General features: G+C 44.8%; 1 protein-coding gene across 1 annotated transcript; it reads right to left on the reverse strand.

Moving 5' to 3' along the window:
* Positions 1 to 1,668: 1,668 nt before the first annotated feature.
* RAB30 (RAB30, member RAS oncogene family) lies at positions 1,669 to 52,790 on the reverse strand. Its single transcript, XM_049823494.1, has 5 exons — positions 52,163 to 52,790; positions 18,796 to 18,896; positions 17,229 to 17,312; positions 12,378 to 12,561; positions 1,669 to 10,245 (listed from the first exon to the last, which is right to left on the reverse strand). Exons 2-5 carry the CDS (start codon positions 18,886 to 18,888, stop codon positions 9,995 to 9,997), a joined length of 612 nt encoding a protein of 203 aa, XP_049679451.1. The 5' UTR covers positions 18,889 to 18,896; positions 52,163 to 52,790; the 3' UTR covers positions 1,669 to 9,994.
* Positions 52,791 to 72,089: the final 19,299 nt, after the last annotated feature.

Consider the following 72,089-nt stretch of genomic DNA (forward strand, 5'->3'; position numbering starts at 1 on the left):
TTTTAAGTTTGTAAAAAAAGAATAAAACTCAGCATGTTTAATTCTGAAGGTAATAAAACTCCTGAAACTGCACACCAGGTTCGTGGTTGATTCCCTATGCATAGAAATCCATAAATCAAGACTAGATTTTTAATTAGGTCGGACTGTCTGTACGATACCATTGAAATTAATGCAGAGCAGCCAGCTCTCCTGAGCTTTGTGCAAGAGGACTGCACACATAGTGAGACCAAAAAGTACTGTTGTGTGACAGACCCCTGTCAGCAAGATGACATCTTCTGGGCAGAGCTCCCCAGGCGCTTGGTAGGAAGACTTTGTACATGAGAAGATGGAGGAGAGGCAGTAAGCTGTCTCGGTTTTGCTCCTGGAGCCTGTCAGCCTTGGATTTCGTCCTCTGGGGACTTTGATCCCTTTTTTTGCAGGGAGCCTTCATGCTCCTACAGTCCTTTTACCCACAGCGAAGAAGAAGAAGGTTGCACATCCCACCGGTTACATGCTCCTTGCAAGGAAGAGCTGCCGCTCTTCACCTCCCCCTTACCTTTCCCCTGGAAGAGCTTGGTCTGGCTTCTCCAGCCATCACCCACACAGGCAACACACTCCAACCCTCCTCTCTTTCAGTAAATACTCAGTTCCCAAGGTGTCCGTGCTTTAAGGAAGTTTTTCTTCGCCTCCCTTTGCCCAGTTCCTACCTAGAAGCATGCAGGGACTTCTCCCTCTCCGAGTACCTCTCTGTTTTATCATTGACTCAAATTGCCAGCTTCCCGGGGAACACAGAGCAGATGGTCCAGCCCTCATGTCAGACATTTACCAAGGAAGGAGCTTCAAGGTCAGGGGAAGAGGCAATAAAAGACACATGGCGTCTTCAAGCTTCACAGCTCATTTCTCAGTGTGTTAGCAGAAGTCATCTTTGATGTGGAGCAGAGCACAGGGGAGGAAACCTGATCCCAGAATGAGTCAGAGCACAAACTTTCTGTATTGACCAAAAGAATAAAGGCTTAAAACAGGAGATCTTGTCCACAAGGATCCTAGGCCCCCAGAAAAGCAGGTCATTGGGGAACACCAGTGGAGTTCTAGGAGCATGAAAAGAGTTGAACGCTGAGGAGAAGAACTAGCATTTAAAAAAAACAAACAAACAAAAACAAAAAAAAAAAAAAAAAACAAAAAAACAAACGCACTGGGACAAAGAATAAAAGACAACTGAAGCATACAAACATCATCTTCATCCACCACAAACCTAGCATCTTGCTGGGACCAGAGTTTAACCAGCTCCAGCTCTGCAGTGAGGGTGAGTGAAGATGGTACCTCTGTCAAAGACCACCCTCTAGTGACTGCTGCCGGCATTTCTTTGGCATTTCAAACTTTGCTATGATCGCTCTCGTTTTGAATAAAATTTTTCTTCTGTTCTAGTGCAAAGGGACACTGCTCCCACGGACAGCAGCTCTACTTTTGCTCTTCTTGTGAGGCCCCAATGCTGCAAGAGCCTTAGCAGAAAGTCCTTAGCAGCCGTTCATTTGTTGGTCTGATATTAAATCACATCAAGTGAATCTGTCTCGTACATATTTTTAAGGCAACTTTGCTTTGCAGTTCGAATCAAAAAACCAAACAAATCAAACACTTTAAACACCAAGTGGAAAGGATTAAACATTTATTTACATACAGATACATATGTAAGCAATTTCTAAGTATAAAAAGGACATTACAAATAAACATGAAGCATCATACATTCATCATCCTGGTCATCCAAAATACATTCCTTTCTCAACCCCGCTGTACCACACTTGACCACAAGAACTTCAAAACAGACAAGCCAAATGCTTCTGACAGTCAATGATTCACAGTTCGGCGATTTGCTAACACCTATGCCCTTCCCAAAGACAGCACTACCCCAGCAACCCGAGATCAATGGTCTGACCAGCTGTAGTGCATTTTCTCCACTGAAATGGTTGTGCTTGATCAACAAGAAACACATCCTCTCCTCATCCTTCTGGCCACGTGTTTAGGAATCAGGGTTCTTGCTAAAATTCTGTACATTGTGCTAAATTCACAATTGTTGGGGAAAAGATAGCAGACTTTATAGGAGAAACTCCAAACCAGGAACTTCCTTTAATACTGTGACTTCCCTGGCACGGCAGTTGGAGGAAAAGAAGAAAAACAAAAAAAAAAAAAAAAGAAAAAAAAAGCTGCTTTTACTGCTTAAGCAGGTTTTAAAACTACAATTCGTACTACAGTTGATGGTATAAAACATACTTTGTTCATGCTGTAAGAAAAAAAATTACGTGCTTCAATATTGATTTGCTAGTAATCAAAGCTGAGAGTAATTCAGGTTTTCTCCTGAGAAAATGAAGATGCCGTTATAACATCTCTAAAAATGATCATAGCTTTCAGGAAAGAGGAAACATTTTAGACTCAAAAACCTAAAGGCAATGCAGAGCACGACGAACTTGTCAGTTAGATAACGTTACAAAGGGAAACAAACCAGTAAACATAAAATTAAAATGCCTACTCAAACTATTAATGAATTCAAATGAGAGCTGGGTGAGTCTTTCTGTATAGATCAAAGGCAGTTTGAAAAAAAAATCTCATGATCTGCAAATTCAAAGAACAGCCAAATATGTGCAGCAGAACAGAGTGAAGTGGAAATAAAAGAGGAGCAGAAAGAGCCTTGTCCCATATTGACAGCTGAGTGACTGCAGCTGCTCCAATCTCAGGGTTTTTTAATTTTTTTTCCTTTTGTAAACAGCTGTGGGGAATAAAATGGATGTGACATATCTGCAGTGCATCTTATTATGCTAAAAACCATGGCACATTTTAAACTACTTCTCTAATATCCAGATATATACTTGTCACTCCAAACCAGCATAGCAACAAGCGCTGGGCTTCCTCCGTAATCTTATTAGATGGCCTTTTCTCCCCCAAAACGTTGGGCTAAGAAGTTCATTTTTCCCCTTCAGTGCTGACTGCACGTGGGGGCCAGCGGTAAGGCTTTCTTCCAAACAGTCTGCAAGAGTTGAGGCAATGGCAGTGCCTGAAATCACGGCAGCCCTCCCTGCCATAGCCCAAGCATTTTATTCTCGCTCCATTAAAATGTCAAAACAGCATTCCCCTCTCCTCTGCTTCCCCCTCCGTAAAGCCTTGACTGCTGGGGACACTGCAGCCGTTAGATTTACTAAAGCTCATGCCAATGATGCAACGCAGACCCTCAGAGATATTCACACCAGCACCCAAGCGACAGCTCAGAATGTCCGACCCTCCTCCTCCACATGGCCATAAGTCTCCCTGGATGGAGAACAGCATCCACCTCCTCACTGGAGATTTACTCAACTTGCACCAAACCCCCACCGATTCTTAACAGCTGAGGCTCTTGTACTGGTCCCATAAGAAGGGAAGCGTTCCTTATAGGATGCTTACATGGCTGAGAATGGGCTTATCAAATTGGTAAGGTGTATGTCCATAGTAAGAAACTCGAGGTGGCACAGAAGATGAGCCATGGATGCTCCTCCTTCTAGCTGAAGCAGCAGTAGGATCCAGTGGTTCACGCAACCAGGACTGTTTCCAGTCTGAGACCTCCACAGTGCTTGAGGCATGAGCAGTATTGGGAAGGAGCAGATTCGTGGATGAAAGGTACTAACCAGGCTTTGAAAAGCTCCAAGGTTTGCATTCACGTGAGCCCCGCTCCACCAAAGCCCTGACTCACTGCCCACGAAAGCGTAAGAGTACTTCTAACATCCCCTCTCCCCCAGGACGCCATGCACAGCTAAAACCATGACTGACACAGGTTTTGGCTGTGTCAGGGGCCTATGGACCAGGGCTGGACTCCCGAAGATGCTCGGCAGGGACACCACCACGGTGCACTCACAAGCCTGCATGTCCTTGGGAACGTTACCCCAAGATAAGCAGTAGTAGGAAAAGCAAAGGTGCAATCGTAAAGGTGGCATCTGCTTCTTGAGTTTAATTGTAACACTATAACCGGAGCTAAAATTATTTTCTGCGCTTGCTGGAAAAGAATAACTGGTTCAACAAATGTGATCGCATCCAGGGAGTGCTAATAGCTAGTTATTAATGTGAAAACAGAGACAATCTCCGAATACAGTACAGCCAGCTCCTGTTTATCCAGACACATAAGCTGAGCTGTTAACCCTGCCTATACTCTTAAAACCAGTCTAATTTTTCACTGACAACATTTACAGCCTAAATTACACCCATTGCCACCTCAGCTTCTGCTATACCTGGGTTATCTTTCTCCAATTACCCAGATGACTGTATTTGGAGGGGCAAGCATAGAGATGAGGGTTTTTTTCTGGATCTGTGCCTCCCACTTGGAAAAAAACCACCCTTAACTCACATGGCATAGTTTTTACTTCTGGTTTAAGTTACAGCTGATTCACATGAGGGGAAAGGGTGCGATGGCATCCACGGGTGATGACAGCTGGCAATCTATCTCAGCTGGATATAGTACAGTACAGCAAAGGAGACTTTGGGTCAGTTTAGCAAGGTGGTGATTAGCGAGGTAACTCAGAGCAATGCAGCGGGCTACTTTGGGAGCCTTGCATCACCGTCAGCACGATTACCCTGTTGTTATTTTCCTAGCCAACGTAAATCCTAAACCGAGGCAGATGTGAGATCTGTAACCTTTATGGTACATTTAACTACAGCTCCAGTGGATGATCACATTTCAAAGATAAAACCAGTTCCAGTTGAGGGTGCTTTGCTTAGGATGCACTACTTGCTTGTAGGAAATCAAGCTAGTGTTTCCCCACCGCTCACCACCACCACAAGAAGACAAGACTGTCCTTCAAAATTATGATCTTTTGCTGTTTGTGAACAGTAACTAGAACAATTATTACCCACAGCAAGAGGAGACAGACTTGATGCAAGGAAAAAGGGTCGTGTCAAGAGCCAAATTTGTTCAGGTAAACAAAGTTTGTAAACGGAGAAAGAAAACATCTTTCACAGGGTTTTCACTACTAGAATTGATTAGAGTATTTCCTTGGGCTCCAGTGGGTTTTCTGGTGAGCCCTTATGTATATCAACATTTCAAAGAGTTTCCATATTTGCTCCCTAGGAATTCACAAAGTGTCCTCTAGAAACACCTTTTTCTAACCGAGTTAATTCAAAAAAGGTCTTTGTTGGTAGGAGCAATCCATATAAGGATATTGGGTGCTTTGATATTGAAAGCAAAAGAATGCAGAGGAATTTCAGATGAGACTCAAATTCAAAGCATCCCTTATTAAAGTCCAGAGAAATCAAAATCCAAGTCCTAGATGCATTTATTTTTTTAAAAGAGGATGGGATTGAAAAAACCCTGAGAGAATAGAATCATCTCTTTACTTTGCATTTTCTGCTCCACAGAGTCATCCTTCCCCCTCCACAACGGGCTATAGCGCTCGGTCTGCCCCACAGCCAGGAGAAGGTTTCGGCGACAGTGTCTCCAGCCATATCTGACCACGATGACACCACCGGTCCCCAAAGGGCAGCGCATCCTGCGTGTTTGCTCAGCCTGTTTTAATAGCTGGAGAATTTCACCTGTTTTCCAACTGAATTCAGTCTCTGACTACACAAATCATGCCAGCTCAACATCTCAGCCTGATTTATAGACAGTTCTTCATACTGAAAAGAGAAGACAAGTGGAAAAGCAGCTGAACAAACAGCAGTCCTTAGGGATAATGAACGAGGCAGTGGGTTTGACTATAACTAATTGCATCTCTTGTCAACAAAAGCTCAGGAAAGCCTGTTGTCCCATGTGTGTGCACCCACCATGCTTCTGCATCACTAATTTTGACTTTCCCTCTTTTCAAATCACTGTCTTCTGTGTCAACCTCAGTCTGCTGCTGAAGGAATTCAATAGCCATTAACCACTAAACCTAGACTAGCGGGAGCCAACTGTTACCAATATAGCTATTTCCAAAAAGACAAACAGCACCAGCAGGCTGACAGATTTTAAGGGCTGTTTCATGTGTTCTACAGCAAAGAACAAAGTATCTTGCCTGACAATTTGTCGTATGTGGTTTTCATTAAATAATGATCACAAAGTCACTTAGCGTTCAGCACAAACATGTATCTGACTGCACACTCAAACTTACCTGTAGATCAAATCAGGTCTTCAGTGTTAGAGATAGGAAGAGGCACCCAGTGTCCCCTTCTTTACAAAGTTCATAATTTCACTTTTTCCATTGTAACTCTTTGACCTGAAGGGCTTCCCCCCCACCACCCCCCCAGCACTTGGTCTCTCATAGGCAACACAAATAGGAACAGAAGTGAGTCATGGCTTGTCCCAGCAAACTTGCTGTGTAGATACCCAATGCAAAATACCAGCAAGTACTTCACATACAGTGATTTGAAGCACAGAATGTTTGGTGGTTTACCCAAGATCAGCCTGAATCAGTGGCTGAACTGCAAAAGAGTGTAGACCATCCAGTTTTCCGGAGATGCTTTTACTAATCTCTGCAAACAGGTTTGCTAGATAAAGCAAACATCTGTTGACCATCCTATATTGGCTTCTGCTTGGACCTAGTCATTGTGCTAAAACAATTTCAAGAAAAGGTCTCATTATGGGACTACTATAAAAACTAATATTCACCCAGAAATAAGAAGATTACTCCATGGCTGTGGATATATCACCCTGAAAACACATCAAAATCTAGCAACCATGCTAAAAGCAATGCTTTGCTCTCTTGATAGAACATTTCCAGTCAAATTTGGCTCCATTACATCAATTCTGCATAGCTTTTGGACACACAACCCAGCAAGCATCACAAAGCTTTTACTGGCAGTTCTCTCAAAAATCCACTCATCTAGCAAGGTGTTGGCCACAGTTGGAATGCTGATTGTCAGATAATTGGAATTTGCATTTTTATCTCCTTTTATTTTTCAAGACTTTGATCACTATGCCACAGCACTAAGTTGTCATTAGCAGTTGATAAAGCTCCTCTTCTAGCTGGGAAGCCTTCAGCAGTGGACCAGACTGTAGAAGAGAAGATAAACCCTCAGTGCTACAGGGAGAAGTGGGTTGCATGCACTAGAGAGATACTCAAAGGTGTACAAAAATAACTCCTGCAAAGAAGCGAGTTTCAAACTACAGCTTTGGCTTATTGACCTTGTAAAACGTTGCACATACCACCATTGTTTCCTTTCAACTTTTTAAGTCTACACAGAATAAACCTTGAAAGGAATCAGTTCAGATTTGTCCCTGGAGAAGTCAGATACTTCACTGTAACATCAGCCCAACTGCAGCACGCCACCCCGCCGCAAAAGCATGTCACTGTCTGGAGATGGTGTCCTTAAATGGAGGAGATTTGCTAGCAATAAAAAGAACCAATGCTTTGAGGTTGCTAGTAGGCAGCTAGTCTTCAAAATAGTCACCTACAGGTTAGGAAACCACTGGAAAAAAAGACTTAGCCTTCTAGAAACGTCAAAGTCAATATCCAAGAAAATGAAGTTAGCAGTTTCTGCTATTTGACCAGTCCAGCCTGTTGCATCATGATAAATGTGTTAGACTTCAACCTCCAGAAGTGATGCAAGGAGCACTTTAAAGTGCATTTATAGTGGTATTCAGCAGGAATTAAAAGTACCTGCCCAGCTGTGATGCATTGGGAAATCAGGCTGAGAAGCCCACAGGTATTTTAGTGGGCAGACTCCTTCCTCCTTGATTAACTCGATCAAACAGCCCTGCCCTATTTGTTATCAGTTACATGCTGACATGTCCAGCATCTGGAGAGTAAGAGCTTTTACAAATTAAACATATAATAGTATTGATTTTTAACTTAAGTGTTACCTTACATGTAACACCCTGAGCCTTGCTCTAAACAACTACCAAAAAGAATCAGCTGTCTCACAGTTGGGTGGCCTTCATGAGCTCATATGAGGCTGCATTTGGCAATTTGGGGAATGCTCAAGAAAAACATTGCTCTTCGGCACAGGCTGTACCACACGGGCTAGCACAGCAGAAGCCACCAAGTCCCACACATTCTAAATCCTCCGGATTACACCACAAGCAGAGCCTGAAAAGTCCCAGGCCAGCGCAGCAGATGACACGTCCCCCAATATCTCACACTTACAGAAGCTCTTTGCTAAGCGTTAGCTAAGTGACAAACAAGCCTCGTACCACAGCTTCTCCATCTTCCTTTTGTACCACTAGTCATAAAAGAAGTGACCTAAAAAAATGGCAAGAAAATATTAAAAATGGCCATATGACACACCGATCCTCCCTCTCTGACACATAGAGTCCGCTCCCCATTACAGATCAAAGGCACAACATGATACAGCTCAAAGAAGTCTTTCCAGGAAAATGTGAGAAAGCATTTTAAAATGCCTTTTTTTTTTTTTAATTTTTATTCTTTTCAAGAAGTACTTAGTGGCAGCTTTTTATGTCAAGACAAAAGCTCTGTTATAATCTTCAGTAAAAGCCAAATAATATTAAATTTATTAGCTCTAAAGTACAGCATATCACAGCCATGTGATTGCCCAGAGACATTTACTCAGATTAGCTCAACTGAACTCAAACTTCTAAATAGCATTTTTCATGTGCACATTCACTATCTTCCAATTTCACTTTAACATCAACATGTAAATTTGCAATGCATTATTCGCATATGGCACTAGAGGTCTAATAACATCACAAACTCCATAGTGCTTCCACTTCAGGGGTTTTGTAGAAAGAAATTGCCTAAAGTTACACATACACTGGAGTCCAGGATTAAGAGTACAAAGCATCAAGTAAATTAAATTACTCTACAGCCCTGAATCTGAAAGCTACTCTAGCAGAGAGACTGGATGCCAAGAAGATGCCTTCAAGAGCATCTTGGAGAGCAGTTCCACAAGGTGAGCGCTGGATGGGTCAGGCATAGAATGATACCGCTTGCAACCCGTCACTATTTCCACTTGGCGTTAAAAAAAATCTCTACAAAACTGTACACCTGCCTTCCAACAAGAACTGTATCTACAAGCTTTATTTTTAAGCTGGACATATTGCAGACTGCCACTTCAAACTGTGCTCTTTTTGAACCCTTATACGCAATCCATGCACACACAAGATTTTGGTCACGTCTGGTATGCTTTTTCCAACTCCACCAATAACCTTTCTTGAGGGTAATTTTTCATGTTAGGACATTACTAATTAGAGGAGGAACAGGGTTTTTTTTTTAAATTTATTTCTGGAAAGTTTTTTCATCCTATGTTGATATCAAAGCACAGTCCTTTCCCACTACGTTCAGGCCTAGAAAAAGAGGTAACGAGATTTTTTTATTTTTATGAACAGTGCTTATTAGTGTTTTTTCCTAACCAGTCTAAGTTACACATTCAGAGAACAGTAATGTAGTAAGACTACGTTTGGTCTATGGAATATTTGCTGAACTGCTAGCACCAAAGGGAGCAAATGAGCTGTATCCATCTTCTTAAATCTTGAAAATGTTGATATATGTAACTTTTTTTTTTAATTCCATGTTCATGAAAGTGCCTGTAGATGAGAGACATAACACTATTTCAAACACCAGAGTCCTCCATGAAGATGCACGGGCAGACGCTATGTACATGTACTAACAGCTCGCTTGCTGGCAGCCTGGAAGATTGCCAGCGTAGTCCAGGGTCAGGGTTCATTGTTGGTTATTTCTTAATTTTTTATTTTAAAAAGGACCAAACACATTGTTCTATAAGAGAGATTTTGATCTCTTCAATATGTTCTGAGAGAGAGGCTGCTCTAGTCTCCCACAGAAGGAAATGCAATAGCTCATGTTCTGCATTACATGAAGCACTTGTGCAACTCTTCTTTTCCTAACCCTCTCCAGAGACTGCAAGAAAAATTAAATTTAAACCATGTTATATTCTGCTATGTCGCCATGTAGCTGGGGCCATCAGCCTGCCACGCTTCCAGGTCTGCAACCTGACTCGGGCTAAGTCAGATGGGTCAAAGTGGCAGGAATTCCCTTCAAGTAGATAAATCCCAGCAGGAAAAAAAAAAAATCCTCTTGGCCCATGGCAGAAAGGGAAGTCACACGCCAGCTCCTTAATTAAAATTACAGCAAGTCAAGTAGCTGATACTTTTCCCCTCTCCTGGTAAGGGGGATGAGACATTGTTCACAAGGGTGTTCTGTCGTGCCTCGCTGATCAACCGACAGGCCAAGTCCAGGAAGAGTTTTTCCACATTATCCGATTCTTTTGCTGAGGTTTCCAGATAGTACATGTCCTGCGCTTCGGAAAACTCTGCAGCTCTTTGCTGGGAGACTTCCCTCTTATCGGCTAAATCAATCTTATTACCTGCATTGATAAAATATTTTAGAAAAGGAATTAATTTGACTTCCAAACCAAGAGAAACAGAGGTTGATAAGGAATAAAGAGGAGTTTGGTGTTGTATATATGTATGGACAGAGGTTTTGATGTGAAACTCTTAGTGCTTGCTCTCCCCTCCAAATAACAGATTCCCTGATACTTGTGACCAGGTTCATTTAATACCAGCTTATTTAACGGAATATGCCCTGTGAACATCCAAGTCAGTTAGCTTTAATTTAGCATCAGTGCATCTGTTTGCTGCTATCAACCAACATTAAAGGATTTCCATTTTAATATCTATTGAAAATTCTCCTGTTCTTGCTCTGAGGAGCACTTAAAATGTCAATTATAGCATATGAGACACTAAATGTGATATTTCTTATGACATTACAAGCTTTAAAAAGAAGCCTGGCACAGAAGGCAGCTTTCCGATTTCAATATTCACAGGAAGGATTTAGCTGTTGAGGTTGGAAGAGGGACAGGCTCAGGAGCACTTGCAGAGCGAGGTGGGGCAAGAAACCAGCCCCTTCCTTGGGAGAGCTCAGTTTAGCAGAGAGTTGATTAAAGCCTCAAGCAAGCGTCTGATAAGATTATACCCTATTACCAGCCACTTCACTTCAAACATGATGGTTTTGCCATAAATTAATCTCACAAAGAAGATTAACAGACCAGGACCTGCGATAACAAGGGGCTGTGTCTGGGGACTTGGCAGGTTCAGGAGGAAACATCTCCTGGCCTCGATTCTACCAGCAATTTTGTGAGAACTAGCGGAAGGAAAAGACTGCGCTTCCGCTGGCAAGCTGCATCTCATTGCCCTCCTCTCATCTGAGATCCCCTTTCTTTCCTGATAAAGCAGTTTCTTGGACCTGCTGTATACACTGAAGTTACCTTTCTAAACACATTATCACTCAACACAATCAGTTTATGGGTGTCACCATCTTCAAAGTGTGTGTTATGGCTGTTAACAGTTATATTTTGTGCTGTAGATGCTGATAGTTAATGTTCCCTACAAAAAATCATGTATACATTTGTTAGTCATTAATTATTTCTGAACCATTTGTATACACGCCATATCCTTCTCGTGGCATATAATGAGTTTGTTGTATGGGGGCTCTGTAAATCCCACGGCTCACTTGCAATACCGCTGGGGCATGTAAAGCTTAAAAGATTTTTAAAGCCACCTTAAACACATTTTACAACCCTCTATGTTTCTTCTCTTCAACAGCAAACTATTAAAGGTGATATCAACGCTGCAGCATGAAACTATCTGGCTTTCCCTAAGTTATTTTCCCATTGTTCTTTATATATTCTTGGGCCTCTAAAAGCCAAGTCCTGACTATCAGATGCTGAAAGCAGAGCGTGGAAAAGCACGGGTAGGCAAAATAACCTTCACCTTGCTTGTAGCAGACAGGTGGCCTGAGGTCTGCTTTAGCTTGGGTTGAAGCTCTACAGATTAACATAACATTCAATTATTTTATTTTAGTTTCCCTAAAAGCCATGCAAAAAAAACCCATCCCGTTTTCCAGCTCTGTCCCACCTATGAATGCTGTGATCCACACAACCATCACATCCTGATCTGGTTCCCAGATCCTGACCCACTTGAGACAACCACTTGTGGGTTGTCCCACAGCTATGGGGTACAGAAACCCAGAGGCAACCCCAACTTGACCAGATCCATGTATACTTGTAGAGATCCGAGCTGGGAATCACAAGGGCAACTGCTCTGTTCTTGGCTCAGTTGGTAGCTGCACCATCAAACGCTTTAGTCCCATATGGGACCAACTGGTGGGAAGTATCCAGCTCTGCATGCCATAGCCTTAGACCTGAGACAGGACCACACTTTGAGAAGTGCCTGTGGCGTCCCAAACATCACTATCAGCATCTCAGGGTTATTTGCAGAAGGAATGGTCCAAGCACTGGGTTTAAGGCATCAGCTGCACCCTGCGGTTATAATTCTGGTTGGCAACAAGATCTGCCGCACCAGTTTGAGCATCCTGCACCACCAGTTCACAGAGATGCCTCGTTCTCCTCCCGCTAACACCTCCATCTGCCACCAACCCCTCGACACGCACAGCTCACCCCCTCGTCACACCACCCCACTAGGGACGATCGTCGCTTACCCACTAGCACGGTTATGACCTTATTGCTGGCATACTGCTCGATTTCTCGCAGCCACTCGGGGAGACACCGGAAGGATTCTTCGCAGGTGATGTCGTAGGTCAAGATTAACGCATTAGCGCTGCGATAGTAACTTTGCGTGATGGATCGGAATCGCTCTTGTCCTGCCGTGTCCCAGATCTGCAGCTTTTGGCATAACAAGGAAGGGTGGTAAAAGGGGGAAAAAAAAAAACCCACAACTTTTTTTTATTTGATAGCAGCACTGTTTTGACCTAAAAAACTCACTTCAGGGTAAAACCAATGCTGGGAAAGCACTTAGCTCTTCTCTCCAATGCTGGGGAGGCTTTCCCTCCACCAGCATTTTTTGTTTCCGTTCCTACACTTGCGGACTGAAACGCAAGGCACAAAGTCAGCTGGCACTGCGGCCGACGGCCCCGGGAAGCCACAGGTCTGCAGGCTTTTGCGCTGGCCACACAGGGGCTGGAGGGACAAAGTCACTTCTCCTGGTCCTGTAGTCCAACGAACACCAGCATCCATCCCACGAAGAAATAAGAAAGCCCCTCCTCTAGCTCCCAAAGCTCGTTATAGTATCCTGAGATGATGCACTGATGGGTGGAAACCACAGCAGTGAACAAGGAGCTCAGCTGAAGGCTGATCCAAGGACTCTATAAGAAAATTTCCTCTCTACAGCTTCAGCCATCTCACCCTGCCTGCCTTCCCAACACGTAGAACTGGTTGACATGTCCTTAACTATATCAAAGAAGTCATGAGCGTTTGCCAAACTTTCTGGGTCCAGGAAGACAACATACATTTTCCAATACAAACTGAACTCATACTGTTCTTATAATTTGACCATCTGATAGTTTTTGGTGGGTCATCAAAACCTCAGTTCTTCAGAAAGGCAGTCAAAGAAACAAACATCCAAAATCAAACCACTTCAGCATAAAAGAGTACTCCTCTACTTCAGCTTTTATTTTTTTATAGCACCACTCCCTGGAATTAAATATGCAAAAGGGTGATTTCCAGCCAGAATCCTGTGTACTTTGGGAAGAAAAAGGTAAGGTATTTCAGATTTTTTCCATATATTCAGCAGCCTGTAACAGAGAAAACCTTATTCTTGCCAGTTCCAAAGTCAAACTACACCAGCTACTCATCATAAATGTGTTAGTCTGAAATGAGAGCTCCCAGTAGCAGCTTTCAGACATGGGGTATGATTTTGAAAAAGTACATTTTTTGCAGAGAAAGTAATTTGTGGCTGGCTTACAGCTACTGGGCACTTTTGTTCTTAATCTCTTGGCATAGTTGTATTTAAATGGCTATACCTGGCACCTGCAGTTAAGTGACACAAAACCATAAGTGAAATTACTTGCACGTGAAGTTCAGATAACAAATGAGTCCCCATTAAAACAAACCAGCCTCCTAACTCTGGCAGATGGAAAAATACAGATAATTTTGTTGTTGCTCAGCTATTTCCCAGGAAAAGCATTTACCAGTTGGTCTCCTTGTTAACTCCAGCATGTATGTTTTGCATTTATTGAGAAGATGTCCAAGCTGATAAAAAACTTGATGTGAATATGTTCTTCCACCACTTTAATGTAGCAGCCATTGAAAGCAAAAGGGATTGCTCTGGGGGAGAGGGTTTCTTACTGGCTGCAGCTGTGAGTCTACCTGTGCAGAAGGCAGGGGAGAGCCCCCGACCTTACAGCCACTGACAAATCTCCTGCACACAAAATGCATGTCTCATTTCACTCCACTGATTATTTCTGCCAAATAAAGTATTTTACAGCAACCATTTTACTTGTATCATTTTATCAGAGGAAACAAAGGACAGTGCTTGACTCAGCCTGCAGAAAACCTAGATGTTTATTTTCTCAGAGCCAGCTGATACCTTCTGCTCCCCCAACATTTGCATATACATTTACCTTTATGCATATGAACATTTCCACCATGTACAATAAGACCACAGGTCCATATAGCACAGCCCTCTGCTTGCAGCACTGAGGATGCCCAGCTTTGACCAGCATGATAACGGCTACCTACTTGGATCAAATTTGTGTAGCCTCTTAGTGCAGGTGTTGTACATATTTTTGGTTTTATTAGAAAAGGCCAGGCAGATCAAAAGTCCCCTCAACTGCACAGTGCTGTCTCAGGTCATCTGCAACGAGCTTTAGTAGCTGCTCATACCCGATATGGCTTGCGCACAGCTTTCACACTAGCAAGTCCCTCTCCATTGACTTTCAAATGCAACTTTGAAAGCTGGAAAGTATTTTTCCCCAGAAATCTATCATTTATTTTCAAGTCTGAAAACCTTTTCGGTAAACAGCTCTGCTTTCTCATCTTGGATCCCAGCAGACGTGCAGGAGATGCTGCCCAGCACAGAAGCAGAGTCACAGCTTGGGCACCGTTAAATGAGCTCACAGTCAGAGAAGCGCCTCATTTGACTGAGATGTCATTTTTATTGCTCTGTGCTCTGACTCATTCGTGCTTTTCCTGCTCATTAAATGTTTATTCTTACTAGCACTGCTTACTCAAAAAGTTTCGGCTACAAGATCGCTCCCTGAAGGAAATCCATTTGCCTTTCAGATGCTGGAAGGCTCATTCAAATGCCCAAACACAACGTACTAAGCTTCCTCCTAAGCTTGGTCATTGCAGCTGAGCTCCAGTGACTCCAAGTTACTCCACTGGTGGGGTCGGGAGAAGGACTTTGATTTAACAACTCATTATCTGCTATGTGAAATACAGCTGGTACCCCAGCCACCACTTGCTAAGGCTCTGTGAAACACAAGCCAGCCCCAAGGTGATTAAGAGAGTTGCTTGGGTGGAAACTTGTGCATTCATCAGACATTTGAGGGCAGCAGGGGCTTACTACACTGACAAGTTTTCATTTAGCTTGTAGAGCTTCCCTGACCCGTCCTTGCCCCTGAGATAGCCCATGTCGGCGTGGCTGCTCCCAACTGTCTCTTAAGGAGTTTTCACCCTCAGTCTAAACTAAAAACAGGATTATGTCATGGGAGCAAGAAGTCAAACACAGACAAATCCTTAGGGTGAGTTCACCTGTCCAAAAACCAGACCTCAGATATAAGCGATGTTCTTAAGGCTCCATCTGTACTTTATAGGGAACCAGATGCTTGGAAAGGAGAGGTGTCTGAACTGGATGGGATTCATCTTCCTTAGGATTGCGTTTCTCCCTCCACTGACCAGGATCATCTTGAGACAGGTGGTTTTAGTCAGGTATATAAGGGGAAAAAATGAATTCCACCTTCAGCGCAATACTTAAGCCATTTACCACCTTAGAACCTCTGAGCTGCTCCACCAGAGCTGACTGGAGCTGGTTTTGGCTGAAAGAAGCATCTCTGCTGTCCGAGGAGCCTGGACAAGCACATCCACGTCCTGGCCAACCCTGCTACACCAGACGCCTGCTAATGAGCATCACAACCACCGAGCCAAGCACCGACACCACAGGGGCTACACGTGATCCTCACTGCTTTCCTGCCTGCTGCTCTGTCCCACTTGCACAGCAATGTGCTGAATATTAACTTGGTCTTTATCAGGGGAAGGTATTTACACCTCTTGTCCTTCACCTGCTCAGGCTGGAAGGTCTCCTGGTCAAGGACCATCACTTCCCATAAGTTTGTATAGCTCCTCACACAGCAGGGTGGCAGCCTGCTGACACGATCACGGCTTTTAAAATCTGTCCTAAACTTAGGAATACACCACCTGATTTTTTTCTTAACAACCCTCTGTGCTGAAATACAGGTTAAAAAACCCCAGGGCTGAAAATCTGCACAAGTCCACTGTTTCCATCCCGTTACTTACACAAGCTTAAAAATGGGTCTCAATGTCACATCCAGCTGCTGTGACGCTGCTGCCGCTCTCCCATTTGCTCACTCCTAGATTTGATGAAGGCAGCAAGGGGAAAACTGCTGTTTTTCACTTCAATGCCTCTGGATTTAATGCAGGCAGAATAACTCCAGAAGCAGCTCAGGGACCCTAGACATCTTGACATTAGAGGCTCAGATAACCACACGCTTCTCCCACCTCTTGAGCACCACAGTAGCTCTAGCAAAATCTCTACTAATGAACAAAGCGGTGCCAGGCAACATCTCTGGGTGCTGGAACCCAACCATGGATCCCATTAAAGCATGGGACTGGTCCCTGGTGTGTTTTGGCCCAGGCAAAGGAGCTCTCTGCCAAGTGATGTTCAGACTCGGTTTGGGAGTTAGCACAGGACAAGGACAGTTTCCCAGCAGCAGTTTGGTTGCAACCACCCTGTTTTGGAGGGTGAAAGAATTAATAGTATGGAGGACATTGCCCTTCTCAATTCAACCTGGTGACTGAAGCACCAGTATTGTGACCGTCTCTGCTTCTCCCGAACCCATAACTTGGCAGGAGTGGAAGATGAGCTTTCGTTGTGCAGAACCACCTCAGTCCAGAAGCCTGCTCTGCCCAGAGGCTGTCTTGGGAGCTCACAGGAGAAGACCTTCATCAAGCACATCCCAGTGGGAATGCAACGGACTTCTGCTTACCAGAAATGCTGTGAGCAGACCTTGCACTGAAGCGCTGCTTCACGCTTCCGCAACCCCAGCCAGGCACGATCTTAGTGTCTCCTAAGCAAGGACAGAGTTCTGCAAGATCTCCCCTTTTCGTTTTCTCCCTTAGAGGAGGTTCACCATTACGATCCTGGTGGTAATTGTGGAGAGGGGCACAAAGATTGTTAGACCCCGCATTGCCTGAGCCATGCCAGAGCGCCCTGCTCTTCCCTGCGTGCCTCCCAGCAGCAGGAGGGCTGCAGCAAGAAACCTCAGCTATGGCACTGCCACACGAGTTTACACTTAAAACCATCAAGTGCCTACCTTTACTTTTTCACCGTTTATTTCCACAGTTTTAATCATAAAGTCAACCCCAATCGTGGCTCCTTGACCCGGTGGGAAAAGCCCCTGAAAGAAAACAAGAGTTTCGTTAAGCAAATTTCTGTAGCAAGACAAAACTCTCTGGGTGCTGATCCTCACCCTTTTCCATCCTCAAAACTATTCCTCCCTTGTCCCCTTCCCTGGACGCTTACTTCCATCACATTTAGAAATTAAAGTGTGACATTTCCCCTGCACAAAGATTACCGTAACTCAACCCCACAGTGTTTTCCCTGCCTACTTGTCTCTAGTCATGTAAGCAAGTCATTGACTTCAGAGGTAGGAAAACAGGAGAAGAAAAGGAGGATGCATACAAGGGAAAAAGGGGAAAAGCCCTTATGCTTCTGTGCAGTTAGAAGAGGCAGGGGAAGGGTAAACGAGGACCCTCCATCCTACTTCCCAATGCCTTGAAAGAGGCGTGAATGCCTGCATGGGATGAGAGGCCTTTGCTCCTGCAACCTCACGCCTTCCCTCTCCTCTCCACCACATGCCACAGCATGGAAAGGCATTTCTGGCAGCTCCCAGCACCGGGGTCACATCCCTGCACAGCATTTTGGGAGCAAAGCACGGAGCCAGCCACTACTGGTGCCACAGCAATGGCAAGGGCCGGCACGATGCTGGTGGTTATGAGATTGCAGCACCATCAGAAAGGAGCAACAGCAAACCAAAAAAGAAAACAAACAGAGATTTTTGATTTTGGCCTAGGTCTACAAAGTCATGCTGATTTTGGGCCACATCCATGTCCTACAGCAGCTGCACTGCCAAAGCACAAGCAGCAGAAGTAGCCGCAGATTTTTGTGGTTAACCCTTTGGGGTTGACTGGCTCTATTGCCACCGCTTGTCACGTGCGCTTGGGGAGTGTTTAACATCACCACGGCTTTAAAACCAAAATTAAGAGTGAGGGGGAAAAACTACTGACAATTCCTAGAGGAGAGTGCAACAAAACCCCCACAACTTATATTTTATAGCGCATCATGCATAACCTCTTGCCCTGGATCACAGGAGCATGGTCCTTCCCCTGTTATTCTGCCACAAAAAAAGGACTTGTGTTTTACAGAAGACACTGGACTGACAGCCCAGGACCCAGATTATTTAATAATCTGCTAATGACAAATAACAGGGAGAGCTTTGTGCAGCAAGGGATGAGGAGCAGAAGGCACACAGGAGCGCACCAGGAGACGTGCTGGTCCTTATAATCGGTCCAGAGTACCTCCGAATCAGGAGGAGTTGTCCCAGTGGTTTTCAGAGGGGACTTTCCATCTTCAGAGAGGGATAAGCTTTCTCCAACACAAGATCCCCAACAGTGCCAAGGAGAGCATTAGATACAGGTGTGCTGCTTGTGCCCATATGTCACTATAGGTGATGCACGCACCAAGAGCACAAACAACAAAACGCTTTGGAGCTGCGATGCTGGCAGAGCCCTCGGTGCACAGCCACAGGCTCCGTGCTCCCGTTCCAGCGCTGTCCCATGTCCCACCCCGAGGTCCCATGTCCAAGAGGCGGCCAACCTTACCTGAGTGAAGCGACGGACTAAGCAGGTCTTCCCCACACCGGCGTTGCCGATTAAAACAATTTTGAAGAGGAAATCATAATCTTCCATACTCATTTACGCAGCTGCAAGAGAGACAGAGAGTGCAACACAATGTGAACCAAGGCAGTGGGGAAATGCCCTTTTATTCCTGCTGTACTTTATGCCTCCAGATATTCAGAACAAAGGTCTCCTGGCATGTGCGTGGCTCCTCAGATAAGGGAGAAGAGCCCTCCCCACTCCAAGCCGGGGCATCCACGTAGTCCAACATCAGCTGCTGCGAAATCTCAGCCACATTTTGGCTGCCCACGAATTACAGACACTGATTTTCAGCTTTCAAGCAATGCTCCACAAACCCGAGCCACCATTTCCTAGATGTCCCCAAATGTTTGTTTCGACTTTAACTACATCAGCTCCAAAGGACAGCATGGACTTTGCCACGTTGTCCGAGAGGATCGCATAATTTATTTCTGTTAAAGCAATACCCAGAAACCCCCCACGAGCTCCTCCAGGTGGGTACCAGGTACCCACAGACCAGGGCTGGGGCACACATGAGGGCAGAACAGATGGGAAAATTAAAATAATTTTAAAATAAAAGCAGCAGCATTTGCCTTAAAGACAGAAAGAGCTCATTTGCTAAAATAGTACTGGGGAGTGGGGTAATAGCTTGGCTGAAGTACATTAAGAAAAGTTTTTTTAAAAAGAAGAAATAATAGACGGTATTAGGAATACTTCTACTACTACGATCACTTTCTTTAGTTTTGTGAGGATAGCTTGCTTGGCATAGAGCTCAATGGAAAGTGAACAGAGAGGAGCCTGGGGGGTACCCAGCACACATCACCCCCACCAAGTCCAATCTCCTTGGCAGGATGCAGAAACCAATGTTTCAGCAATGTCGCAGGAGATGGGCAGAGTTGCCTACACAGGGGTAGACCTACAGGGCTTAAGTCACTCGAAGTATGGGAAGGACCAAACAAATAAATGTAAAGTTTGCTGCGACTGAGTAAGGCATGAGGGATGAGCAGCCAGACCTCCACCTCCAGGGTACCCAAGGGTGCCGCCAACACCATGACCAAAGAAGGGGTCTGTAACCTTTGAGAAAAGCAACCACAGCCAGAAGAGACTCAGTTGGAGATTTTAGGCAGACTGAAAAACCCACAGACAAGGGAGCAGAAGGACAGTGTCCAAACCCAGCTGCGTCCAGGAGGATCCACATATTATACATGGCATCAAAGACCTGTCCTCATGACTGGGCTGGGGTAATGGCATAAAAGACATCAGTAAAGTGACAGATTTACAAGCCGTCAGTTGAGATAAGGTAAGGCGATACCTAAGCATCAGTACCTAACCCACCAGTACGTACAGATTCGGCACTGGACAAGGAGACAAAGCAAAGATGGGAAGCGTAGGAGATGGGTGAGGAAAAAAAACCCGGTATTATGAATTGCTAACCTCAGTAAAGCTCCAGATTGCTCAGAGGGTTTTTACAGTGCTGATAAAGGGAGCAAATGCAGCACAGGTGAAACAAGCTTCTCATGCTCAACCCAAAGGCAGAGTGCCCTCTCCCGCTGCCTCCAAAGGTCCTTCCTTGGGAGGGTGCACTGCCACACACCAGAAGGCCCCAGCTACAGACTCCAGTCCTGCCATACAGCTGTGATAGGCTCATGGTCAAACAGCCAGAGACTACAAGATAAAACTGAGACAGCCTGGGTCTGCCTGGCAGGGTACACAGAAACTGCTCTCCAAGCACCACCAAGAGCCTGGCGGACCTGAAGTCAAACAAGGTGGAAGACTGAGTCACCTGCTTCATGTCTGTGAACCTTGGCCTTTCCAGCAGCCTAAAAAAAGGGTAACCACACCAATTAGTGACTAATGATCTGCATCACATCAGCAGATGGTTAGCAGGGACACAGCTGAGTCACTACACACCGATATGTCACTTTGCCTGGGCCAGTGATGCAGCACAGCACTTGCCCTGCTTCTGCTTTGCTGAGCTGGAGCTACGGTCCCCTGCGAAGTGCCAAAGAGCAGCAGCTGGAGCTGTCCTGAGGATGCTCTACCCTCACCTTGCTCCGGCACGTGAGACCTTGCAGCTCCCTCCTATCTTTTAATACAGTGAAAGAGTGGGACCTTAAAGAGCAGCCTCAAAAAATGCCTTTTTTTATTTTCTGGGGGTTGTTATATTGTGTAATCATTTCTTATCTCCGTGCCTGGCTTTCCCACAGTGGGACTTGACAGTGCTCTTACAATAAAGGCTAAATGTTAATATATGGTTTCAAGCTTTCACGCTAGCCAACGTGAAGAAAAATGTGATCATCCACTAAAAGCTATTTCAAGACTAAACGAGACTTACTCAGCACTGGATAATTATCCCTGGGATGCTTCAAATCCCAGAGGACACTGCTCCCCCCTGGAGGGATTTCAGTTCTATTACTTGTCTCCTAAACAATCCAACATTCAAATTTATCTTCTCAGGAAGCTTAAAAATAAACTTCCTCTGCAGATCTTTGAGCTCAGAAACACTAAATGGCTCAGACATACCCTAGAGTTATGTCTGATCCCCCTCATTAGGCTCCAGGACTAATCATATGTGATAATGACCCCAAACAGCAACTGGAAGATGAGCCAAGGCCATAAAACAACACGACGATGAAATTAAATGCCAGAACTGAAGGCGCACAAAAAGTGGGGGCACAGGAAGGGAGAAAGTAAAGGAAGCAGCAAGGAAGAGAGAGAAGCGATTTGGGAAGTGGAATGGGCAGGTGAGGTTGACCCTCGCTGCCCTATCACCCCTGTTCGCCCAAACTGGTGTTTCTGCCTCTGATGCGCACACACGCTAAGCCACCACGCCGTCAGCGCTGACCACAGAAACGTTGCATCAGTTACCCTTACGAAATCTTCTCCTGCAAGCCCAGCCTTTCAGCCAAGTGACCTTTGCTGCTGACTCAGGCTCACGCATCCCTCCCTCTCCTCAGGGAAGATGTGTCTCAACCTCTGCCCGGCTCGCCACGCCTGGGGAATGTGCATTGCAGCAATACAGCACACTTTGAATTATATGCTAAAAAAACCCAAAATGCAGTATGCAACTTTTTTTGTTTGTTTTTGTTTTCTTGGGGGTTTTTGTGTTTGTTTGGTGGAGTTTTTTCCCCCACGTTTTCTTGTGTTTGCAGGCACAGGGCTCTGCCTTGCATCCCTGCCGTGGTTTAAAGCGTTAGGGCCATAGCTGCCTGTCCCACCCTTTGGCTGAGACAAGACCCTGCAGCAAGGGCAGGGGATGGGATGTCTGTCCATGCCGCAGCCACCCCTCACCATGTTTATTTAAACCACAAACAGGGCTGGCTACAGCACAGAGACATGCCCTGTCATGAGATGAAGCAGGAGCAGAGCCTGAGGCTGGTAGCAGGGCAGAAAATTGGGTTTCGCAGCCATTTTTCCCAGAGGCAGTTTTTACAGCTCGCATCCCAACCAGACCCCATGGCTCATGAACCCCCTGGGCTGTTCCCACCAGCCTGACAGGGGAGCAGTTTTGCAGGGTTTTATTTTATTTGTGTCGCTGCTCTGCTCCACTCCATCACACAGCCCCACGCACGGTCACTGTGGGCAGGAACAAGGGGCAGGGAGGGGTAAATCAAAGTGGGACCACCACCTGGAGAGTGATGATGGAGGAGAAAGACTACTCCCCCCTGCTTCTCCTGTTCACCACAAGCCACAAGGCAAGAAGTTTATCCACAGTAAACACATGCTTCAGGGAATAAGATATCCAAGTATGTTTTAAGTTTATTCCCTTACATGATGCCCTCTCCCTGCATTTGCTCCATTCACCCCTTAGTTCTCCCTGATCCACTTTGGTTTACTTGGGAGTGTTTATCATCATCTGAACCAATTATTTTATCTTTTTGCAGTGTTTTTTCACCCATTAGTTTGGATGGGCACAGAAGGTTCCTCTTCATCTCTGACCTGCTCTGACCATGCCGTGCTCAGCCTCCTTGGGTACCAAATAAGGGGCAGAAACACAATACAAAGGTTCAAATACTACCTGGGAGACATGAATGACTTTGTAGTGCCCAGTTCTCCTTGAAATGGATGAAACCACTATTCTGCCCATCCCTCGTCAGCTTTTACACCAGCATGAGTCTTCACACAAAACGACCAGCAGTTTTTAGCTGATAAAGAAATCTCTGGCACTTCACTCCATTTGTTTTGTCAAGGAGGAATTTCTACCTCTAGGCATGATCAGAGCAGGCTCTACGGTGATGATTTTGCCCCAATTGTTTTGGTTCCTGGAGCCAAAAGTGGAGTGGGATACTTCAAAAGAGCAAGCCTTTCTTAGTCAACCGCAAGGTGTGCCAACCTCTGCCTGTCTCTTACCCTCCCTGAAGATCACAAGATAACACGTGCTCAGCAAACACGATGGACAGCCTTCATCTAAGTAAAAAAACCTTTCATGTGTAAAAGAATGTTTTGATGCCTTCATTTTAGAAGAACAAAACAGAAATAACCTGTTGTTTCTAAACCTCCATGGTATCTCACTCCTCAGTTACAGGCAGAGGAATCATGGAGCAGTTCACATCTCTGCAGGGCCAAGTGACAAGGGGCTGTTCCCATGTTTGACAACCCTCTTGGTGAAGAATTTTTTCCTAATTTTTCCTAATCTAAACCTCTCCTAGCACAAGTTGAGGCCATTTACTCTTGCCCTAGCACTTGTTACTTGGGAGAAGAGACTGACCCCGACCCCACTACACCCTCCTTTCAGGTGGTTGTAGAGAGCGATCAGGTCTCCCCTCAGCCTCCTTTTCTCCAGGCTGAACAACCCCAGTTCCCTCAGCCGCTCCTCATAGGACTTGTGCTCCAGACCCTTCACCAGCTTCGCTGCCCTTCTCTGGACACGCTCCAGCCCCTCCATGTCTTTCCTGTAGTGAGGGGCCCAAAACTGAACACAGGACTCGAGGTGCAGCCTCACCAGTGCCCAGTACAGGGGGACGATCACTGCCCTGCTCCTGCTGACCACACGATTTCTGATACAGGCCAGGATGCTGTTGGCCTTCTTGCCCACCTGGGCACACTGCTGGCTCATATTCAGCCGGCTGCTGACCAACACCCCCGGGTCCTTTTCCGCCAGGCAGCTTTCCAGCCACTCTTCCCCAAGGCTGTTAGCGCTGCATGGGGTTGTTGTGACCGAAGAGCAGGACCCAGCACTGAGCCTTGTTGAACCTCATACAACTGCCCTCGGCCCATCGATCCAGCCTGTCCACATCCCTCTGTAGACCCTTCCTGCCCTCCAGCAGATCAACACTCCCACCCAACTTGGTGTCACCTGCAAACTTACAGAGGGTGCACTCGATCCCCTCGTCCGGATCATTGATAAAGGTATTAAACAGAACTGGCCCCAATACTGAGCCCTGGGGAACACCACCTGTGACTGGCCGCCAACTGGATTTAACTCCACTCACCACAAATCTTTAGGCCTGGGCAGCCAGTTTTTTAACCCAGCAAAGTGCTGGGTAAAAACAAAAAGAAAAAGAAAAAACAAAAAAAAACAAAAAACCCCAAAACCAAAACTATCCACAGCTGAAAAGGCTTCTCCACATTTAAGGATAAAGACTGAAATTACATTAAGTCAGAAACACTGATAATTCGCACGTCAGCTCTATCCCACCTCAAATCCTCATTTACAACCTACTGCTTCAATTAGGCACAGAGAAGGGTCTGCAGCCTTTTCCACCTGCTGGAGTTAACCAGTAAGTTAGGGTGGGTTTTGATGTATTTATACAGTTCTTAATGAAGAAGTATTTTCTGTTCGTCATCATCCAACATCTATAAACAAAAATAAATTTACCTAAACATCTCGAGTTCAAACAGCAGCAGTTATGCATACAGATATTACATTGATTGCACATACCATATGAGCCAGGAAATTCAAAGCTAAGGCTAATATTTCAAGCAGAAAATTATTCCTTGCGGGCCAGAAAATTGCAGGGAACTTGGGTCTGGACATGCTGCTGCATTACGTAACTCAGGATAAAATATTTTCATTTCCAAAGCACCTGCCAACCCAAGCGGGCTCCTGCACTTGGCAAGCGCAAGCCCAGCTCATGCCCCTCTGCACACAAGCCGCCTGGACTTCCTTCTGCTCCCTTGCCCACCGTCCTCACTCCTCTTCTCTACAAGGTTTAATCTCACTTCCATTCACACTGGAAAAATAAAAAGACTTCATCCCCACAAAAGCCTGGATCACCCATGCCTCTGCTGCTGGTGGCAAAGCCACAAGCACATGGGATCCGCGCTTTCAGCTTGGTGCAACATTAAAACTCCAGGGATGTCCTTCCCAAATGCAGGGGAGAAAGATTTATTGCAGGCACCTGGGGTTGCAAAGCCCAGCATTTCCCATCTTCTCCCATCACACTTGCCATTCCAGGTGAGCAATATCCAGTTGCCTGTGCACTGGCAATCCTAAACATGCCTCTTCATCAAGGATGGTCCCTCCTAGGAAGGGAGGTCCTGAGTGCAGAAACACTATGCCTCCAAGTGAGATTTCCCAGGCAGAAACACAGCAGCTTGTATCCTCACATGCATCACCTCCAAATAGTGCATACTTCTTCCATGGTGCATTGGGCTTGCCATGTGCTGACACTACCACTGATAAATTCAGGCTAAAAAAGTCCATCCAACACTTCCAGGAGGCATCAAGAAACTACGCACGCAGTGCAGGGAGGTGTGGGGCTTCCCCGTGCACGACAGCCCCATCAGCATTCATTGGCTGACCAGCTGCCAGTCATTCAAAAGTCTAGACACATTTGAAAAAAAAAAAAAAAGAGCAAATTGCATCCAAACTTGCCAGCTGGAAAAAGCAGTATATTATAAAAACCTCAGCCCTACCCTATTTGGAGAGATTCCTGCTCCTCAACCCTTTGGTCAGGATATTTCTCTTACAGAAATCAAGCGAGCTGAGTAGGTACAAGTTCTCACGTACCAGAGCTATGCTTTATCTTGCAGATATATTTCTATAAACAACAGAAAAGCTAAAGCTGAGGGGGTTTGCATCAATGACCGCACAGAGCACACAGCCCTTCCCCTTACCTCTTTTGCCACCAGGGAAAATTCGCAGCTCACTGGACTACTTTGCTCAGGTCATGGCTCATACATTAGTTGGCCTTCAGGAGCTTGTGCAAGTGCTACAGAGGAACCCACTGACCAGTGATCTCTCATTAAGGAGCAATCTTTGGATTTTCACATGTTCCTGGCATCCCCTGATGGTGAAAAGGCTTTGTGTCCATGCCGTCTACCTCTGGGTGAAGTCTTCTGGGGGGCTTTGCCAGTGCTGGTGTTACAAGTAGCATTAACACATATCGTTAATCGCTTTCTGTTGGGTGCTGGATGGGGGGTGTTTGGGTTGGACACAGCCTTGAGGGTCTCAGTGCCACCAAAGGCTCTTCAGGAGAGACCATGCAAGTCACCGCTGCTGCAGTCCAGTGTCCTCATTTAACTTTCCCACCTCCTGGAGAGAGGGGAGACTTGGTAACATTCGTAAGGCACTTCAGTGTTGGGAAGAGCCATGGAAGTGCAAAATATCACATGCAGACAGCAAGTTATATTCCATCAAATATATCTGAGGATTGAACTGTTAATCAATGATGATTCTCCTCACACAGATAAATGAACTAATCCGATTTCTGTGTTACTTAGCAAAAATGAGATACATACACAGTACTTGCAAAATAACAAATAGAAAATTAATTTCTTTAGGATTAAAAAAAAAAGCTGACATGCACATCCACAATGCCACAATAGTGGCTGATGAAACCACGCACCACCAGCAGCTCGCCCAGGATACACACCATCTTTGGAAAACTGTTTCCCAGCATGAGAACAGTGCTGTTCTCCATTTACTGGCAGAATCTGGGTTCTGACTGCAAAAATGTCAGTGCAACCTTAACATATGCTTTTATAAACATCTTTTAAGACATGCCTGGACATGGAGGCCCAATACTGCATGCTCAAAACAACACTCTTGGTTTTGGCCACGTTTTAGCAAACCATGCAACCACCAAGCTGAACGCTCTGCAGCAACACATTTTTGCATGGAAGCAGTTAAATACTCAGCCAGCACAGCAGGCAGGCTGACTTCCAAGCATAGAAAACTGCATTGCCAGAAATCCAGCCAAAAATGCTGTTTTAGCCACTCAAAAACAACCACCTCTTCCCAAAGGAAAAAAAAAAAAATACAGAATGATTTTTTATTTTTTTTTTTTAAACTACAGCCAAGCATTAACTGGAACATGCCTTGCATGGAAAAGCCAGGAAAACTTCCTAAGCCCAGCTCTCTACAATGGGAAATAAAGCTCCCACACCAAGACATGACCCACTGAAATGAGGAAACCCATCAGCACCTTAGGTGAGAATTACTCTGCCTTTACAAACAGGGTGCAGGATCAGGCCAAACCTCAGGTGTGTCCCATGAACTGGGCAAGGGTTTTGGGGACAGCAGCCCTACAAGCAGATAGGCAAAGCTGGAGGAGGAATGATTCACCCTTGGTGCAGAAGAGAGGTATGTGCATGTCATCCAGGTAAAAGGCAAAGAAATCTTCTGATGCATTAAGTTTGCTGGGCTAGCATGGGTTTGAGTGGCATCACGGTCATACGTGGAGATGTTTTGACACTGGGTGAGAGAGATCTGATGAAACACTTGCAAGATTAGACAGTTTGACACCGATGTTTTTGACAAGATACGAGAAAAGCTATCACAGCTAAAGGATTTCAATAAAATATTTATGACAACATCGTGCCTCAAATGAGGTTGCAAATACAGAAGTATCATAAGTGTAAGTATGTCATTATCCAATGACAAAAGTCCCATAGATGTATTGTAAAATGTGAATATGTACACTAGATAGTTTGGGTTGTAAAAGCATGTCCAAGAAAATTTTCTTGAGTTTTAACTACAATGACATGTCTTATTGCTGTTGACCATCTTGTTTTGATTGTGCCAGAGACTGTGCTATGAACAAACTAGAAGTTTTTGCTAATAAGGCTTTGGTTTGTAAGAATGCTTTTTAATTAAAAAAATAAGCAGGTATTTCCACCTCTTGATTTCTGCTCAAGTTAGCTTGTGATTTACTGGGATTTACATCACTTCTCCATCAAACCTACTAGAAGTAAAAAGTAATTAAGCCTCGTCTAATCTGACTTTCACATGGCTGAGATCAGTGTCCAGAGGGCTGTGCTCGGTACCCTGTGGCTTAGGCTGCAGGGTCCACGGCACCACGCGTGATGCTCCTGTGCTGTGTCATCCCATCCCACTGGTGAGGCCAGGCTGGGCCACCCCAACAGCGTCCTGCAGGAGCAAACAAAAGCTAAAAACTAACTGCTATAAGACGAAAGGTTGCTGTTTGTCCACAATGGACAACAGGATCCACGAAACAAAAAAACAACCCAAAAAATGCTGGCTCTTGGCTCTGTGGCTTGGGACAGATATATCAGACTTAAGAGGTACCTTTCCCAAAACATGATGATAAATTAGCAACACCAGCAGTAAAGGGAAGAGGTAATAAGCTAGATAAAAATCCTAGAATGGTTTGGGTTGGAAGAGACCTTTTAAAGATCATCTAGTCCACCCCCCCTGCCACGGGCAGGGACACCTTCCACCGGACCAGGTTGCTCCAAGCCCCATCCAACCTGGCCTTGGACACTGCCAGGGATGGGGCAGCCACAGCCTCTCTGGGCAACCTGTGCCAGTGTCTCACCACCTCACTGTAAAACAAAAACAACAAAAAACCCCCAAAACTAACAAAAACAACCTCCTATCTTGCACACTGTTCTTGACAACATATCTTATCATCCATTGAGTTGATCTTACTAATATTCAGACAGTTACACCTTCTGAGGAGCAGACATGGTACCTATCATTCCTCCATACCAGATTCAGTCTGTCCCCCACGTACCAGATCTCCAAAGAGGAGAAGCACACTCTCCTGCTACAGCTATGTGCACTTGTGCTGGCTCTCAAAATACAAAGAATCAAAGCCAAAACTGCAAAAGCCAAGACACTACTGCGGTGAGAACTGTACCTGCACTATAGAAGATGTAAAAAAAAAAAGAGGAAAAAAACCCCCACGTTTCTCTGAAGCATTAGGATTGATAAAGTTTTAGTGAGAGAATCTTGACCCCTAACTAGCACCTCTCATACATGTTATGTTGCAGCCTGAAGTGCAGTGAAAAAGCCTTCCAAGACAGTTACTTGAAGGAGCCTTCTCCAGGAAGGAACACAGAATTATTAGGGCAATTAATCATACACTGCAGGTAACCCACCTTCAGTCAGTCAGTCATTTGCATCTGGATTCTCTGGGGCAGCATCATCCTGGTGACTCAAGAGGGAGGCTGACATCACCAGGCAAAACTTTTAGGCATGTCCTCTAATTCAAGAGCACAGCCTGCTACTAGAAAGTAGGATTGCTAAGAGAAAGGGGGGGTTTGTTTTTGTTTTTCAACTTACATGAGGAAATAAAGTGATCCTGTGTTTCAGCTGGAGGGTGTCTTATCACAGCCACAGGTACAACATCAGCCAGCCACATGGGAGCTGTGCATCACACCCCTGTGCCACCACAATAGGAAAGGAGGCAATTTGCAACACCACATTGGTATTTAGGAAGGACTTCTGCCTCTGTTATGCATTTCAAAGGAAGTTTCTCCCCCCCAAAATTATAGCTTTTTTGAACATGAGTGACAGAGGAATAAAACAGAGTTAAAGCGTTACAGGCTCCTGTTAAGATGGCAGAAGCAATGCAATAGCATTGGCTCCTTAAATCCTTATGGGGAGGAAGATGAAGATGCTGGAGAAGATGAGGGCAGCTCAGGGAAGCGCATCTCCCAGCTCCCTCCAAAGACAAGCTTAAGATGCCAAACCAGAGGGCCCTCTCTGCCACCAAGATCAAGTTTGGGGTGATGGGTCTAGGCTAGTCCTAGGCTGATAAATTGCCCCAGTGCTCCCCAGTTCATCACCTTCTCTAGTTTCCAGATGGGAAGCGCATTTGGCCTGGAACATTACACATGCTCATGGATCCAAGCAAGTATGCTTCTGCTTCATAACAAAACTGCACCACCAGCACAAGCATCGTCCCCTCTAAAAAGTTTTCCCCTCTAAAAATGCTCTCATTTGATGGAAACCCCTCAGCTGGGATCAGCCAACCTGCCTGGCAAGCAGCTGAGCTGACAGGGAATATTCTTTGCATTTCCGCAAAGAAACACTGCGGTACGGTTTTAACTGCGAGTATCTGCCAGGGAAGCAGATGTTTCACGAAAACAAATTGTTCAGAGGAGGAAGAAAGTGGAAATAATAGAGACTTGGGTGTAGCTTCAGGGCTGGTTTAAGCTGATGCAAGCCCTGCTGCTTCCAAAGGGAAGGTCCCCAGCCCTGCCCGCACAGCCATGCCTGTGCCCAGCACCCTGCCAACTACAGGAAGGACTGGGAAAAAAATCTGGGGGTGAGACAGCAGAGTTAGATTTTACAGCCCTGGTCCCAGCATTTCATTCTTGTAAAAAGGTATCTTTACTGTAACTAGTATCTCTAGAATGGTAATTTCATATCATGGCTCCTGCGTAAGATATTTTTATAAGGATATCACAGGTCTCTTCGTAAAGAACAGTGTTCATGTTCTGGTTTGATTTTAGCTCAGACGTTAACACATAGCCTGTTTTCAGTTCCCCTTACAGTTTCAGGTGTTTACAGTACTTTTCATTTGTGCTAAACCACCACAAAAGTACAGTTGCTCATATAGGGCAGGTATCTGCTGTTAAAACCTTATTTCAGCTTTGGGCCAGCTGCAATTCAGGAGACTGCATGTGTTAAATTTGACACACACACACAAAAATCCCCAAAAGCAAAAAAGCAGCTTTAGAGTGGAAGCTTTCTGTTCTATGTCTCCGAACGCTACGAGGACATTACTCAAATAGCTTACCTAAAAGCCTGAAATCTGAAAAAATAATTAAAAACAGTGTTCCAGGGGCAGGGTCTTTGAGATTATTTAAAGCTGATGCAGCAAGTAGTACCTTGAGGACTAAAGCAAGCAGGCCCCCACAAAACCAAGCATTGCACGTACATGCACACACACACACGGTAAAAGACTGCATCAGTCACAGCAGCTCTCTAGCCCAGATAAATCATGTCTTCACCTCTGCACACCTCTACTTCCAGCTCAGCTACTCCCCATCTCCAGCCACACGGGTTAATAAATTATTGCAGAGATGTGCAGATAGAGATTTGCATTTGGAGAGAAGGTGAGGGAGCAACTGCAGATTCTGCAGCACCAATATTCACAGTTCCAATGTTGTCGATGTTCAACAACCCTATGACATAGCCCAAGATCTCCCAAAGCATGGTACTTCTGCTCAAAAATACCTTCCCATCACAAACATGATCTCTCGGGGCTTTTCCAATATAGACGTTGCTGTGTTATATATAACACCACATAAAAATACAGATTGTCCTTTACTACTACTGATCTCCCGGCAGCAGCCTGCTGAAGTTTTGACCTCTTTGGGACTAATATTAGGAAGCAGAAAGTTCTTTCCTTTTGTTTACTTAAAGCAAACAGTAGCCAGTCCTCAGTAGACACCGATACCAACATGACATGGGCAGCCAGGGACCTTCACACTCACAGCTGCATGGTCATGGGGACACATCTTGGCACGTCAGCACCATGTTTGTGACCATTTATTTTTATTCCTTAGCAACAGAGCAGCTCCCGGGGTTGGGTTTTTGGTTTTGTTTTGTTTTTTTGTGTGTGTGTTGAATCTATATTTGGCACCCTGGGGAAATTCCTGAGCAGAAGATAGCAATTTTTAAAAGAGAGGATAAATGCTAGCACTCAAGTTTTGCTGACAGTAACGCCATCCCCAGGCTTTTGGTTAGCTTGAAGTGCTCAGACCTGGAGCTAACAGGAGTCCTCACATGGACCAGGCACCAAGAGTCACATCCATCACACTTTCTGCCTTTGCAAAACCTTGCTCCAGCATAAGAGCAGGAAAAGATTTATTGGCTCATAAAGTCTCTAAGCCATTTGTATCATGTGTAAACCAACATCTCCAAGGCTCTGAACCTCATCGCTGTTCAGCAGCACTGATTGGTCCCACGATGGTTTTTGTCCTGTGGGAGCCAGGACCCCTCAGTAATAGCACTGTCTCAAAGAGGGTGAAAAAACCAAAAGAAACTTCAGTACAATACAGTAATTCTGAACTAAGACACCATTCTTACCATAAATCATGGAAATATCAATATCCCCCAGCTCTCTACAGCTCCCAAGCAAACATGCAAATTAAATCCTGCCTAATCTACATGAGAAAAACAAATAATACCTGATGTTTCCCAACTCTGTTAGCAACATGGCCTTTTAAAAAAAAAAAAAAAAAAGAAAAAAGATTTAATCATAGGAGGATGGAAAAATCACATGGCTCGGCGGTTTCATTGGTTGTCATGGCAAATGAAAATCCCTGACTCTCCAACTTGTGTGTTTTAGAGGAAAGGAGACAACAAAAATGCCCTTTTTTTATGACTAGAAAGGAATGTTTTCCTAATAATCGCTCGTGAACCCACTGCACACTATATATAAACAGCTGCTCCTTCCCAGGGAAAATGTTTGCTGTTTCTTACTGAGCAACTCTCAGGGATCCAGGCAATTCAGCCCCGGCAGACATTCAGGCGCGGGTAATGAGAATCATGTGCTTTTATACGTGGTGACTTCTTGCCTGCCAAAGGGAGCCTGAACTAGCTGGGGGGTGTCTCAGCCCCACGAGGGCTCTCCCACCGCCTCGGCACGGCCGGGGGATCCTGGCAGCGGCACAAGCCCCCTCCCCTGCTCCCACACTCAGCATCACCGCCGTGTTTCTTGCCACACGTCCAATAACGGGAGTTTCTTCATGCGTTCTCAGAGCGAGCCAAAACCGTGAATATTTGCGAGTTTTAATCCGCCAGACAGGTAACAGCAGCCAAGACACCCCGGCGTTTGCTCCAACGCAGGCAATCCGAAGCACCTTGCACCCTGCCTGCACGACCAGCACCACGCACCTTTCGTTACAGTGGATTTTCTGAATATAGGTGGGAGATAGTTTGGCTGTAACTTCAGGAGCAGGTCCCTAAAGAGCCTGCTCCTTCCAGCCACACTGCCTTTTGGTTTTGGCTGCATGCTAAGGATCTGGGAAGTTGAGTATATCCACGCGGCAGATTTACATCAGTCATTTCACCACCAGGTCTTATGTGGTTGGTTTTGTATGCAGCCCTTCCCCTCCTGCAAATCCTTCTCTTTGCTCCCGGGCTCCAACGCAAGGCCTTTTTTCTAGAAGGAACAACAAGACCCTAAGGAATAATGTTTATTCTACAATGTTGTAAGCGATGCTCCTCTGTGCGTTAGGGGTTTTCTGCCACCCCCATCCTCTGTGGCTGCGTGGGGAGGGACCAGAAGTTGCACAACCCCACACGTGGGGCTGGCTGGAAAGCAGCCCCTTCTCTAACAAAAGCCGCAAGTTCCTTCCCTTATATTCCCCCGAAAAGCAGCTGTGTATGAAACCGCACCACGGCACTGCAACGCTGGCTGCGTACGTACACCGGGGGCAACCGAACCGTGCTCCTCCCCACGCTTCATCCACAAAACCGAGCCACAATCAGGGACGTCCGTGCAAATTAGGTAAAGGCAGAAGGATATAGCAAGGATAACCAGTTTGGATCCTTTATCTTTTAGACAGGAGGCAGAAGGAAGGAGATTCATCATCATCCTCCCCAGCTAGGCTGTGCCTGCAGGGCTGTGGGTGAGCCACCCACCTTCTCATTTACAGCTTGCACATACCAAAAGGAGGTCACTTGGTATCGAGCATGAGATAAACAGATTTCCACAATAACTTTTCAGCTCCAGCACCGAGAATGGTATCACAAGCCTCATACGTTAACCCTTACCCACACCGTAGAGCCGAAACTTCAAAGCTGCTTAAGTTACTGGAAATGCAGCCGCAACCCAGGGGACAAGGGAACTTGGCTTTTTCACCCAGGCAATAAGTCAAAACCAGGAGACAGGATATTTCCATGCAGAACTCCAGCCAGAGTAGCCTTCGGCATGCCGGTCCCGCAGCATCCCTTCCCTGCAAGGGTTGCTGGCTTGCAGGCTCAGTCCTCCAGCAGTTCGGGGTCCGGAGCATTTCTGGATTGCTATGCACGTGGGTGGATGCAGTGAGGGATGGGCAAGGGAGAAAGCATGGGCTGAAGAGGGGAATTAAAAGACAGGCTGAGAAAGAAAAAGAAAACAGAAAGCAAGCCAAAACCAAGCAAGAAAAATTCTCTTTAAGGTATTACACCGGAGTGGGCTGAGACTGTTGGATACCAAACAATTTTACTCCTTTAAGTTGAAGGGATGTGACAGAGCAAATGTTTTTCATCCTGACTAGAGACTTTGTCCTGAGGCTAATGCCAGCTGGTTACACTCAGGTGTTCAAGATCTTGACACACAACCCTGAAAGAAAAGCCTTTCGGTCACAAAAAAGACTGCATTAGCAGCTTCTTAAATACATATATACTTTGACATTTTTCTTTAGGTTAGAGCTTATCAAAGGAGATGGCATGAGCCAGACAGACTGTGCTTATGGGGGTAAGAAACATCTCACATTTGTTCATTCCTTGCATTTCTCCAATTTTACACAAAACTATTTGGACCGCCACCATTTGTTCTTTAACAAAATGTGCAGTCTACCCAAAACGCTATTTGTAATTCAAAACTCAACATAAGGCATTCTCATTTGGTAAAATACAGAATTCTCTCTTCATGTTTCAGTTTGCCATTTATCCCAAACACAAGCAGAGCCTTGCCGTCCCCCAGCACAGCACACTCCCATCAAGTATAAAGCAATGCGCAAGCACCAGCTCCTACTGCACACCAAATTGTCATTAGTTAGAAACAGATTTCATGTCTAACAGAGCCCATCTAAAGCAAAGAAGGGACTTCTAAAGAAGTTCTATATTTATTTCTAGTCCATTCTATATGTATTTCTATACTATGTGTGACTGAAATTGGATATCCAGGACTACCACAAATCAGAGAACAAACAGGTGATTTTTTTTGTGTGTGTGTGCGCATATTTATCCTCTCAGCAGGGAAAAAAAAGGTAAAGACAAAGACTAGAAGTCAGAATATAAGACTTTTTGGCTCTGCTGACAATGGCTTGCAGGACTGGTCCTACATGGCACTTTAGATTTTATTCTTCCCTACACGGCAGTCACTATATGCATTGTTCTGAACTGGCACTGCAAGACCAAACCCACCCATCCTGCAAAGCTCTGTGCAAGGAATTTTTGCAGAAGCATTATCTTAAGACTTAACTTTGAAAGCAGATTTACAAAGTCACTGGTTTTCTCTCTGAAAACAGAAGATTTGCAAGACTTACACAATTTTATTACAGTGAGCGAACTCCAGCAAGAACAAGCAAATTCTAGCTTTGAACCACCTTTTCAAACTACACTGTTCTCCAATCTATTTAGCTTCTCTCCAAGGGAAGAGAAATCTTCACTGTTAATGTGTGCTGCTGCTCCGTTGTAATGTAAGCACCTTAGCGTGTCTGCAACAGTCATGTGCAGAGCAACTTAAGTCAAGCCAGCTTGAACAACTGGAGATGTGTATGATAAAAAGCAAAAAAGAAGCTGCTGTGGTGGTAAGGAATCCAGGCAGGGTAACAAGGCTTGCAAAAGTGGTTTCATCTGGACTGGGGTATTTCCTTAGCTGGCAGTGCTCTGAATTGCTACAGATGAAAGGAAACACATTATAGCTGTAAAAATCTAGGTTTAAAGGAAGAAAAAGTGGTTTAAAGAAACTGTGAGGCAATTCCAGGTTAGGATTCCAAAAGAAATGAAAGTTACAGGGTGAAAAGACAAGGGAAATAGGAAGTACAGAAGGATACGGGACGAATTGGGGATAAGGATGTCCGGGTGGATGCTGCTGGAGGACCAAGGCATGAGCCCAGCCAGCAGCACTGCGGAGAGGAGCATCCGTGCCCAGCACAGCAAAACAAGGGCAGGAGAAGTGCAGCCTGGAGGGGATGCTGGGAAGAACAAACTGGCAAAAAATGATCCCTAACCCTGGCAGGGCACCTGCCAGCTACCTACAGAGACAAACTCAAAAGCTTCAGGATTACCTCTACCAAAAGTTAGAAAACAGTCTGTTTTTAAAATTGAAAAGGAGATGCGTATTCTGGTGAGACTGTGTGTCGGATCTGGGAATCTGAATTCAAATACTGAGCACAAATTGGGTTCAAGAGCAAATCACAGTGCCAGCATGAACAACAGTCACTACAACCCCAACTAACACATCCGTCTCTAATAAAACACGCGTTTGTAAGTCACAAATAGGCTTTCAGTTCACTGTCAAAAGCACAAAACAACCCAAGACAATCAGAGAAAATTAGGTATTAAGTGTCAAGTATGCCATTTGTGGTGCAATACAAGGGGACAGGTTTGAGCATTGTTTTGGCATAGAAATGTAGGTTAGCTTGTGGCAAAGACAAGTGCTCCACATCAAAAAAAGTCTTTGTAGCCTTTGGAGTGAAGAACTTCACCTCCAGTGGAGAAATCCAAGTTTTCACTGGGGGCTCGCTAATCCGCTGCTTTGGTTCACAGCTCTGTTTCTGCTGCTCTGCAGTAGCCTCACATACTGCCCGGGGTTACAGCTGGCAGCTCCAAGTTCTCACTTACATTGGTTTGAGTTGCTTTTCTTGGCAACTAATAAACTCTCTCCCCCCCTCCCACGAAACTGGGTAACCAGTGAGTGAGACATCCCAGGTACAAGAGCTGCAGATAACAAGAGTGACACAGAAAGCACCCCGTTTGCATTTCTTTGTGCATTTATTACACTTAAACAGTCAGTGAAGACAGCCTGTGCTCTTTGGAGCAGGGCTGTGTCTGCCCCAAACCCAGCAAAATAAGGTCCAAGCAGGGTTACAAACATCATCCCCTTCACCCTCAACACAAATGCAGTATTCAGACAGATCCAGATCCTGGCTGTAATGAGCATGTGGGGATTAGGAAGCCACGATTAAAAACATAATATTGTATCAAGTTAAATTATTCATTCATTATGCCGTTACAACAACCAACAATTCGAACATGAAAATAACTTAAACATCAGCCAAGTTTAAGAGCACAAGAGGAGCGTTACAGAGTCGGTATGTGCAGCTTCTTCGTTTCACCCACTTCTCAGACTGTTCTCACGTTTGTTATTTGCTACTTGTTGGTACACCTCAGTGTGCATGATATCAGTTTTCTTTATACCAGGCTGTACAGAAAGTTGTACAGACTCCAGCAACATAAGTATTACAATTTTCTTTTTTTTTTTTTTTTGTGTCTATCACATTGAAAGAGGCCTGTGGCATTTTTAAAAGGTCAGTTACAACTCAAAAGCTTCACTCAACATTTAACTATTGCATGGAGGGAGTGTCCAAGGACATTTTCTACCACATACATGCCCAGATGTACACCCTTTAAATTTCAAAGGGAGAACGAGTCATGCTCAAAACAAGTGCATACATTTTCCCCCTTTCCTCCTCTTCAAGAGTAACTTCCAATCTGTGTCTTTGTAACGCTTAAGTCTGAGGCAGGCTGATGGCCTCGCTACACTCTGTATTACACAAAAATCACTTACTAAGCATTATTGTCCACCTCCAAACACTCCGTACACACAGGAAAGACAGGTAAAAAGTAATAGATCAAGTGATTGCCCAAGGTCAGAAATTTGGGAGCAGCCCACATGTAACCAGACCTAAGCTTCATTGCTCTCTTTTTTGGACCATTTTACCTCTCCAGCCTCCCTCCCCACTGCTGCCCCCAACTCCTCTTTGCTTTTTCTTTACTATCCTTGATTTCTCTTTTTCTCCTTCTTTTCATTCTGCAGCCTTGATACCTGCCTTCCTCTGCCCTGGTATCATGCTCTCTACAGGCATTTTTGTCTTTGTCTGCCAAGCAAGGTGTAATAGGGCTGGTATTTTTCTCTGGGCTGTATTCAGGAAATTTCCCGGTTTAACTCCTAAGTTTTGCATAGAAGTTACAGCTACCAAAACAGAGAAGACAATTCTTCCAGCTTCTCCTCCTAGGTGCTGGAGAACAGGTCACCCGTGACAGTATAGCCTTCCCTTGGGGGTCTTCATCATTTCTCCATGCAGACAGACCACATGCCAGTGCTTTGCAACTGCCCAAATTCTCCCCTAGCCACTAATGCCTTAGTGCCACCTCTGTCCCCAGACTCCAGTAGAAATGCTTTCTATCCTAATTTAACATTCTGCAGGCAGCAACTGAACTGGGAAAGCTGCGAACAGCAAGAAAATACTATTTTTCCTTGTGCTGCAGGTTGGAAGACTCCTGGACAGCAAAAGCAGCTCTGAAGCTCCAGTAGCTGATACTTATCTAGGAAGATTTCCAGCTTAAAACAGACATCATCCACCTCTTCTTAAACCCTCTCCTCCCTTTGCTCCAGAGAACAGCCCTTCCCTCCCCAACCAAAGCCTTGCCAACTAGAAGCTTTGCTGTTCACACAGGTTATTCATGTGAAGAACTAGATTAATCTGTTGGCAAGAGAGCTCTTTTCCTGCAGAAGTACATCAGTGAAGCCTTCAAAAAAAAAAAGTCCTTTCAGGGATTAAACCAACCCAGCATCCCATCACATCTCAGTTATTGCGATTGTCCCCCTCTGGCCTTAAGAGAGCTCATCTTGGACCAGTGGCGTCCCCATTCAGAAAAAACAAAATCCTGTTAGAGGACAATTTTCCCAATTTGCATCTTCAGGGTTTCCTGTTGTTCTTCCTTCCATGGCTCCCCAACTCCTTGCTATTACTTTTCACATTTATTTTACAGCCTAGCCTACATCCCACTAATTATCCTCAACGCAAAAGCAGCCGTATCAACCAGGCTCTCCCTCACGCACGGTCAGATCTCCCTGCAAACACCCACCGAGCTTTCTCCTGCTCAAATATACTGCTGTCACCTGGCCTTTCCCTGCCTGTTTGTGACTGTGACCTACTGTCACCCAGCAGAAAGCACCGAGCTCTGCCAGCTGGAAACTGTGTTTTGCATTTGTACGGTTACGCAGGACACAACGATGGGCCACGGGATGCTGCAGCCATGCACAGCAGCAAGAGGCAGAAGAGAAGGGACCCTGCTTGGTGGGCAGATTCTTAATATCAATTTAGTTTTTAGTGTTTAAACTTAAAGCAGCGAGTCTCCCCTGTTGAGGATTATCCAACTGTTCCTAAAAGGAAATGCCGGGCTGTTGCTCCCATGCCAGTCATTTTCCTCCTGGTCTGATCCACAGAGAAAGGCAATCCCTCCTGGCTCCATCGGGCTGAGCCATTGATGCTGAGCTAAAAGCACGTGGCTTGGGTTTCTTGCAAACAGCAGGAGAGCAGGGAATTATGAGGAAGGATTTGAAGCATCACAAGATGCGTTTTCGATATTTACAGGGATTTCTGTGACTGCTCAGAGGGAGCCCTTCCCATGCAAAAGCAGAAGTGTGACGGAGCGTATCTTTACTTTCCCGGGAACGGCCAAAATAGCCATTATGAGCTTCTCCTTTGCAAGAGGACAAACAACCCCGATCACACACTAAGACACGCCGGGACCCATTTCAGGGTTAGGATAAAATGACAGGTGTTCCTTCTTAAAACCAGAAGTTGGAAAGTAAAATGTCAGTCTTGGACAAAGCCTTCAAATGCCAGACAAGCTTCACAAAACAACCTGTGCATCAGTCCTTCAGCTCCTGAGAATAGCCCACGCATCTCCGGCACATGAGAAATCCAGCTAGTTTCAGTGTACAACTTTTTCCAGTGTGTCCCTATGTACCACAACACATATTAGGAGTCAATTAATACATCCTCCCTTTAAAAAGGGCACACAATTTACAAGCCGTTCCTTCCTAGGAGGAGATAGATGCTGATTACATGAAGGCGTTCTCCGTAACGATTCTCTTCCTAAACCATACCAATTGCCTCATTCATTTGAAAGGTGCATTTGCTATATTGGAAAAAAACCCGACCCTTATTATTAGCAACATCTGAACACTACCCAAAGTTGTTTGCATAACTGGACGTGTTATTTTTTTCTGCATAGCACTGCTTGAATCCCTGTAACACCTTCCCACAGTGACATTCCACAGTCCTACTTGAGATGGTACACAATTAAAGTCATAAGCAAAGGTAATGAAAAGATCAAAACAAGACAGGTTGGTTATACATGTCACAGTAATGCTTGCAAATCAGTCTCTCCTCTAATTACCGCAGTATTTCCAGGAGGAATCAATTACAGCAATATGGATGAATGGGATCCTAAAACTGAAAAATGTACTGGATTAAACATTAATGCAGTCATTGACTATTATCAATATATATATTTAATGGAGGGTGGGGCCTAGCAAAATACAGAATTGATGGGGTTTTAAATATCTAGAAAGACCAGAATCCTGGACACAGAGGCTTTAAAATAGTCCCAGCAACACAACGTACCAAAAATAAATTCATCCACCAGGCTATAATTATACTTTGTGTTTTGTTTTTATTGTAAAGCTTGGTGTAAGCATACAGCCAGGCAGGAAGCCAAGCCTCAAACTGTGCTCTATTGACTGCTGAGGTCCTGATTAGCACAGGGTGCTCCAAACAGAAACACTGGTTTGCCCAGACCAAGCCTAAAGATGATAAAACACAACCTCTTCTCCACATCAGGCAAGCTTTGGATGAGCATTGTCAAACAGCCATCTGAACTCAACAAGCTCCCCTTTCCTTAAAGCATTATACCCATTTTAACCTTATTTTTTAAGGAAAACAAGATTTTGCAACCATCTAGCCTGGCCAACAGGCTCAAAAGTTACTTGAGGAAAGACTGTTTCAGCAAAATTACAAAGACAATGTAATTTCTACAGCTTTTGTGACTGAGAGGCAGCTGGGATGAGCCCCAAATCCGCATCCACACTGTAACTGTGGGGCTGACCTCCACCCTTGCCAGTTTTTGTTCGGCTGCAGCTGGCTGGGCGCTCAGGACACCAATGCCTGTCACCCAAGAGCACACATAGCAGCCACGCATTTCTTCTCCAGATGTTCTTGTCATAGCTTCCAATGGTAGCTACTCATTTGCGTTACCCAGTTTCTGGACCTGTCTTGGTTTTTAGTGGTTCTGAGCCCTTGAAGCTTCAGCACTCAGCCACCAGAGCTGACAGGGCTCAAAACCTCTCCAAAACACATGTTCCTGCATGGGACACAAAAGCTTATTAACAAGAGGTTCATCAATGATTTGACAACTTGAGCCTTGTGTCTAGTCTAGTAGAGCACGAACCCGCCTGGCAGATTACCCTGTACATAGCGGCACCGTTTTGTCTCACCTACCTTTGAGGAGCTAACCAAAATGTCCAAGTTAGTCTTATACAAGGTCTGGCCTCCCTACCAAGCTGTGAGACAAGCATCTCTGAATCTGCCATCTCTCTCCAGTGACGGTGTCTGGGACCTACAATAACAACGTTCCACTTTAGACAACCCAACTTAGGTGCCTACGATTGAGGGGAGAAGCCAAGGCTCCATCATTCAGTGAAGAAACTCAACTGAACACAACAGATTCTTAGCCAAAGTCATTGCAAAGGTATTTTACACTGTCGGAAAGGATTTAGGGTTAACGGGACTTCAGTTCGAGAGCAAGTTTTCTGGGTTATACTTCCAAGTGTTTTGGATGTACAGAGCAAACTCCAAGTGGCTGTGCCTCTTGCCTCTGTCAGAGGAGAACATTACACAGCCAGCCATACTAGCCTGAGAAATCACTGAAACCACATTGTTGTAGCACGGTATTTGAATAAAGATGTCCAGAAACGCACACGTTCTGTAAAAAAGAAACCCCTGGGAGCTAGCAGGGCTCTTTCTGCTTGACTAGAATTGGAACAACATCGCAGCACCGTGGGACTGCAACAAAAATGCCACATTTCACATGAGAGTCACTTGATCTCTAGGAATCGCTGATCACATCAAAGCTAAAAATCACAACTCAGGTAGTGTCATTTTGTTTTCCTATTTCCCTGCCTGTGTCACCTCCACCACACGCAGTATTACTTCTCTTTTTTGCTATCCTCTCGCATACGGCTGTCAGCCGCAGTGCAATAATCCGTCACGCAGCACCTCACTGAGAGCTGGTGACTGCTAAGGCAATATTTACACTATGGTTTGCATTATAGTTTATAAAATTCTTTGGAGCTCTTCCAAAGGAGAAGCCCCACGTAAATTGAAGTTGTTATTGTCATCTCCAGGCTAAGTCTAGGTAAGAACTTGCTAGCGCTTACTGTGGAGACTGCAGATGTTTGAAATACTGATCAACGTGCAGCAGAGAGGCTGACTAACAAACTTCATTAACATTGCCCATAACACTTTTCTTCAGTGGCATACAATAAATCACTGATGAATATTCAAGGCATCCCTCTGAGGTTATCTACGTTTTACAGATGGCGGCAACCAAGAGACAGAAAGTTTAGAAGTGACTTGCCTATAAACACAAAACAGATGCAGAATTCAACTGTCTTGCCTTCAACGTACAAAATAAGTCTCTTCAGAAGAAACTGTGAATTATATAGATTGATTTGCAGTGAAATTAAGGAGACCGTCATTCCCCAAAATTACTAATAACTATTCCCCCTCCAAGTTTCTGCAGCACTGATTACTCACATTACAGTAACACCTTAAGACTGCAGAGAACCGCAGGTTCTCACTGTACAAAGTAGGGACTAACAGATAAAAGCCCTATCCCAAAGACCTTATGGATAATAAAATCCAATCTATACATAAAATACAGGAACAGTCAAAAAGAGATGAATGATTCAAAAACTGCATCAGAGAAGAACCAGGAATGGATCAACCTTCCAGAGTATCCGACGCAGACTTAACTAAATCCATTAACTAAGCATCGCCGAACATTGCCCAGGAGATATTTTTAAAGCCTTCTCCTGCATCTCCAAGAACTGATGTCATCAAGCAAAATGAGGAATATTGTGAAAAACGTGTTAACGAGATGGAAAGAATTTTTATGTAGTTTCACACATTTTCCAGCAAGGAGTTTGACATTTAAGCGAGATGGCCTGGTTACTAACGGCTACTCTATGAATTGATGCAACATGCTCACCGCCGCAATGACTGACAGCTGCAGTAAACAAACAATAATTCATGCCAGGTTCTTCCTCCCTGTGGCGACAGCTTTTGTAGAACTGCAGAACTTAATGAGACATTTTATTTAATATTTATTTCCACAATCAGCCTCCTTTATTCTAACAGAATTAGCCTCAGCCCACAATGAATGTTTTCCTTGGTTATTTCATTGTGCAAGTCAATACTCAATTTATTTTGAATTTTTTCAGTTCTGAATTTCTAACTAGGGGAACTTCTTTCAAAGATGCTTGTATTATTGTTATTAAATACCAGCTAACCACCTGCATGGCTGCAAAGTGAATCAGCCTGGGGATGCTGTCCCACAAAAGTTAACCTAGCAAAAAAGATTAATTTTGAGATTGGCTTTAACCAAGCAGCTTCCCAATCCAGAGCCACAACAGATTAGAAACAACACGGATATAAATAGGATGGCCATTGACAAAAGACTGAAGGTTTCTGATGAGTAAGGTGAAGTTACTTATGATGGAAGGGCAAATGCCGCTGGCCATGCAGCACCTTGAGAAGAAGCTTTAAAAATTCCCCTGTACCACATTCACATCTGCAGTAGAAAGTCCAGGAGTGGTCCATAATAACCATGTATAATGGCACAGGACAGGGGAATCTCAAGCATCTCCAGCACAGGGATGTCCAATGGCTATGCCTTTGAAGACACTTTTGTCAGTTCTTCCCGGTGACATATAGGGACCAACTCCCTGCACAGCTACATGCAAGTGCACCAAGACGCAGTTTTCCTGCAGAACTGTGACGAGAGAACTGCTACTTAAAAAAAGGAAAGAGAGATTTCCTAGTAGAGGGAGACACTCCACATTAACAAAAGTAGTTTCCAAGGTTTACAAATGTAATAGAAATACCTAGAAGCACCTCAGGATCACAATACGGATGTATTTATGGTTTTTTCCAGTTGTGGTGGGAGGCAAAAGAGACTTCAGAATTTGGGGTTAGCAACTGCAAAAAATACAGGTTGTTTCTGCATCGAACATACACCACATCCCTGCAAGAGACGGCCAGGGCATGCCAATGGCCAACAGCAGGTCGCAACATGAGAGGAGACCCCAAAGCACTTTCCAGCCAAGTTGCACGCTCACACCTCCCTCTCCTAAATAGGTCGAGCAGAAATCCATTAACCCGGGGTTAAGAGCTCAACTTTAGACTTCCCGTTTGCCTGCTGAAGTTAAAGAGTTAACAGAAACCTGGGTTTATTTGGGGGTTTTCTATGTGCGCACACACACCTCCATCTATCTATCTGAGCAAAACACTACTACCATATTTTAAAAATGTGAATACTGCTGGCTTGAAGAAAATGGGCACAGTTCCCTTTTTAGAAGGAACAAATTGTTCAGAACAAGGACAAATGCAATAAAGAAATCAGGCACCGACTTCGCTTCTGCTGTTTCAAGCTTCTGGTACATGCAGCTCAGATACAGTTTCTGCATGATTTTTTGGTTTTTTTCCCATAGACCCAACATTGTTCAAGAATCCCCTTAACTACCTAATGCTTTCAAGAGCAAATATTTACAGTGGGGATTTTTATATTATCAGATACTTGAGAAATTAAAGGGTGCCACGATCTTCTGTTGCCTACAGACAGGAGACAGCTATTGCCTGCAGGGCCAGAGTAATTGCAACAGTGCAGATACTCACTTGAGTGTATTTTAGATAGAAAACATGGAATTAGCTGGAAACTGTGTTAAAACGACCCCTTTAGAGCAAAAGCACTTTTCTGTAGTTATGCCACAGAAACAGGGATTACAGAGGAGAGGAACAGAGCCCAAACCCATCATCACTCAGGTTGAGCTTGTAGCTACATCTCCAGTCAACCAGACCAGGGAACCTAATGCTGCAACCAGCCATCCCGGGGTCCTCGGCAGTCCAGAGACATACGGAAATCCCAAACCTGCCCTTACGCTCTTGTGAAAGCTACAGATTACTCCAGTCTTCACTGGGGTTTTAATTAAATTCATTACCACTGGTTTATCTGAGTTAATACCTTTTCTCCACAGGACATGCTGTACTGTGAACTTCAGGGTAGATGCCAAGAATAAAAAAGGCTAACGTTATTTCTCTTAAATCTTTTTCCCCAATACACAAAAATGAACTGATAGCCCCACAGCAATTTCAGGCTACCTGATTCTCACCTCCAAAGATTACTCATCTCGGAATGGAATAATCTGATGTCTCCAGAGGACTAACAGGAAAGCTTTTTCAACCCTACATTTATTTTTCAGGTATTTGAGTAAATAGCTATAAAGCAAAAACAACAACAAAAAAGATTATTTTTTCAAGTGGCAGTCATCTCCTCTCTCAGTTAATCAAGTTCAGTAGCCTTTATAATAAAGCTTGAATCTCCATTGTTGGAGAAGATGGAATTTAAGACTCCCTTCTGCCATCAGAAAGCAACAGGAAAATAAGACCACACAGCATGGAGACCCCTTAGGGGATTTCTTGACGTTACTAGCAAGAATTCAAGTTGTCCAAGAACTAAATTTATATACAAGTTTGTCTTACTATGTTTTTAAGAAAGGATGTTATTTTAAGTAAATATTCCCATGCTGCAGCCACAACTGTCATGAAAACACCATGCGTTAGACCCTGAAAGCATAAGAAATGGCACCATGGAGAACTTCTCACTAATTAGACATGAAGCTGGCTTCGTTTAAAAACTTGTTAGATAAAAAGCCTTGACTGATCTATTTTCCATTCCTCTGAGTTCAGGCAATGAAATTTAAATCACAGAGAAGTGCTAATGATTATTTTTCAAGTCAGCTTTTCATTACCGAAAGCATTCTTTGCAACATAGCAAACCCAAAATCTCTTTTCTAATCCTGGCAATCTCTTTCATTTGTTCTTTGATCGCCCGTAAATCTGAACACTGGTGTTCACCTCTCAACCCAAGGTGTTGATCTACACCCTGAACATGGATCTGGGATTTTTCTGGAGCGCAGATTCTTCTGGATCTCCCTCCCACCACTTTTGTATCTATGGATGGATGGGTATTCGGAGCAAAAGAGCAGCCGTTGGAAAGACAGGAGGGCTTGACAAGCTCCTGTGCCTTCGGTTTCACCCAGTGCAGGGCAGAGCTTAGGTGGGCTGATCTACTAATCAGACACACGTTCTTTCTAGCCAACACCTTTAGTAACCTGTTCCCTACTGGCGTCACGTCTTCTTCAGATGAGTCTCCATTTATGCCCATTCACAGCATTCCCCGGATTCGTTTGCAGCTGGGGAGTACCCAAGCCCCCAAAGGTTATTGCTGAAGATCAGTAGGTAGAAGAAAAGCGGTGGGGGAAGGGGAGGTGGGGTGGCTGCACCGGAGCAAGGAGAGGCTTAGGCAGATGGAAAACAGGCATGGAGAAAGCAGATGGGAACAAGCACGTCAGGAGTTCCCCTCCAGCTGGTACTGTCTCAGCAGTGACGCCCCAGGTGAACCATCCCATACAACCCTGTACGGCTTTGTTGGAAGGCAACAAGGCTGGTGAAAGGGCTGGAAGCCATGTCCTACAAGGAGCGGCTGAGGACTTGGGTTTGTCTGGAGAAGAGGAGGCTGAGGGGTGAGCTCCTTGCTCTCTGTAGCTCCCTGAGGAGGGGACGTGGAGAGGGAGGTGCTGAGCTCTTCTCCCTGGGATCCAGTGACAGGACACATGGGAACGGCTCAAAGCTGCACCAGGGGAGGTTTAGACTGGACACCAGGAAGCATTTCATTACCGAGAGGGTGGTCAAACCCTGGAACAGGCTTCCTAGAGAGGTGGTCCATGCCCCAAGCCTGTCAGTGTTTAAGAGGCATTTGGACAATGCCCTTAACAACATTCTTTGACTTTGGTCAGCCCTGAAGTGGTCAGGCAGTTGGGCTAGATGATCCTTGTAGGGCCCTTCCAACTGAAATAGTCTATTCTAACCACTTGATTACTCTGGAAAGGGATCCCATATTTCCACAGCAAGGTAAGGGAGCTCCTGCTGAAGCAATAAAAGCTCCTTTTTTCGGATGTGAGGGGCTTGATCCAAACCACTCTGGAACGCACATGCAACTGATTGCTACTGCAGGATACGAGCGTTTTGTATGCAGTCAGATTCATTTTCTTCACTGTTCCAAACAAACCGGCATCAAGGTTCAGCACCAGCTTATGGGACGGTAGTTCCATAGCGATTCCCTTTTGCAAATAGGCTGGATTTAATTTATATCAAGAAATACTCCCACTTTAAATGCACACATACTGCTCTTTGAGTAACTGACTTTTTGCTTAATCGAAAAAGCAGATTTTAGTTTCTCGTAACTTCATTACAGCCAAGCAGCAGCACAGTGCAGCAGTGCAGGGGCCCTGCATTAAGTTCCTCTCTCTGCAGAAAGCATCTTTAGCAGGACAGTTACCCAAACACTGCTTGACTTCTGTACACTTTGGCATTTCCAACACCTTTTTTTTTTTCCCCTCCCTTTTTAAATTCACCCTGCAGGATACAGCCTTTTGAGAAACCATGTGCAAGCTCATCTTTTTTCATGCCAGCACAGCCTTTCCTCCCTTTTCTCTTCTCCCTCTTCCCTTTCCCATTACGCTTTTCAAGGTCTGAAAGAAAACGTTATTCAGATACTCAAAGGTTACAGTTAACTTTTAGTTCAGCAGTACCTAAAAGAAAGCATTTCTGCTAAAGGGAAAGAAAATAAACAGGGTATCCTGTGATCTTTAAAAGGACAGTAGCAGATTTCCCTGAGGCACTCTCTATATTGAGCAAAGCAAGACCTTACAGAAGGTTTTCTCCTCTGTACAAGTTTTCCTGAATCATCTCAGGAAACCAATAGCTAGGTTAAAGAGGTGGTTTAAATTTTGCCTTAAGTATATCACAGAAGAGCACACTCCTGCATAGAGAGAAGTGCCGTGTAGTGAGAGCAGTAACTCCCCGAGAGGCGAGACGACAAAAAGCAATTCAGTCTCAAGCTGTTTGCAACCTAAATATCTATCCCCAGCCCAATGCAACAAAGCTCTCTAATGATTTTTATCTACGCAGGGTGAAATCAAATGACATAATAACACAAATCTCACTAATTTCTTATTCAGGGCCAATGTTTAATAGCACAGATTAGTTATGAAACCGCTGTAACAGTGACAGACTTTAATGTGGTCTTGACTGTTTAAATACTGACAATGATTTTAAGGGACAAGTTCATCCCTGTTCTGCCCTAATTAATCGTATTAGCAAACGTATTAGCACCTGAGGAGTATCTGACTCAAACACACACACACACACACCCCAGTTTAAATTCATGATTTAAGCACAGGCTGACCAAGAGGCACCAGGATTATGTGACAAACATGACAGATCAGTTGTTTCACATTGTAAGAGAGACATTAAAAATAAAATGATAATTTAGCTAGTTATTGACAGAATCACTGGGGGGGGCAGGTAGCTCAATGGCTTGCTGCAAAATGATATTACGGAAACTGGAGAGTCAATCAAAACATTGCCTTAGGTCATCTCACCACCTCCAGCCAAAGCAGGGCTGTTGCTGAGCATCTCTGCCCCAAGGGTTAATGGTTTTGGTGTCAGAAAACCATCTGTAATACAGAAGATGATTTTATTGTCTCCTAAATCTCCTGCTTTGAAGTCTTGCAGGCATTCATGTGAGCTACCTGGTTTAAACAGCCTCATCACTGCGAGGCATGCCCACTCTGTGCCACCTTCTGCACCCCTGCCATGCCAGCCACACCATTGCACTGACTCTCTCGAACTTTTGCATTGCCCGGGTGGTTATTTGGCAATACACATGAACTCGTTCTGGCACATACCCCTGCTCCTCTTTCTGTACTTGCCAAGAGCAAGGCTTGCACTCAAACTGTTGGTCCTGCCCCCCCCCAAAAAAGGCAATATGCCTTAAAATTAGAAAAGGAATTTACCTAATTATAATTCCTTGTTTGGCTATATTTTATGTAAAAATAAGAAAATGCCAACACCACCATACCCCACCCACAAAAAAAAAACAGCTGCGGACGCATTTGCCAGGGACACGCCACAAAACTTGGAGCAAGTGCCTCAATTTGCCGAATGGTGGATGCCAACTTGGCTATCACAGGGAGGACCAAACAAGGGCAGCTCCAGAGCTAAAACCACGAGCTCTACAGCTTGCATTAGAGAGCCACAACACTCCAGCTCAGGCTGCGAGCAACATCTACCACCTGCAGCTGCGCCTGGGAAGAATGGGGAGCGCACAGCATAGATCTGCTAACAGAGGAAAGCAACAAACGGAGGTTCAATTTGCTCGCAGACACCTTTCTCCCACTCCCCAGTTCTCACCTTCCCTCCCCCTGCCTGTTTGGGAAGTGACTGCTCAGTTCTTCCCTGAAGAGCCTCCTTCATCCATCCACCTCTCCCTTCAGAAACTCCAGTTGCCTCACCAGACCCCAACTCCAGGCTACAAAAATCACTGTCCTCTCTCATAGCTCAGCTCTGGGGCAGAGAAGAAAGTAAATCTTAAGAGGCAGCAAGTTCTGTCCCAGCTCTGGCTCTTCCCAGTTCCCCTCATCTCGCCAGTCTTTGGGTCGCCCCATACGTAAGGTCGGGAGAGACCCAAACATCCCAGGACAGCTCGAACCTCTTTCTGCAACACTTCTGGGATGGGCAATTTAATACAGAGCAGGGCACACAGGTGATGCTGATAAAGCCAATTTGCAAAGATACGATTTCAGGCTTTACAAAGAAGCCAATCAATGGCACCACACCCAATTTGATTGAGAACAGGACTAAAATACAAGAAAACTGTACAGAGTATGACCACAAGAGCATCCAGCCCCGAATCCCCTTTCCAAAACTGGACACTAGTAAGAAATTGGGGGAAAAGTAAAAGACCAGAGGAAATACTTAGTGCTGCCTTCCTGGGATATTCTCTCTGCTTCCAGCAGTTGGCACGTCGGGGGCTTCTGGATTCACAGTAAATGCATACATTACATTTAGGTCTTTGCAAGATCAGGACCCAAATTACTCAAGAGGAAGGGCCCCTTAGCTCACCTGTGCTTTTTCACAGCAATTACTCATCTATTGAGTGATTTACAGCTTTTGGTCCATTTTTATGTGTCTATATTTCTGTTCCTGCAAGGCAAAATTTCATCATCTTAATAATGTGGATTTCCGATCTACATTTTTAATCCATTTCTGGCTGTAGTGTAACACAGCTTGAAAATGCTAGCATGCAAGACAACATTGTCACAGCTCTTTCTAAATTCAATAAATCTAATAATTTGGAAAAATAATAAAACAAGCGTAAATACCAATACATACTTGTGAAGATATATATACATATAAAGATGAGAGCAGAATCAAAAAGAGGGACATCATCACAAAAATTCCATTACTTAAATATAAAATACCTGGCCAGGGATTCCCTGCTTGTTCTCCCCAACTTCTGTATCAATATTTCCCAGAACAATTCCCAGGCTACACTTTCAAATTATCACTGCATTTCCAGTGCCTTCTCTCCACAGCTAACAAAACCACTGCTATAAAACTTCTCCTTTTACAGCCAAGATGGGAAACTCTCTATTAGATTACCCGTTCCCTCCCTCGTAAAATAAAGAGAAAAATGCCATTCCAGGAAATAAAAATGTTAAAAAAAGACCAACCAAACAAAGGCAACTCCTGCACACACTGTTGTTCTTCCCCTTCGAGTCAGTAACAAAGAGGAAGGAAGGAAGGGAAAAACACAGATAAAATAAATGCAAGGAGCTGGTGTGGATGCAGCATGTTTATCCCGCTTGAAGAGGGGAGGCTGTAAAACGCCGTGCATTGCATACGGACACCCCATCCACTGCCTGGGTGTTTACAAACACTTTGATCAAACCAAACAGGGAGTTTCATTGTCCCCACTGCACTCATGTCACCCGTCCCCCAGCGCTGCGATTCCAGGGAGGCTCTGCCAGAGGACACACAGTGCCAGTTACACAAGAGAAGCGCAGAACCAAATATGCAGCAGAGGGAAAAGAGAAAAAAAAATAAAAAATACCAGTTCAGCTGCACACTCTCTTCCTGCTCTCAGAACAGCCTCCAAGTGGGGCTTTGGAGTGGATTAACTTTAAAGGGCACCGAAAGATGCTGACAGATTTGAGGCGAGCAGGACCCCGCTGCGTGCACGCATTTCACTGCCACCAGCACAAAATTAGATGTCTGGGGTCCAGGAGCAATTGCAGCGATAGTGTAGTTATGGAAGGGGAAAAACATCCTGATGTTATGCAGCAAGGAAAAAAAAAATCTAGTATCTTGCACTAGTATCGTGGGACTGCTCAAGCAAAGATCTGAACAGCAGCTCGCAAAGAGCAAGGAACAGGGAAACAAATAAAAAAGGCACACTAAAATGAAGCTCTGACGGACCACAAAGTTTTTACAAAGTTTAAAATACACACACTTCTTGTATTTACAATAAAAAGGAAAAAGACCAGAGCGATAGTTTGGAAGTTGAAAGAAACCATCAGGCTGTCCAACCGACAATTTTTAAGACGCATACTCATGATGTGACTTGGAAAAGAAACCCAGACCAACTGCCCACAGCCAGAATCGAGAGCAAGTTTGTTTCAAATCTCCCCCATTTCCCTGAAAGAGGGGAGAAATGGGGGTGTCAAAACGCAGAAGCCGCACAACATAGCGCCCCAAAACCCATCCTAAAACAGACCTCGCTTATTCGACTCTTTAAAAGACTATATATTTTTTTTTTTTTCCCCCGCAACCCCGGGTCTCAGCAACACTTAACGACAACAATTAAAAATCCATCTTCTTCCCCGGTTTTATACAGTGGGAAAGACAAACGGGACAAGGCTCCCCGCTCCCGGGGGTGTCCACGGTTCAGGATCTCGCTATTCCGGGGTTACCGGAGCATCCCGAAGTTGCGGGAGCTGCCCGGAGGCTGCGGGACGCACCTGCCCGCCGGGCCCTAAGGGTGGGGAGTGGTCCCTCATCTCCGCGGTTTTTCTCCGATTTAGGGGGTTTGGGGTGGGTTTTTATCCCCTCCTTTTCCAGCAACGCCAGGGAAAGGCGGCTCAGCCCCGCTCGGCAGCGCTTCTGCCCGCTGGGGAACGCAGAGTGCGGGGAAGCGCACCGGGAGGTGGGGGAGGTTGGGGGTTTTTTTTTGGGGGGAGGGGGCAGGAAAAGAAAAACACCCACAAAAAAGGAGCGCAGAACTCACCTGGTTTGGGATTTTTCCTCCCTCTCCACGACCATAAAACGGAGGCGGGAGCCAGGAACCGGTCACCGGCGATGGGAGAAGGCTGGTAGCCCCCGGGCCACCCCACGGTGGGGGATAACGGGGCCGGGTGCTGTGCAGCCCCCACGCACCCAGGGATAGGTGCTGAGCCGCCCACGGCCCGGTACAGCCCCCGCCCCCCCCCCCCGGGAATGGGTGCAAGGCAGCCCGCTCCCCCGGGATAGGCGCTGGCCGCCCACCCGGTGCGGGGCAGCTCCCCGGGATGGCTACAGCGGGGTCGAGCGCAAGGCAGCCCCACTCGGGGATGGGTGCTGAGCCTCCCCGTGCAGCTCAGCCCCCCGGGATGGGTGCTGAGCCACCCTCGGGCCGGGACAGCCCCCCACCCACCCCCTCCGGGATGGAGTGCAGCGGGGCTCGGTGCAAGGCAACCCGCTACGGGGGCCCCGGTGCAAGGCAGCCCCCCTCCCCTGGGCTAGTGCAGGAGCAGGGCCGCCCCGGGCCGGTGCTAGGGGGCCGGTGCTAGGGGGCCGGAGCGGGCCCCCCCCCCCGCCGTGGCCGGCAGCGGCAGCGGGAGGCGGCACCGGCGGAGCACAATGAACGGCGGCGCGCCCCCGCGGCCGCCCGCTGGGCAATGACATCACCCCTCTCGCCCGCCGGGGCGGGGCCGGCGGCCGCGCCGCCGGTTTCTGATTGGCCGGCGCCCGCCGGCAGCGGGGGCTTCTGGGGTTTGTAGTTTTCCGAGTGCGGTCGGCGCGCTGCAGAGGGGTTGGGCGAGGACTCGGTTTCCCGGCAGGCGCCGCGCTGCGCGGCCGCGGTGGGGAGAGGGAGGGGGGTGGGAGGAGGAGGAGGAGGAGGAGGAGGAGGTGGAGGTGATGGTGGTGGCGGCCGCCATGTTGATGGCGTGGGACGCTTTTAGCTCGGGAGGAGCGGCCGGGGAACCGGGTTAAGATGTCGGAAAAGGGAGAGGGTGGGGGTCAGGTGTTGGTTCAGGGGGCGGAAAGAGCTTGTGCGAGGAGGTGAGAAGGAAGGGGGAGGCTGAGGGGGTGCGGCGGGTTGCGGAGGGCCCTGAAGGACATCGCGTTGCGGCTGCCCCTCAGGGCCCTCCGGCTCCTGGTACAGCTGTGTCTCGGGAGCGAGGTGGGAGCCTGTTCCCCGGGTTCACCCCCTTTGCGGGCCGGAGGGGGGCCCTGCGCCCCGGCAGCGGGGCCCTGAGGCGGGCGGGCCGAGGCGGCGCGGGAGCGGGGCCCGCTGCGGTGGGTCTGTGGAAGGAGCTGGGGACGGGGCGGGCGGTTGAAGGGGGCTGCTCGTCGCGGTTGTGAGGGCAGGTTGGCAGGCGGCCGCGGGGCTTGTCGCGGCTGGGACGGGGCTAGGTGTGGAGGGAGAGGCTGCTGCGGGCGGCGGCGGGCAGCCGGGGCGGCTCCGGCGGCCCTCGGCGTTGGGCCCGTTGCGCCCTCCGGGGAGGGGGGGCCCCTTGCGGGGGCTGGAGCTGCCGAGGCGTTCGGCCTCTGCCTGGGATGAAGTATAGGCCGTGATTTAGAGAGCAAGGCTGAGCTCTTGGCCTGGCCTTGGTGGGGCAGGCCCTCGGCAGGGAGCGGACTGGGACGTGCGCTTGTCACACGCCAGGTGACAGGCTGTGCTTGCTGATTTGGGGCTCTTTTAAGGGTTGTGGCTTCTGTCTGATGTCTTAACTGCACTAACGGTGTTTGGCTGTCGTACATACGTGGCTTAGAGTGACCAGCAGGAGGAGCTTTGCTCCCTCCTAAATGCAGCTGACCTCGGTATGTCCATAGAGACATGAACCAACCTTGAAAAAGCTCAGAGAATCGATGGAGGCGGTGTAAGACCTCTCAGCATGGTATGGGAGCAGCCAAGCTAATTTGTTTCCCTGTTTTTTTACCTGTTGCTTGCTGTCTAGTGATGGCATGGCTTAGCCAGCTGACTAGGTGCTGTCTGAGTTTCAGCATACCCTATGGCTGGTGTGTCGGAGGTAAGCTAGATTTTGAGCATCAGGTTGTAGACTTTTCTGTACTGAACATCATCCCTGCTTCTGCTAGTTTCTGTTTCAGGGAATGGGAAATGATTAAGTAAGTCTCTGTTAGGCTTAAGAGGACTGGAGTTCCCTGAAATAACGTGTGGAAGGTCTTTGTTCAAAACCAGGACAGAGGACACTCGAATGTTTGCATGGCTTGTGAAATAACACCATTTCTAGTTACAGCTGATTCCTGTGAAATAAAGTGCTTTATTACCTCAAGAAGATACTCCATTAAAAAGAGTTGTGAAGAGTTTCATGGGTTCGTTGGAAGTCTTGGCTAAAGTCCACTAGTGGTATAGTTCAGGAAAAAGGGGGTTACAAGTTTTTATTTCGTACTTTGGCTCCTCCTGGAGGTAAGTACAATGCTTTTGCTCAGGATATTGTCTCACAATAACTACATGGTTATAGTAGTCTGTTTACCCCTGGATGCGCTTGAATGATGGAGGAAGGATGTCATGAAATGTTCTGTGACACAGTTACAAATTACTTAACCCAAACCTTGCAGCCTTTCAAGATTTGTTGATACTATGACAATGTGTGCCACCTTCCATCTCTTTAAATCCATCTTGCTCCATTTAAAGAATCTCTACCAGATGCTTGTCTTCCCCATTCTCTGTAGAATGTCTGGTGTCCTGGGACAGGAGGTGCTTCTTCCTACCCTAAGTTTTGCCATATTCATCACTGAAGAAAAAGAATGGAGACAGTATAATGCTTTGTTGCTACTAAAACTTCTAGTAATAGTTGCATACATCTGAAGAATTTGGAATTACAAGTACAGCCCCCTTTTCTACTTCTGATTCTTCTCTACACAGATACCTTTAGATTAGGTTTGCTGTGGGCACAGAAAAGGGACAGTGGCATGATGACTTCTGTCACAACGTTTGCCCACAGTAGGCTTTAAGTGTATGCTTGTGTCTGCAGCTGGTGCCAAGTAATGATGGTAAGTGTTGCAGTGGGATAATTGGAGGGGAGCTTCCTTGTCTTTTCTATATCTGGCATAAAACATGCATATGAAATCTTTTTCCAGGATAAGTCTGCTGACCTAATGGCAGTATGCTTTGTTATTTACACTGGTTTAGAAACAGTTGGTGTCACCTACATTTGATTCCCTCTCTCCTTTCCCTCCTTGTTTCAGTGCTGCTGCTCTGGGGAGGAGACACGGATGCATCCTGCTTCACGGATAACTTTATTCATTTTTTTTTTTTTTACCATGTGTCTTTGTCTGAAGATGTAGATGCCACTGGTGTCTCAGCTAAGAGTTGCTATAGGATATTGAAATGTAGAAAAAAGGAACTGACTTCAGAAACTACCCAAATGAATGCCTGATGCGAGAGACAAGTAAAATAGTTTTCTGTGAGTGTATAGTTCACTTTCATCAGTTTGGGGGTGTCTGATACTTCTCAGTGTGTGGATCTTACTCATTCATCACAACTTGTCAGAGATGGTAATGACAAAACCTGTGTTACATGGCTCAAACTTGGATACTCTGTTCACCTGAAAGCGCTAATGTCCCAAGTCTTTTCTGGCCCAGCAGGTCTTAATTGCAAGATCTGCAAGGAGCTTACAGTCCTGTTGCATAAATAAGTGTTGTATCAGCATTTCATATGAAAAGACATAAGGTGATGATAGAATTGAAAGCCTGCCGTCAGCATTTTATAAATACGTGGGTGTACTCTGGTTTAATACTGTGAATTAAAACTTACTGCAGTGTCCGTATGGTCCTGAGCCGATAAAGCTGTTATGTTTGAATATACTTGGACTACTACGCTGACATACTACACTGCAGAAACTATGGGTAGTCTTTGTTACTAAATTGATTTTGGTCACTGTGGACTCAGGTAAGTAACCACCCACTGTCCTGAAAACCAAGAGAAGCAGTTGGGAGACCCTGCAGGAGGGATGCAGAAGATAAGGATAAGTAGGAATGTGTGATGCCTTTGCTCAAAGAAGAAATGGCTTCATCTAAGTTTAATCTAAGTTCATAGGCAGAAACCTGGCTTCAAGTCTCAGCTTTCATTCTGACAAGTTCTTCCTCTTAATGAAAACTTGAGGGATTTGGGTGCTCTAAATTGAGCTTTCACTTTGCATGAGAGATACATGAATTTATGAGATTAAGCGAACAGATTATGTGTTCATAATTTTTAAGGTGTCTGATGTTCTGTTGTGTCAACGTCCATGTCAGTGCAGCATGGAGAACTGGCAGGATGTTGGGATTATCAGTGCTTGCAAATTAATTGTCAGGCCTCACATAATTCCTGTATGCAAATTAGTTGGATGAAAAGATTTTCATGTGCACTCAAACAATATGGTTTCTAAGGGTGATTGATACGATCTATGCTAGTCTTGGCACATAAGTTTAGTTTTGAAATCCCATTTTCTTAATTACCCAGCTATAAAACAGTTGTCCACAGTCTCCTTGGAGGAGGGAGGAGAGCTGAAGTGTCACCGACCAACTGCTTACTTCAAAGCCTGTGGGGGAAGGGTGTAAACTCTAACATCAAAGTTACTGCTTAGATTCTAGAGGCTGGAGAAGCTGCTATGAAGGTTTTTTGTTTGTAATTGTCTCCCATGAAGCTATTTCCCAAAGTTACTGGAGCTGCAAGGTGAAAGGTGAGAATGTGAATTCAGCTGGGTAGAATAGGTAAGTAATTCTATACTGTGTTATTGTTTCCAAGTATCTTAATGATAACAATACGGAAAAATACATTGTGTTGTCTACTTTGTTCTTGAACAGGGAGAGCTTGGAAAAACAGGTAAGGGTGGAAGGCTTCTCTGTCTTTTTAAGTGTTCTCAATGAAATTACAGGGAGGCAGCTGTTAAACCAGTTTCTGGAAGAACCTAGTATTCCTGTATAGCCAGAAAAGTTTGTAAAGCTTCTCTGGAAGTACTTCTAGTGACTAATTATAAAGTGTCAACTTTTTTATCTTTCAGCGCAAGTGGAGTGCTCTAAGAGCAGTCAAGAACCTCTTTGGGTAGCATGGACATGTTCTTCAACTGAAACATGGCAGCAGTTCAGTAGCAGTTATACAACAGAAAAGGGTGTGCAGGCTACTGAAGTCCTGGGTTCCTAAGAACTGGTATCTGAAAGAAATCATTCTGGTAGAGAGAGAAACTTCGGTTTCTTCCACAACTCTTAACTCCCTTGAATTTGAATGAGAGCTCATCTAATACTGAAACAGGAGATTCCTTTTATTGTAGATGCTGGAGAAGGGCACTGGAATAGGGGACTTAAGTGCTAGTCAGGGCACTGTGACAGGCCTTGGAAAAACAGCAGGTAGTTTGAGTATAAGGGACTCTAGTTGTGGGAAGCTCCCTTTTGGGAAGGCATACTAGCTGCGGGGGAAACTTGCTAAGTGGAGACTCAGAAGTGTAGTATGTTCTGTTACTGTTTCATGGCTGCATATGGATCTCTCTCAAGGTAGGATGGCCTGAGATGACCACTGAAGACTACAGGGTTGTAGGCAGACCCCATTTCTCTTCACAGCACGTATGTAACTGTCCAGTTTAGAACTACCTAAACGGCTTCAGTTTTCATCAAACAAGTATTTACTGATTAATAGCTTTGCTTGGTCCACCTAACTCCTGCAGAGCTATCTGGCTGATTGCAGCAGTGCTCTGAACATAAGAAGCTTTCCCCACCCGTGGATTGCTGGAGGCTGGAACACAAACATGACTCATACGGGCTCCAGGGCTGAGTGTAGATCTTTTGGTTGCTTGTGTTCTAGCTTTAGTATACACAATGGGTGCAAGTGAGTGCTTGCACGTGGAACAAGAAAACACGTGGGCTATGCTGGCTCATATGTACTTTGGTGTGCACTGCCCTCTTCAGCACAGAACTTGATAAAACCTTGTATTGCATAAAGCAGGTGGGGATAGCTTATGCTAGGTGTGGACCTTGCTCAGTTGCCACTAATCCTTGGAAAGCTCTTATTTAGGTTGTGTAGTGGTAAACCTGAGATGGTAACTGATACTGTTCAGCCGATGTGCATGTCTGTGCCAGACAAGTAGTCCATGAGGTCACAAATCCTCAAGCATGGTACTATCATTTACTCCATTTAAAAAAAAAAAAGGGGGGTTGCAGCAGGGAATTTTTTTAAAGGGTCACATAAACTCCACTGAAATTAAAAGCCCACTAAAAATATCTTTGTGGAGGGAATACATTTTGGGTAATAACAAATGCTGTGTCAAAGACAACGTGAGGCTTTAGTTACGGCAATCTTCCAACAGTTACTTGTCCCAGTTTTTGTTGTGAGGTTCATAGGGGAGGAGTGTTGGACACAGGGAGAGTGTGAAAGCTGTAACCATAGGTAAAAGTTGAGTTTTAACAACTGGAATTTAGTGTCAAATTATGCACCATTAAGAAAGTCCTGCAACTACATTGATACGCTGGAGTCCCTGATCGTGCATGCTAGTGTTCTCAGATTCTTCAGCTATTTGGATGCAGTGGTGCAAAATTATATGTTGTTTCCTATATGATTCAGCTTAAAATACAAGCTTTGGCAGTGTGAGTACCTAAACAGTATTACAGTCAGCATTCCTTTATGCACACAAACAATTTCCTTTTGGGTAAGTAACACTGCACTGTCAAAAAGCACACAACTCCAGGGAGAGCATCATTTGATAGCGTCTCCTGTGCCACAGTTCCCTGGGTTTGCTCCTCTTCCTCGCCTTGGATTCTGCTGTTTACCCGAACTTTAAGCCTTTCTGTACATTATCGCTGGTTGGCTCCCTTCCGTCACCTCATTGTTTTTTGCCGTTTCTCTGCAAATACATCTTCCTGGAGAACGGGGACCAACAGTAAGTGTCTCTGGTTCCTGGCCAAGTTTCCACTGACACGGTTTCACTTGCTCTGTTCTGTCAAGTTATTTACATGCAGTGTTCTAAGGATGTAATTTAGCGGACTGCTAGTAAGCAGCTAACCTTTATGTCTTGGCCCCAGTCCACATAGGTCAGGTTTACACAAGCCTGCTTCCTCACGATGAATTCAGTGGCTACTCTTACAGCCCTTGGTTTCCTGTTGCATGACTTTATGAAAAAGATGGCGTTAGGCTGCTCGCAGAGCCTTGAGGAAGGACATGCTAGGATTGCTCACTTTAGCTACTGAGTTGCATGAGCCAGAATCTCTTCTGAATCTTCTGTGTACACAAGACCTAAGGCTGTTGAGCTGAGAAGGTTACGTTTTTCATGTCTCAATAGGTCTGATGTGCCGCGATAGAGGAGAGGGTTTTCAAAACCAGCATAGAGGTGTAAAGCTTCCTATTTAAGCTGCCTGGCTCAAAGTACAGTCTTATTCTCAGGTTCTGGATTTCTGCATATCGGAGTTGGTTTGTATCCAGTAGAGCTGCCTTGGGCATGCATTTGCAGGAGTCGCGTTACCTGAGGTCCCTGCTTTGAGCTCTCAGAAAATACAGTTGCATGGTGCAGAGCCTATGGTGGCATTGCTGGTTGAAGGAGTTTGGTGTTATCTTTTGCTCCTTGCCTTCCTGTGCCACAGTATGCCATTCCCTTTCATGCCAACGCAACTATCTGCAAGGGCACAGTGAGCTATCGGTGTCTTAATCAGGGTGTTGATGCACCCTCCCTGCCCTGTGTATGCTTTTCAGTGAAGCAGAGGAGGTTTGCAGTTGTGCAGCTTTCTAAAACGTGGATCGGGTTAGTGATACGGTTTAGAGAATTTGCATTTGCAACATAGCACTAAAAATAGGTGGCCAGGTGCACAGTGCAAGTAAGAAGTTCTTGGGCTTGTTCCTGAAGTTTCTGTCTTACTAAATCGTGCATCTAAGGATGCGTTTGACTTTGGGGGGGAGGAGCCGCAGCAGCAGGGTGTCCATTGTGCATGTGGATGCTTTTGTTAACCATGTTTTTCTGCTTTAGGTCTCATGACCCAGTCAAATGATTTGCTGTGTGTAGACTTCTGACCAGGCAGCGGGAGCTTGAGAAACCCTGATGTCTGTAAGCAGCACTGGTGATTGCTAGATGCAGTCCAGACAAATCCCAGTGGGAGAGAAGAGCTGGAGTAAGATGCGGACCTGTTTTCCCTTAAGTTTGGGGTTTTTTGACTATTACAGAGAGTACCAATGTGTTCTCTTATGCTGGAACTAATTTCTTACATTTAGGGAGTTGTATTTACCCCTGCACACATTGCCGAATATCCCTTTTACATTTAATGGCAGAGTAGATCTGCAAAAAAGAGAATTGGGTACTAAAATGTTTCATATACGGTAGACAAAAAGCCTAGTCTCAGTTTTCCATGTCAACATTTTTACAGTGCTCCTGATACGACTGAAGTCAGCTTTGCTCCTGTGAACTCTTGCAATGCAAATATGATTTACTGCCTCCATTCTGATAATGGCAAATGTTGTCTGATGGGGACAATGTGGTGGCAGCTGCTTCAGAGTGATGTGCAGTGGCTTCGCTGTACTCGCTCTGCTTTAGCGAATGTCAGCTAAAATAGTAATTGCGTCCCCTAAGAGTTAGATTATTGCTGCTGATGACCTTTGTGGAAAAACAAATGAGGGGAAATAGAGGCAGATGCAATCCTCATATGAATTGGCAGAAGGGTGTTGCACAGCCAAGTGAGTACTACGTCTCACCCGGGATGAAGGGCAGTCGTGCTTTACTAGCTCATGTCAGTGAGGTCCACTTAGCCTCCTGCAAATTGCTGCCCACTGAAAGCTCTTCTCATCTCCAGGGTAGATTGTGACTGGAGCAACCACTGTCCCAGTGCTGCCTCTGGGAAACAAGTGGGTGAGGAAAGAGAGTTTATTTTAGTAGGTCCAATGAAAATAAATGAATTAGCTTACCCTTCATGATAAATAATTAAATATATTTAATTTATAAAATAATTTATAAATAGCTGGAAATACAGGCATATATTTATATAAAATGTATATATTTAAATATATACATTATTGTGTATATTACTAATTCATAAACTCACAGTTTAGAAATAAATTGATAAGCTGGGGGATCTCAGAAAAATAGAGGAGCTCTGTGTTGCCACCAGACTCCTCGCATGGAGTGGCTGTTCCCTCTTGAGAACAGATCAAGCGTGACAGTCTGCTCCCCAACAAATACAGTTTGTGTGAATCGTTTTGTTAAAGTTTCTAATCATGTCTGTCTTTTAAACTCTCATCCTTGAGAAGGTTATTTGTCTGTGGATTAACCTTGTCATGAGTACTGAGCCACGTGACATGCTTGGCCATGGAAGCAGGTATGTGTGGGGTCTCTCACGAGTTTCTGTCAACACTTAAGTGTTGCGGCTCTCCAGAATGGATAACGTTGCTGCCGTTCATTCTGAGTGGCGTTGCAGCCTTGTTCACATGGGTTTGACGGTATCTCAAATATCCTAGCCTTTTGCTTTAGTCAGTTCTCTGTAATCTGAAGGTAAATTTAGGTACAAAACATGACAGCCAAAATGCTGGGTTTGGAATATGCCTGCCTCCCTGTAATATTCAGTCGTGCTCTCTGGTATGGGTGGATCTGCCCCTTGGGTGCAGCCGATTTACCAGTCTTACTTCTCCCAGAGGAGATGTGCACCCTGAATTCTCCCTGTGCTGTGGTAGTGCTTTACGTGCACAAGCTCCAGGTAATGTTCACCTCTGTGGGATGCAAAGGGATGGCTATTTCAGTCTTCCCTGAATTTACTGCTCAGTGTTCCGTGACGTAGCAGGGAATGCAAGGCACTATTTTGCTCCTGCCCACCACCCGCCAATGGCATTTGATTTTGGTGACCCTTTTGTTTCTAGCTAACACATAGGTGTTAAGGGAGGTTTTGTACCAACACGCAGGTTTTCCAAACTTTGGGGTTTTTCCTTCTCTGTCACCCGTACATAGTACATCGCAGTCAGTGATCCATCTGTAGGTTATGGCCTGATGTGTGTGAGCAGTTCTGGGATAATTCCCCACTTGTTCAGCTGCATGGAGCTGGTGATTCTGGTTGCTGCAAAATTCTAGCCATTCCATGCCATCATCATAAAGAAGAAAAAAGAAAGCTTGGAGGAAAGAGCCTTCGTTTCTTCTTGTCTATTGGGATGTCCTGAACAGCTCCAGAGCTGGTGCAGGGGTCTGATCAGATGCTGATCTCCCTCTGTCCCCTGCCCTGGATGGTGGGACAGCAGCACCCTGTGGTGGAGGAGGTGAGGGGACACCAGTCTCAAGAGGTGCTCTCTTCTACCTTTATCACTTACTGTCCACGTGGCTTCTATGTCCCCCTTCCTGAAGCTCATTGCCATTTTTGTTTGAAAACAGCTGCTCTAATATGACCCTTTAGCACAAGTAGTCTTTAGATACAGGAGGCCAGGACGTGTCTTGGTGTGCCATCAGATGAGCTTTTTTCAGGTCCTTATGTAGTTTGTGATAAAGGGGACATTAATGTGAGCAAGGTTCAAGAAATACCTTTGTAGAGTCTTGTGTGTGTGACCTCTGCTAAATTTGATAAAGGTCTTCTCTTCAGTGGCACCTTGATCAGATATTCTTGCATGGCCTTATCGTGGTGGTCTTGCATTAGGGTTTTGAAGTGCTCTGCTAAGAAAGAAGGCCCTGATGAGCTCACAATGTGAAGGTGGCTCTACGCTTTTTTCAAGGGTCCTTCAGAGCAGGTATTGGTAGGAAGAATGTGTTTGACCCTTTTCCATTTTTTTCTTACTAGATGTTTCAGCCTCGGAGAATCCTTACATATTCTGTGTAACTTGCAATCAATTACATTTCTCCATTTTGTACAAATATGACCAGTTTTATGCAAAGGCATATAAATGACGTTTCTTAGTAGGCATTTCTTCCATGTTTTATATTACAGCTGCATGTATCCACGTTGGATAAGTCAGGAATATTTGAATAACAGATGTTAAAATTGGGTCATAAACAACAAGTGTCACTGAGCTCAGACTTCAGAGGAACTGGATCCTCTCCTGGTACATTCACTGGGCAAATAATTTATACCTCAGGACCATGTTTTGCGCTGGAGGAGATCTGTGTGAATGTTTGGCTGCTGCTACTTCAGCATCTCTTACCTCTGGGACAAATTCTTTCTTCTGGTTCCCATTGAATCTCGGGGCGGTGGTTGGGGAAGAGATCTAATAACACTTTAAAGGTATGCGAAAGGTGCTCTCCATGTGCTGAGTTTCATATTTTTAACCTTTACATTTTAAAAATTTAAAGTAGCACCTTCCATTTCCTAAACTGATGACACCTGCAGATAAATAGATCTCTACAGCCACTTGCCTCCAATACGTCAAAGACAGAAGTGCGATTTTGCAGATACCCAGGGAAGATGCAGAAGCATGGGATTGCTGGGAGCCAAGCAATCACCACTAAAATACAATAGTGCCACAACTTGTCAGCAGGCTGAGCAAACCCAGCCCTTCTTCCAATGTTGTGCCTACAGTGGTCTGTCTAAAAACTGTTAGCCCTTGGAAAACTAGTTGACAACATTTTAAAGAGGAGAATCAAATACTTAACAGTACCTCTATAGGGTTTTCCCCATTTTAATGCACTCATAAATGTAGCCAAATACCACTCTCACTTTAATAAAGATTATATTGGAAGGCAGCTGTAGATAAAATGTAACTTCTTGAACCAGTTTTAATTACTCATCTGTTTTCATAGCCAGTTTGTGGCATCAGTGGATATGTTCACATTTCCAAGTCCAAGACATAAAATGGCTTTGTGTTATTTCTTTAGAAAACAGCAAAAATCATAAAAGGAGCCCTGATTTTCAAAATGGGAACATTAGATCTGCATTTTATTTTAAATAAAATGAATGCATGCGTGTGCTTATACAGTCAACGTACTAGCCCATCTGTTCTGCCTAGAGAGCAGCGAAGAGAACGCAGATTGTGTTCGCAGTCATAAATCCCTGTCTCTGTATCTTGTCCCCTATCGCAGACTCTCCTAGGGATGTGGCTGTAAGTTTAAACCTGGGAAGGGCAGAGTTCCCCCATTGCAGACCCCCTGGCACCTGTAATGCTAACGGGCAGGGAGGGTCTCGGTCCCTCTGGCTCCTTGGCTCCCCACCGCTCGGGTCGCAGCTTTGAAGTCTTCGGTGCAGCCAAATCCTGCGTGGTGCTGCAGAATGGACGGCAGAGGTGTTGATCTCTGCTAGCTTTGAAATGAGAGAGGCTGCTCTAGCTGCCAGTCCACTGTACTTGTGGGTCTCTGCCAGCAGAGGGTGGCTCTAAGACCGTTTATACATTGCTTTAATGTTTAAACAGTTTACAGGCTGAATATTGAGCCTGATGACCTTAGTGCTTCCTTTATTTCCCAATACCCCATTTATCTTTAGTTAGTGATTGTAAGAAATTAAGATTTTCTTTTGGGCTTTTCCTCACTGATTATTTTGCTTTGGCGTTATTCTTCCAGATAAGAATAGCCAAACGTTATAATTAAATTTAGGAAGACAGGTTTGAGATAATGTTACTATTGATTGGGATCGACTTCAGTCTAGGACCAAAGCATTTGAAATAAATAACTCTCTGAATAAGTTGTCGGCGTTCTAGCGTTTAATAGGGTTTGAAACCTGAGACATCAGTAGTGAATGGAATTCATCTGGCCAAGCTTTAGACACCTAACAGATGCCCTCTGCTTGTGCTTTCCTTACACTCCGTGGAGAGGACTGCGCACATCCCGAGGTTGATTTCTATACCTCTTAACCTGATTTAGGAATCGCTTTACAGACCACAAGCTAGCAGGAGCCTGATCCCAAACAGTGTTTGCGCATGTATAATTATTCTCATGTGGAGTCCCACCATGTGCGACAGTTAATGACTAGACAGTTAATTATGTGAGTAACTATTATGCAGGAATAGGCTCAATTCTCATGCTTGTGTTACAGGGAGACTAATTTGTCTCTTGAGATGTCTGTTCCTTTCTGTTGGCTACAGAGGGAGCAGAGGTTAGACTAGCTCAAAGTTAGACTTCTAACCTACACATCTACCTGAGATACATCTCGCCCACGGTGTCTGCAGGCTGGTGTTACTAATGTTGGGTAATACTCTGCCTCATCTTTAAAGGCCCGTAGACACTTAATAGATTTCATGGATCTGATTTCACATCCAATGGCCTGAAGTGTGACAGTTACTTCTGTAATTAGTAGATAGTCATTAACTTCTCTGAAATCAGGGGAATTCCACATGGGACCAATTGCACATGTATAAGCAGTCCAGGCTGTTGTCGACTGGAGATCTGTTAGGAAGCTGTACATAATAAAAGGTAGTAGTAAGTGATGATGGAAAATTTATCATGTTCTAATAATAGTGATTTATATTCTCTGTTAGATGGTCTGCTGAGAATTCTCCTGCACATATTTAAGTAGTTTTAAAAGGTTTGAATAAAAATTCCTGTCAGTGATTTCAGTTTATTTACCACTCAGAACCTATGTTTTCAAAACAGAACTCCTATCTAAAGTTCTTTAATTTTCAAAAAAACCCCTTGAGTATACCAGCAGTCTTCATTTTGAACTGTTCAGAAATAGAGCACAGGTGAGGCCTTACTATCTACTAGGGTGGGTAACATTCCTCTCTGCAGAAATAGAGCAACCCAGTGACCAACTCAAGCAAAAGATGGAAGAGGCATCTTCCACAATGGCTACAATCAGCAGATAACCTCTGGCTTTCCCTTCCACAGAACACAGGCAATACCAAACACACGAGTGGGATTTGCATCCTCCTCTTCTGCAGGGATCAAGCCTTTTGAACCAGTTTCCAAAAACACGTTCACGGTGCAAGAAGGGTATTTGGTGTATTTGAACACAGAGAAATGCCACAGAGAGAAATAAGGGATTAGAGGAACAGGGTTGGGAGGATAAGACAAGGTTATTGCAGACATGGGGTATATTCATGACGCCAGCATGTGCTGTGGCTCTTCTGGAATGGTTTCCAGTCTACACCAGAGCATATAGAGCTTTCTGCAGGATTTAGTGTGCCCAGCGCTTCTGCTCTGCTTGAGGTTAATAGTATGGAAAATCTTGTGTGTGATTCCTTGCTGTAATGACCTGTTAGTATACATATGGGCTTTCAAGTTATGGAAGTGACCCATGATTTATGAAATAGCCTCTTCCTGTTTGCAGTGATGCTGTGAAATACTGAGTCATCTCTAACCCTTTAGCCTTGCCTGTACAGGCTTGTTGTTGCTTGCTACCTGTCCCCTAGGATTTGGATTGCTGGTACTGGACAACAGTTTTTACCTGAACTAGTCTCAATTTTATCAGTTTTGGATGAATTACTGTCTTTTCCTAGAGAAAAGGTTTGAGCTACATCACTATTAATCTGCATTATAATAAATTGCTAAAAAATGAGCTGTGTGTAGTTTAGGTTAAATTAATGAATTCTTGGTTTTGGGGATTAGTTACTTGCATTCACTGCAAGCTCTAGCTTTTGATTCCCTAAAGTGAGGTTAAATTACATCAGTGATTTAGCCCTTAACCTTTTGTCCTGGTTTTGGCTGGGATAGAATTAATTTTCTCTCTAGTAGCTGATATAGTGTTATGTCTTGGATTCAGTATCAGAAGAATGTTGATAACACACTGATGTTTTCAGTTTGTGCTAAGTAGTGTTTAGTCTAAAGTCAAAGATTTTTCAGCTTCCCATGCCCAGCCAGTGAGAAAGCTGGAGGGGCACAAGGAGTTGGCACAGGACACAGCCAGGACAGCTGACCCCAACTGGCCAGAGGGGTATTCCATACCATGGGACGTCATGCCCAGTATATGAACTGGGGGGAGCTGGCCTAAGGGATGATCGCTGCTTGGGAACTAACTGGGCATCGGTCAGCGAGTGTGAGCAATTGCATTGTGCATCACTTGATTTGTATATTGCAATCCTTTTATTATTACTGTTGTCATTTTACTATTATCATTATTAGCTTCTTCCTTTCTGTTCTATTAAACTTCTTATCTCAACCCATGCGTTTTACCTTTTTCCTTCCACTTCTCTCCCCCATCCCACCAGGTGGGGGGGAGTGAGTGAGTGAGTGGCTGCGTGGTGCTTAGTTGCTGGCTGGGGTTAAACCACGACACCTTTTCACAAAGGAGGCAAACTCTGTGGTTTGCTTTTGTTTTTCCATATGATGACCTTCTATACAGATCAGTGTGGGAAGGTCATCCTCTATTATCATCTTAATAAGAATGGTTTTTTGCTTTGTTAAACAGAGCCAAGCTTTAAAGAAAGTATGTCCTAAAACTGCATTGCAGGTCTGTAGTTGTCAAGACCAAATTAATTCACATCTGTGATGTTATATCCATTGATGCCCTTACTCTCACAATCTAGTACAATTCTTAACATGGTTTTGGTTCCATCTGCTAAAATGAATACTTTCATTTTTTGTGTAGTAACAAAACCCTGTCATCCAAAAGTCTATTTGCCAATGAAAACCTGCCTCACAGATCACAGTCCCCTATAAAGATCTTTTCTGCCATCTACACAAACCCTTCTGGCTTAGTAGGTCTTGCAGTGATTTGTTTGTATACCTAACTCTACACCTTGAGTGTGGCATGATAGTAAACACTCCTGTCCCCAGCTTGTCCAGCATCTCGTAGGCAGCTTCCCGCTTGGCATATTGACTTGTAGCAGTTTCTTCCCCAACAAGGAGACTGGTTTTTGTTACATGCCAAGGCACCTAACTCTCCTCCCATAGCATAATGAGCCCAGGGGCTCAAGAAGAAGTTCTGGATTCAGCTGGAAGGTAGATATTGCAATGCTCCACCGGATTGTATTTCATTGCCTTTTGGAGCAAGCCCCTAATGCCACTGAAATCTCAGCAGTATGACATCTGACCCTTCAAGGGCTGAAATGGAGTAGGTGTCTGAAAACAGAACATAAATTCCTTCATCAGGTTCTTACAGTTGGGTATTTTATCCTTTCTCTACAGAATATAGCAGGGGCTTAGGTAAAGAAGGTTGGATGCTCCTTCTTATTCAGGGTGGCTTAGTTTAGTTTAACTTTGAAAACATAGCATCTGGCTGAAAAGCTGCATATTCAGCAGCTACACAGTCTGATGGGTGTACTAACAAATAGCTAGAGACCGCAGAGCTATGTTGTTAATTCCTTTCTGCCAGTGAGACATTCCTGTTCATCTCTTGGACAGTATCATAAGTCAATTATTGGTCTTGCCTATCACCGGACCCAGCTGATAGAGTGCGAAGTGGTGCGTAATCTATATGTGCCAGTTGTATGGCCATCATGCCTTCCTAGAACCAAGTCTTTTTTAGGTATTATCCCACAGAGGAGGAAAGAAGATAGAATAAGCTAAACGAGGTAAAAGAGCCAACAGTTTTCCAGATTTGAAATGCAGTACCTTTGGATATTGATAATTTACAGTTGTTTTGTTAAGGCACGGAATTTTGCAAAAGCTTTTACAAGGAAAATATGGATGATGGTTTTTCTTGTGGAATATTTTAATGGCTATGCTCAGCTTTCCCAGTGGGATCTTACTTTCTTAGAGCAGAGATTTGTCACCACTTACTTGATTTGGATAAACTTTCTGCCAAAATCAACAAGGAAGGAATTGACAGGACAGACTTTAGTAATGAGGAAATTGTGACATGTTTGAAGAGAACGCACACTCGGAGGAGGGGCTACTTCTGTTTCAAAAAGTAGCTTCTTATCGGTAAAACAAGCTCTACTCTTTCCTGCAGATGTCTTGTCTCTGCCTTGCAGCAGTGCTAAGAAGATGTTTTGTCTTGTAAGAAGCCAAGGGAAAGAGATTTACTGTAGTAAGAACATCTATGCCTATGCTATTTAAACTCCAGTCATTCTGTTGAGTTGAACTAAGGCAAGCATTAAAACCAGCTGGGACTGTAATGATTAGAAGTCTTTGCAGTTATTACCGGGTCTGTTTTTCTACTGAATCAACACAGGCCGCAGCTTCTATGACAAAGGAAGCAAGTACATATTGGTGCAACAGCACACAAAAATATAAATCATTGCCCTTCTGCTGGCTGGTCATGGGTGGCTGAGGCAGACATGTCAGTCTTCCAAGATAAATCAATGGTGCAAAACCTGAGTGTATGAAAAACGCCATTTTTTTTTAATATACCAAGATCAATATTAAAGCAGTGGAGATGCTAAGCAGTGCACAAAGCCATTGTATCTTTCAGAAACCTAACTGAACACAAGTGGCCAGGAGTCCAAGAACTGGCTTAAAGCAGGGATGATGCCACTTCTCCTCACTCTTCCCTGAAACACTACAACCAAAATTAATAGAGCACCATTTCTTCCCAAGCCTCAATATTCACTCACACACACACAGAAGAACATGGGAAGCTTTTTAAAAGCCCCTTGATAACTGGAACAAGAAAACTTTAATTGTTTAGCTATGAGTGGCATGTCCTCTTATAAAATGCCAACAGCCTTGTGTTTTTTAGGTCAAAAGCCAACAAGATGAGCTATGAGTTCTTATTACTTCTTCTGTTCCTTCACAGTAAAAATCTGGAGTGCTTTAAAAATGCTGAGAACGTGACAGTGATTGACAAGAAAAGAAGGCATGTAAGGAGACATTGCGCTGAAGAAATTTTAATTTTTAGTAAACAAAATTGATACTGATGTAGGTCTTGCATTTGCAATCTCAGCCAGAAGTTAGGGCTAACTTTTCTCAGCCAAGACCCTTACACACTCTGCCTTTCACCCTTATGGAAGAACACCTAATTTGGTAAAATCCCAGAGTGACTAAGGAGAGAGATCCTAAGAAATTAAACAGCTGCCTGAACTTTTTAACTTTTTCTCGTGAAAGCGTGTCTTATTTTTAGTGTGTGTGCAGTGCACGTGTAAGGCTGCTTCCATCATTTTTGTTACTGGATCCGTGCGCTAGTGAATCCCCAAGCATATGGGTTTGGTTCCAGTTAGGTGTGGGCATGCGACCACATTTCCATTGAATTATTAAGTATCTATGGTATGGAGTTCATACAAGTTTTATAACAGCTGGTAGCTGATGTCTGATCTGACATAAAGTGACAATAGCAAAGAGAGACAGTAGCTGTTATCGCATTAAGTGTGTCAGTACAAAATTAACAAAACTTTTAAAGAAATTTTAACGGACGGCATGAGTTAAAGCTGGATCTGCATCTTGGATAGTGGGTTAGAGCCTATCTAGTCTGATACTAAGGACCCTAATGTTGTATTTATTGTGTCGTTAAGCCACAGTCAGAGAGGAGGAGGGTGAACTGTATCTTTTATAGTTACTAAAAATGGAAAGCACTCTGTCACTGGTATGTTCTTCTCAGTGAAGCAGCCAGTGCTATTTGAAAACTGCTGTTGGAGATGATTCAACCATCATCTACCTACATGTTAAATCATCAAAAAGATTCTGCGTTATTGCATAGTGATGGCAAAGAACAACCTCAAACTGCTAACGTAGTAGCAGGGAGATTTAAGGAAGATGTGGCATAGGCATTTGTATAACTGTACTTTGTTGAGCTGAGCACGGGTACAATTCTTGTCTGCTGGGATCATTTAACCGGCCTAAGACCAATACATATCCTTAATGTTCAACAGCCACCTATGCCCAGTAATGACGGGGTCCTCCAGTGACATGTTAACTATGTCAATGAACTATTAGCTAAATTAGCTGGGTTTTTCTGGTTAAAAGAAAACTAGACCTTCATTAAATTCTAAGATAAGGGTAAAAAAAAAGAATTTTTTCTTTCATTATGTAATCTGGTTATCTGCTGTGTTAACTTGGTGACTGGATAATTTGAATCTGCTAATTTATTGACTTAACTGAAATTGCAGCCTAAATCGTATAAAATATAGAGCGTTGCTTTGTTTTTAATCCATTTGGTGAAATTGTAAGTAAATTACGTAAGTAATGTGCTTTGTGACATTTATGTTTGTGCACTCACCCTTTTTATGCAACCCATACATGGGACACAAGATGTTTTTATTTCATCAGACCACAAACTGGGTCGCAAACTCTGAAGGCATACAGAAGCTCTGCTGTGAAATCACCAGCCTCTCGCATCTGTCTCCAAAGCGACTACCTACACCCCTCACATTACCCAGTCTGTAACATCCCCAATAAAAAAAAAAGAAGATAGTTATCTATCTTGCCATACTGAAAATGTAGCCGTTTATAAATATGCTTATGTGCTATGGATTTGCTAGCATGCCTTCATTCACCTGCATAAGTCAACACAAGACACACAATTGCCAGATATAATAATCACCTATAATGAACACCTACTGGCTGTGACGGCTGGAAACAAGACAAAGTAGGCAATTACGTAGAGCACCTAACTGACTGCTGCAGGGCAAACAGCCATGGCCATTGGGCCTCCTTTTTCAGCCTACAGGGGTAGTACCTGTTCTGCTCATTTTTACTGTGTATCCTGTTCCCTGGAACGTGGTATGTAATAAAATAGACAGGGTGTTGTTTGGCACCACGGAGGAAGGCTGCCTCTGTCTTCTCTTGGATACTGCAGCCATGGTTGGACCCGTAGAAGGGAACGAGATGCCTTTCTTTGGTACAGTTAAACACGATGAGTTGGGTGAACCATTTTAAGAGCAGGACAGGACAGAGAGAAGCATTTGAAAGGACCTGCCCTACAAGGAGTTAATTTAGAAACTTTCTGTTCTGCCTCACTTGAAGCATTCTTTTTTTTTTTTTTTTTTTAAGTATTCCTTTATATTTTAACAAAATCTGATTTCTGAAGTTAAGAGCTTTGTGTTTTGGGACATTTGTTTCACAGGAAAACTGGAGGTAGGTCCACCTTGAAGATCTGCTGACTCTACCAGAGTGCTAGTATCATTATATATGTTTATTACTTCCAAAATGAAGAGGTGCCTGCTTTGGGGTATCTTGCAGGATTATAATGTGAATTCCTTAGTTAATTGCCAAAACTGGTGTTCCCCTGGCCTATGCTTAGTGTATTGATTTGCACACTTAGAAGGC

This window comes from Accipiter gentilis, chromosome 19 (assembly GCF_929443795.1).
Source record: "Accipiter gentilis chromosome 19, bAccGen1.1, whole genome shotgun sequence".
Lineage (NCBI taxonomy): Eukaryota > Metazoa > Chordata > Aves > Accipitriformes > Accipitridae > Astur > Astur gentilis.

What these genes read in the sequence shown, in the direction of transcription:
- RAB30 (XM_049823494.1), bottom strand. Translation starts at nt 18,888, where the DNA reads ATGAGTATGGAAGATTATGATTTCCTCTTCAAAATTGTTTTAATCGGC. An exon ending in TAGTCCGTCGCTTCACTCAG is followed by an intron (nt 17,313 to 18,795) that starts GTAAGGTTGGCC and finishes GTTTTCTTTCAG; the next exon opens with GGGCTTTTCCCACCGGGTCA. An exon ending in TAAACGGTGAAAAAGTAAAG is followed by an intron (nt 12,562 to 17,228) that starts GTAGGCACTTGA and finishes TTATGCCAAAAG; the next exon opens with CTGCAGATCTGGGACACGGC.